General features: G+C 39.5%; 1 protein-coding gene across 5 annotated transcripts; it reads right to left on the reverse strand.

Annotated features, from left to right (window-relative positions):
• Positions 1-7159: 7159 nt before the first annotated feature.
• USPL1 (ubiquitin specific peptidase like 1) lies at positions 7160-45646 on the reverse strand. 5 transcript variants are annotated; one of them, XM_003270233.4, is made up of 9 exons: positions 45367-45646; positions 42196-42362; positions 41545-41673; positions 32024-32663; positions 25683-25796; positions 23834-23963; positions 19566-19691; positions 13362-13519; positions 7160-9240 (listed from the first exon to the last, which is right to left on the reverse strand). In XM_003270233.4, the coding sequence occupies exons 2-9, from the start codon at positions 42292-42294 to the stop codon at positions 7355-7357; spliced, it is 3282 nt and encodes a 1093-aa protein (XP_003270281.2). In that variant the 5' UTR covers positions 42295-42362; positions 45367-45646; the 3' UTR covers positions 7160-7354. The 5 variants fall into 5 exon arrangements, with proteins under 5 accessions (XP_003270281.2, XP_030674425.1, XP_012357437.2 ...); XM_030818565.1 differs by lacking the exon at positions 25683-25796; XM_012501983.2 differs by lacking the exon at positions 42196-42362 and having other exon boundaries at positions 45367-45597.
• Between the last annotated feature and the right edge of the window lie 26443 nt (positions 45647-72089).

The following is a 72089-nucleotide window of genomic DNA, read 5'->3' on the forward strand; positions in this document are numbered from 1 at the left end:
TTGCTAAAACATGAAGCCAGAAGGAAAAGAATGTAAAATAATGTTAAACTTCTGCATGTCGAAACATTAAAAATGATGATCAAGCATAAACCAAAATTGCCAAATGACAGAGAAGATTTAATATCGTTACACCTAGAGCTGATATAAATGAGATCCCAATTCAACAACCGCAGGTCTGAAGGGAGGCCCGCAGAGCTTCTCACACTTCTTGTTCAGACACACTCTTCCCCCAGTGTCTTTCTCCAAAAGATTCCTTGCCTTGTCTTTTAAACTGCCCAGGAGGCCAATCCCAAGAGAGACACAACAATTAGAACTCAGCCTCCCTCGGCTGGGTGTGGTGGCTCACGCCCATAATCCCAGCACTTTAAGAGGCGGGAGAATCCCAAAGACCCTCCCCCGAGGAGACCCCTTCATAAGCTGCACTCTTTTTTGTTGTTGTCGTTTTTGAGACAGGGTCTCACTCTGTCACCCAGGCTGGAGTGCAGCGGCACGATCTCAGCTCAGTGCAACCTCCGCCTCCCAGGTTCAAGTGATTCTCTTGCCTCAGCCTCCCGAGTAGCTGGGACTACAGGTGCACGCCACCACGCCCGGTTGATTTCTGTATTTTTAGTAGAGATGGGGTTTTGCTATGTTGGTCAGACTGGTCTCAAACTCCTGGCTTCAAGCAATCCACCTGCCTCGGCCTCCCAAAGTGCTGGGACTACAGGCATGAGCCACCGCACCCAGCCTAAGCTGCACCCTTGTTGATCGCTGTCACCCTGTGAAGACTGAGCCTCCCAGGACACTGAAGCATAGACCTAATCTCACCCCGACCCTCCCACCGTGCCTTTTGGAATGTGTGGTCTGTCCTTAATCCCACTGCCCTAGTTTTTTTCTGCCAACAGTCCCTTCCCCGCCCTCGTGCTAAGTGGAACCTGAATATTCGCTGAATGTCCCTCTACAGCCCTGGCCAGTGGTGGCTGTCTTATCTCCCACATTCCACAAACTATTGGGCCTGGAGATGAGAGAGGTTGAGATGAGAGATGAGAGAGGTTCTTCCTTGTTGCCATTTCAGCCACTCCCTCCCCTGCCCACTCAACCCTCCAGTGGCTCTGAAGCACTTTGGACTGAGTCCCTGCCCCTGCATCTTTGGCTGTCATCTGCCGTTTTCATGGCATTCTGCCTGTCCTTGAGGATTTTTGCTCCGGCTCACTGTATATTTCTTTCTGCTAGGGCCACTGCTGCCATTTAGATGACTTTGCCTCGCACAGAGACAATCCATGTGCCATCTCGGCCTCTTGGTGCCTCTTTCTCCTCATTTTTCACAAATTCTTGCCAACTCTGGCCCTGCAGTTTCCTCGTCATACTCAGACTTTGTCATTACCTGTAACCTTGCTATCTCCAGAAGCTTAATTTCAAGCACACTACTTTTTAGCCAGCTTACTTCCTCCACGAGTGCCTCTCTGCCATTCTTTGAACCTTGCTCTGATCCACTGAGCTCTGCCGCCACTCAGCTGATAGCCACTTCCTGTGTTCCTTACTTATCCATCCCTACAATCATTACCCTTGCAGGAAGCCTTAATTCCTTTTCTCCTCTATCTCCTTGTCCCATTTGCCTGACAATTCCTCTACGTTGGCTGAAACTAACTTCAAACTTACTCTCTCTGTCCTGCACCTGAGCAGTTAAATATGACTGGAGAAAAATAAACCACCATCTTAGCTGGTCTCCATTAAATTGATGACCATAAACTTCCCATGTGCTCTCCACACAGCTTAGCAAGCCCACTGCATGTCCCTATTCAATTAACTCTCCGTTCTGAGACCAATATTTCACACTTGTCTTCCTCCATGTTCAACTCCTCCTCCCCTCACACCCTCAGCTGATGATCTATTTATTTCCCTAAGAAAATAATCAGAAGAGACCTTTCTCATTCTTTTATCAGCAAGTGTCTTAGCATCTGAGCCAAAGTACTTTGTCTTTCCTATTAATAAAATAATTCTTCTAGCTCTTAGGGTCACACCACCTCCTCTTAGACACTGGATCCCATCCCTGGAGAAGTTTGCTCCTGCAAGTGCCCCTTCTCTCACCTACAACATCCATGTGTCAGCCTCTCCCATCTTCAGAACAAAAACCTTGACCTCACATTGCCCCACGAGGAACCAGAAAATGTTTCAAGAGTGAGTCCATAGCTCCACTTTCTCACCATCCCTTCTCTTGAGCCCACTCACACTTGTTCATGTGAAACTGTCATGTGGAGTTAGCAGAGCTAACTTCCCTATTGCCAGAGCCAGTGGCCAATTACTCTATTACTCTTTTTCAGCAGCATCTGACAGATAATCATCCCTTCCTTTTAAAAAAAAAGCATTCTTCCTTGTATTTTCAGGGCACCACACACCTATTGAATGAAGCTAGGCAGGCAACCATGTGACTAAAGGAAGAACATTCCAGGAAGAGCAAAAGTCAGCAGGAGCAAATGTGCTTGGCCTTTGCCTTGGTCTGCTTGGGCTGCTATCACAAAATGTCTTAGACTGGATAATTTATAAATATTAGAAATTTAGGCTGGGCATGGTGGCTCACACCCATAATCCAAGCACTTTGGGAGGCCAAGGCAGGCAGATCACTTGAGGTCAGGAGTTTGAGACCAGCCTGGCCAACATGGCAAAAGCCCGTCTCTACAAAAAATACAAAAATTAGTCGGGCATGGTGTCATACGCCTATAGTCCCAACCACTTGGGAGGCTTAGGCACCAGAATTGCTTGAACCAGGAAGTGGAGGTTGCAGTGAGCTGAGATGGTGCCACCGCACTCCAGCCTGGATGACAGAGCAAGACTCTGTCTTGAAAAAAGAAAAAGTATTGCTTACAGTTCTATAAACCAGGAAGTCCAAGATCAAGGCACCATTTTTGTTCTCCAGAGCTGTTTTAAGTCCCTAAATGACCCCATCCTATACCATGATCCATACATTCCTAATTCCCAAATGGCTATCTCCAGTGTGTCCCTCTCCACTGAGCTCCAGTGTTGCAGATCTATCTTCCTATTAAATCATCTCCACTTGGAAGTCTAATAGGAATCTCACACTTAACACACTCCGAAAGGGATTATCTTATCCCCTTTAAATTCGTTCCTTCCCAAATCTGACCCATTTTAGGAAATAGCACATTTGCTTAGTCAGTAAAACCTGGAGTTCATTTTGACTCCTCTTCTACCTCACAGCCAATGCACACATCCTGTTGGCTCTGCTTTTGAAATGCAACAATAATCCAACTACTCTTGAACACCTCCAGTTACCACCCTAAACTCCAAGGAGATTGTAATAGACTAGTACTCCTATTCAGACCATCTGTAGACAGTCTCCCCACTTCAGTGATCCTTTTAAAACCCAGACCAGATCATGTTACCCTCTTGCCTGAAACTTTCCTGAGGTTATCTATTATTCTCAGCTTAGACAAAGTCCTCACTATGGCCTATAAAGCCACATGAGATCTGGTGTCTGCCAGCCTCTTTACTCATGTCCTAACTCTCCTTCACTGATCACTCTGCTCAACCACACTGGCCTCTTCCTTGTCCTCAGTCATGCTGCTGTGGTCTCAATGCTTGTGTTCCCCCAGAATTAGTGAAGTCTAAATCCCCAATCCAACAGTACTAAGAGATGGAGCCACTGGAGAGACGGTTGAGGGCTCTGTGCCCCTCTCACACCATGTGAGGACACAGTGAGAGGAACCAGCCATGAAGCAGAGCATCTTTCACCAGAATGTGCTGATACCTTGATCTTGGACTTCCCAACTTCCAGAACTATAAGCAATACACTTCTATTATTTATACATTTTACCCAGTCTAAGGTATTTTGTTACAGCAGCCCAAACAGACCAGACACATGCCTAGCACTCACTCTTCATGACTTTCGTTCTCTTGGAACGCTCTTCCTGCAATCACATGGCAAACTCCCTAACTTTATTGAAGCCTGTTCTCCAACATCACCCACCTCCAAGAAACCTTCCAAGTCTACCTGGTCTAAAACACTTCTCCCTCTCATCCACTCCTCTTCTCCATAATATTTAGTGCCATCTGACATAAGAATCAGTCCTCATTACTCACAGATTCCGTATTTGTGAATTCATCTACTTGCTAAAATTAATTTGTAACCCTAAAAATCAATGCTTTCAGTGCTTCTTGTGGTCATTCATGGACACGCATGCATGGAACAGAGAAAAATTTGAGTCACATGACGTGCACATTTCCAGCTGAGGTCAAACAATACCCCACCTTCCTCTTTCAGTTCACACTGTAAACAAGTGTATTTTTTTGGGGGGGGGCTAGTGTCCTTTTTTGTTATTGTTGCATTTTTTCGTGTGCTTTTTGTTGATTTCACTGTTTAAAACATCCTCAAGTGCAATGCTGAAGTGCCGTCTGGTGTTCCTAAGCACAGGAGGCTATCATGTGCCTTATGGAGAACATCATGTGTTAGACAAGCTTCGTTCAGGCTGAGTTACAGTGCTGTTGGCCACGTTAATGTAAAGAATCAACCATATAGATCAAATAACATGTCTTTAAACAGAAACAAAAAAGGTTAGTGATTGTTTGACAAAAATGTCATGACCACAGGCTAGCAGGAATCTATTTCCCCTAGGAACAGTATTTCAGTTTATGCTAATTCAGTGTTCAAGGCAACTTTATTGACCATAACTACTAAAAATGACATGAATCAACTGTATGCATCTCCTATTACTACCTAACATTATATATTGATCTCCGTGTTTGGAAAGCAAACTCAAAAGGAGCAAGGATTTCTTTCTAGTGTACTGCCTTATCTCAGGCTGATAACAGTGCTTGGTCCTTAGCAGTAATCTAGAAATATTTGTTGAAAAGATAATTAGCATGAGCAAAGGATGAGCAATTCTTAAACCTTCCCCCACCCCACCCCCCAAAAAAAAACTCAAGTGGACAATAGGTATAGAAAATGTTCAGGCTCACTGGAGCTCACTTGGAGCAGCCAGGGTTGGTTCCCCTCTTCCTCCCAATACTACTACCTAGTGTTGGCGAGGGCCCAGGGAAGTCAGTCATACAATCATCAAAAAACCTTAAATGTGCATTTCCTTTGACCAAGCAACTCCACTCCTGGGAAACAAAACTTGGATCCATGCAAAAATTTATCAACAAGGATAACTGCTGCAATTAACAATGGCAAGACAGTATAAATCACCTCAGAATCTTAAAACATTAGTGAAACAATGGTTTTCCATAAAAACAGATACAATAGGATCTCACTTTTATTTAAAATCTATATGCATAAAATAGGAAAATGTAGTCACTAAGTATTAAAATGCACGGTCAAAAATCTTTTTTGTTTTGTATTTTCCTAGTTTTTCCCTGACAATATGCACTACTTCTGTCAGAAAAAAAAATAAAACAACACAGAAGCTTAGGAGTAAATCTGACAAATAAATTATGAAGTACTGAGTCCCTAGCAAATAATTTTACTGCAAGGACACTGGCTGCCAGCCTTAAACCTCAGTAAGTACTGCTGTTAACTCAAACCTCTACGGCAGTGGTGCTGTTTGGGCATCCTATAAATGATGCCTGAGGAGTGGAACATATATTGATAAGCTCAGCACTCAACTGCTATAGTAACCGCTCTACTCAACCTCGGCTCCACAACTGAATAAGTACAGTCTCCTTATCTGTAAGATGTGATAAAAGTATCTCACTCACAGGAATGTTGAGGTCTAAATGAAATAACATCTATCTCATATATAACAAACAACACATAACAAGCCTTACAAGCACTGGTTATTATTCTCTCCCAAAACAGAACTGTTAGATGGTGTCCCACTTTGGTTACAGAAGTAAATGTCTTGGGAAGAAAGACGGTATTTGTGATAACATGTAAACTTTGTACATCATCACAAAATAGGTAACTTTTTTCTGTTATCGATTTATAGATTTGTTGATCACTTAACATTACTAAAGTTCAAGTAATAAGGTTTCTTGCCCTCCTCTGTATGGAGAGATAAAGGAGATAAGTCATATAGGGAAAGTTTACATTCCACAGCATTCTACTGGTGTAACAAACAGGCGTAGGCTCTTACAGAAGGCCACATAATCGTAAGGAAAACTGTCATACATTCATATACCATATACAACTTAAATCTGCATAAACTCTTGAACTAATGATGGTGGCAGGTGCTCCAGTCAGCCTGCTATCTTTCCTGCTGCAGCAGCCAGGCATGGCTGGGGCTGCCTGTTCCTTGGAGCAGGCAGGATCCCCACCCTCCTGGGTGCAGGTACAGACTCAGGCATCCCTGCACTTTTGGGGGCCTGCTTTTGCAGGCTTGGAAGTGCTTGCCCCTGCAGCTTGCCTTCTCCCTGCTGTTGGCACCAGCTCTCGGATCAAAGCAGGGGGGTAAGCCTAGAAGCCATGAACAGGGAAGGCCTGAAGGCTGGGGGCCAGGCTGCCAGTCCCACCTATAAGAGTGGGAACTGGTGCCTTTTCCAGGCCTGCCTGTGGCCACCCATGGGCCAGTCAGTATGCACTTCCTCCCTTCTGAGGCCCATAAAAAGCCCCAGGCTCAGCCAGAGCTGAGCAGAGGGTGGGACAACCAGCAACAGGGAGGAGCTACCCTCTCTGCTAAGAGCTTCAGAGACCTGCGGAGATGGCAGAACCACCTGCCTATAGAGAGAAGCTATCCTCTCCACAGCCCCCTCTCTCCTGAGAGCAGCAGACCTCTGGACAATCTGCCTGCAAACAGAAGCCACCTTCTCCAGGGCTGCTTCTCTGCTGAGAGCTGAGAGGAGTTACCCTCTCCAGGGCCTTTTCTCTGCTGAGAGCTGAACACTTGAGGGACAACCTGCCTGCCTACAGAAGGGAGCTACCCACTGTGTGTCTCCTTCTGAGCTGTTCTAACACTAAATAAAGCTCCTCTTCTTCATCCCTCATTTGTCTGCATATCTGGACACAGGACAAGAATTTGGGCATCGCAGGCAAAGGTGCCACCACCAACAGGTTTCCAGGGGAAGAAAATCACCCCAAAGATCACTCATAACACTAACATAACCAAAAGTTCAAATCTAAAAATTTAATGCATCCAACTGTACAAACTGTCAGAAACTAGATGCCACTTTTCATCTTTAACATTTTGAAATCCTCATATTCTCACAAGAACAAAATGGAACCAAAAAGGAGAACACATTAAATGATTTTAATGTGTAAGACAGATTACATGCTTCATGGGCAGAACCAAAGGTCAAACGTTGCATTTTGTTCATGGTTATTACACAAGTAATTACACAAGTCCAGTGTATAAACACTACCTGAACACATAGTAAGTTCTTCTAATAATAATAAATATTATATGAAAAGAAGTTAACAAGCATTAATTCAATAATTCTCAAACAGATATTCATCGAAATGAGGTAGGTCTAATGTGTCATTTGCTAAAGCATTTAATGCTGAGGAGGAAAAAAACTCATCGAAAATATCAGTCTTCATTGGACTCTCCAAGTTTAATGTTCTAACGCAGGCATTATTTGTCAGAGAGTCTGGCTGAACTTCACATGGATTTTTCTTGGTGGGGCTACAATAATTATGGTCCTGTCTCAGATGTGTGTTCTGGGAAACATCATTTAATTCACTTGGTACTGGTGGTGGGATATGACTATCTCCCATTCCCAAATACTTAAAGTCACCTTCCCCATTTTCTGACAGCTCTGTTGAAACAGGTGTAGGAGACAATAATTCCGCTAAAATTTCTTCATGAGTTTGACTACTGCACAGGGAAACACCAGGAACAGTGGTGCATGCAGACTCATTGGCAATATCAATTGGATATGGTAGCTCATTTAACAAGTCCTCTATTGATTCACAATCATTTGGAGACCCACCCTGGGGCACCTGTTCTAGATTTTCACTTGGAACTGTTCTGCTTTGCTGGGAAGACATAAGAGCAGCTAATTTCTTCTTTTCTGCCTTTAGCTTTTTACGAAGTTTTAGACGAAGTTTATGAATCTGACCTTCCCCCAACTCTTCATGGTTTGCTGAAGAAATACCATTTCCATGAGAACTGTGGTTGTGCTGAGCTCCACATGAAGTGCTTCCAGACTTTTCCAAAACTTCTGAAGCAGCATGAGCATGTGGGTTGGCAGCTGTGCCATTAGACGATGGAGGGCCTGCTGGTGGCTTACTGATGGGAGGAGGCTTACTTGCACTCTTACGAGCTTTCTTGGATATATGGCTGGCCTTCTGGTTTATACCTTTAGTTTTAAAGCCACCAAAATTATTTACCCCTTTAACTGAAGGTTGTAAATCAGTTATAGTGTTTCTATTATGAGCTGAAACACAGAGTGGCATAAAAGAAGCACCCCTGCTTATTAAGCCTTTAACCCAACTTCCCACAAATGGCTTCTTCTGATTTTCTTTCAGAGACTGATTCTGTAATGACTTAGATGTTGTGGTTTGAGAATCTGCTGTAGTTTCTTTTTTCTTCAAATTAGATACCTGAGATGTGACATGTTCTGGTTTTAATCGTTCAGTTTTTAGTGTAAGGAATTGTTTTAACTGAGCATCCTTTTCAATTTCTACTGACTTCACTCCCTGTATAAGGCCAGTAGCATCAATATTATTCACAGATTTAGTATTTACAGTATCTTCTGTAATCAGCTGTACTGACTGCATGTTTGTATTTACAAGTTGGGATGGAAAACTTATGTCCCCAAATTGGTCTTGAATAAGCTTTTCATTACATGGAGCTGATCCTGAAGAAGCCATTAGTGATTCTTGTGATTGCATAGTATTGGTTTTGAGAATTCCTGTATTTTCTGCTACAGGTTTATTTTCTAACAGGAAAGCTTCAGAATTTAACTGTGAAACTGAGGCTGTTTTCTGGATAGTTTCTTTAAGTGTCAGAGGTAAAATATTATTGCCAACCAAACCTTTTGGACCTGAAAGTAAATGATCTCCATGAGTAACAGCTGTGTCCTGTGAAAGAGTACGAGGGGCAACTGATGTATCTTTAGGGTGAGTTACTGAGGCTGTTTCAGCTGAGGCAGCATCACCCACAGAACATGATGTTGAAGATACTGGTTTCTCATTACTGAGAGCGTGTTGGTCATTAGTCTTTTTAAGTGGAAGGCAGGCAGCTTCTTTATCTGTCACTTGGGATGTTTTTCTTTCCCAAATAACAATATGTATCTCTGAAGCAGGAACTTCAAATTTCTTGTGCCTTTCAGAACATGGGCCTTTTAAGTCATCACATTCCAGCCAACTTCCTGGAAGATGGGAAAGAAGTGAAAGTTAGATATTCAAAAACCACCACCCTAGGTTAACTTTCTTCTGGCCTTTTCAACTGTTGTATCATTGAATACCCACCAAAGGAGAAGACTCTAAAACATGTTCTTGACCTTGTCACCACTGTCTACTGTGTTAAAGTCCTTAGACAGAGTATATTTAATTTTTGGAACTTAGAATTTGGTTATCACCTAATTTATCCAATAACATCAGAAAACAGAATGTTTCACACATATACATTTTCATGATAAATGAAGCTTGTTACCTAAAGGATCAATATTCGTTTTAATTCTTGTTTTATTTCTGAGCTTACATTTTCACATTTGTCAAGAGAGAATGAGATGATAGATGACAAGGGAAGAGTTTAAAAACTAGGAGTAGGATGCACTGCCAAATACTGAAATATTAATACAAAACTTGGGAAAAGTCCATTACTTAAAGCAGTGTGGTCGCTGGCAGTTATTTTTGCCTGCACAATTTCAATGGTGCCGTAGGGACAGGGGTCCTTATGTAGTCAACTAAAGCATGAATGAGGACTAAGAAGGTAACCTGTTTAAACCATTCCTTTAAAAAAAAAAAAAGACACCTATTAGGATGGATATTATAAAAAAAAAATAGAAAACAGCAAATGTTGGCAAGGATGTGGAGAAATTGGAATCCTTGTGTAACGCTGGTGGGGATGTAAAATGGTACAACTGCTGTGGAAACAGTCTGGCAGTTCGTCCAAAAATAAAACACAGAATTACCATTAAGACCCAGCAATTCCTCTTGTAGGTATATACCAAAAAGAATGAAAAGCAGGGACTTTCAGTTCCTTGTCCACCAATGTTCAGAACAGCATTATTCACAATAGTCAAATGTCCATAACAGATAAATGGATAATACATACAATGCTATTCAGCCTTAGAAAGGAATGACATTCTGCTACATCCCACAACACAAATGAATCTTGAAAATATGCTGAGTAAAATAAGCCAGACACAAAAGGACAAATAATGTATGATTCCACTTCTATGAGGTATCTAGAATAGACGGATTCACAGAGACAGAAAGTAGAATAGTGGTTACCAGGGCTTTGGGGTGGGAGGATGTGGAGTTATTGTTTAATGAGTAGTTTCTGTTTGGGTTGATGAAAAAGTCCTGATGGTGATGGTGGTTGCACAGCATTGTGGTTGCACACAATGTATTCAATGCCAATGAACTGTACACTTACAAATGTTAAAATGGTATATTTTATGTTTTATATATATTTTACCACTACAACAAAAAAACACAAAAAGCCTGGCTGAGAAGTAAAGGAAGGTGGCTAGGTGCTAACAGGTGGTGCAGGGTTAAGGGAGAGTATATGTTTTTACATTTTACTTACTACCACATGATAATCTGGGAAAAGCTAACCACAGGCTTGGATGAGTAACAACCTTGCTTAATAAATAATCAACAAATATTTGTACTTTCATTAGAAACTTATCAAAACAATCCACACTTCCACTGTACATATCAATATCTACACGTCTATGAAACAGAAGTAGATACAAGAAGTGTAATGTCATGGTAATTGCAGCACAGCAAATATGTAGCTTACTCATTTCTATGAAACCAAATGTGATAATAAATAATGATGTCAAACACCATCATACTTACTACAAAACATTTCCTATTCCTTGGATTACAATAGTGTGCACCCAAAGCACTGTATTTTTTCTAAGGAGTATATTATTTTAGAAAACATTGTTTTAGCAGTAGAGAAGTAATGACCAACACAGTGGTCATCATTTTATGTTGCAAAACATGTTTAGAGACACTTAATCTTAAATATTAAAGTGCGCTCAGTTTCTCTTTTCCTTATACACATGCATCTATCCTTTTTTGAAAAAAGATTTCTCAGAGCACACATAGAAAACTCATTTGACATATTTCTCATAGTCACTTTTTAATGCTGAGAAAGACCTTATCTTAAGATTGTGAGGGAAAAAGGGTACTTGCCACCAGGCTTCAAAAGCTTCCTACAAAGAACTAATCTTAAGGAATGTGAAGATTAGGAAAGGAGAAAGAGACCTTTCCTTAGTTGTCACTTCAGGCCAATTTAGTTGCCAACAGGCTGGTTAATGTTAAGGTATCACTAGTGACTATCTTAGAACAACAAAGGTCTAGGACTCAATACAGACTTAAAACACATTCCCCAAAGAGAAAAATTTACAGACCAAATTAAAATATTTATTAAAATATAAGATATGGCCAGGCGCAGTGGCTCATGCCTGTAATCCCAGCACTTTGGGAGGCCAAGGCGGGTGGCTCACCTGAGGTCGGGAGTTTGAGACCAACCTGACCAACATGGAGAAACCCCGTCTCTACTAAAAATACAAAATTAGCCGGGCATGGTGGTGCATGCCTGTATTCCAGCTACTCAGGAGGCTGAGGCAGGAGAATCACTTGAACCCGGAAGGCAGAGGTGGCGGTGAGTCAAGACTGTGCCAACGCACTCCAGCCTGGGCAACAAGAGCAAAACTCCATCTCAAAAAAAAAACATATATATATGATCTGATATAAAAAAAGTAAACCGAGGGTATTAGTCACATAACAGACATATGAATTCTCTGATAAGTTTCAAAAGGGAAAACAAAATATACTCAGAGATCTGCTAATCCCTCACATACATACAAAACAAAACTGTTCATTAAGTATGTGGTTTATGTGGCTACACTCTTATCTACTACCTGCACCTACCCATTAAATAGAAAACTTCATGTATCTTTTGTTTGCCTGTGTCAGCGGTTCTCTACCACATGACCCACACTGGAATCACCTGGGGAGCCTTGAAAACGATGTTTAAAACAGTATTGCCATAGCATGTGCCTGTAGTCCTAGCTACTCAGTGGACTGAGGCAGGAAGATCACTTGAGCCCAGGAGTTTGAGAACAGCCTGGGCAATATAGCGAGACGTTGTCTCAAAAAAAAAAAAAAAAAAAAAAAGAAAAAAAAGAAAAAAGGAAAGGAGAGAAGGAAAGAAGGAGCAAAGAAGGAGAGAGAGAAAAAAAGAGAGAGAGAGACAGAATGAGAGAGAGAAAGGAAGGCAGGCAGGCAGAAAGGGAGCGAGGGCGGGCGGGCCAAAAACCAATACCAAAAACACCCAGTATTGATATTTGGGCCTAATCCCCAAGGCTGGTCTAGGGTACAGCCTGGACATTTTTAGAAGCTAACTAGATGATTCTCCCATGCTGTTAGGGTTGAAAACCATGCTGCACCTGAAGTGGATTGCTCATTCTTTGAAATGCAATAAAAGTTAAAATAAGTTGATTTGTATTGTGAAGAACTAATTCCACTCAAATCCGGAACAGGGTAAAACCTTAAGGTAATAATTACATTTATAATATAAGTTACAGTTTGTAAAGTGCTTTTATAATACGGTATTGTGTCATCCATTCAAACCAAGCCCAGGAGGAAAACAGCAAGTGTGAAAGAGTGTCCAAATAACAGAAAATGGTTGTATCAAAGTGAGCCCTTATTAATGGCTTGATACAACTGTTTAAGGGGATTGAGTTATCTTGTCTAAGACCAAGTGAACATTATGAGAAAAACAAACTCAATATTTTACCATATCAGACAAATGCAAGGCAAAAATTCCCAAAATCCAAACTGTGCTTACTTAGCTTTCTACTAAGAAGTTTAATTATTTAAATAAAGGCTTTATCTTGACAGTAGCTGTTAGTAAACTATGTTTTTCACAATGACAGAAGGGCTACATAAGTCTAATGTTCAATAGTCTTAGAAATATATGTCTAAAAAATAAAAGCAAAGATATTAAGTAGGAAAAAAAAACTAAGCGAACAGTAGTAATCTCATCCATTGTCTAAAACAGAAACATGCACATGCACATGAGTTTACCTATAATACATGATGTAAGGAAAGGAAAAAATGAGAAAGGATACTAAAACCACCACTTTTAATGGGTGCGAGGAGGGGCAGAAGGCAAAGGCGAGAATGGAGAGAGAAAGAGTCAGGGCAAAGTTTGTCTTTTTTTAAAAAACACAAACCAAAAAGTCCCCACATGCTAGAATTTAGTTTCCATGCCAATTATCTTAAAAGAAAACCTCTAAACACTTACCATCAGCATCTAAAATCCATGTTACAAAATGATTATTTGCTCGATACTGAATTACAGAAATTATTTGATAAAGACAGCCTTCAAAATGAAATGTGTAGTGCTGCAAGTCATTCTGTGGTAAGCCTTCTACAAAGTGCAACATGAATATGGGAGATACTCTGTGGGAGAGAAAAGCGAGAGAAGTTAAACAAATTTAATGCCATGTGTCTGGTTATACAAAAGATGTCTGAAGTGAACTAGTCCCACATAACACTTTCAAGGCTAACTGCACTAATTTTTCTTGAGCACCTCCAGATGTATGCCTTAATTAGAAAGGGAGAACTCTCTCTAAGAAGTATGTAACACTAAACCCTTTTCAGAATGGTATCCCAGACAGTTGGAAGTCATCATGCAGTACGACTCTAACACAGATCATTAAACAAAAATTGCTCTGTAAGCAGCAATGCAGCTTTGGCTTAAAGATCTCATGGTAGCTACTTTGTAAAATCCAAGGAAAAAATCCAGACCTTTTAGAATTTTCTTTGGCATCAAGTGCTCAGATTAATTGCTTTTGTTAAGTGGGGTAGGTAATATGTGAAAGAAAGCAACAAACCTAAGATATTCAAATAAGCATTAATTTGGCCTATTTCAGTTATCTCAGGAAGCAAAGGGGGCCTGTCAAATTAGAAGTTCTACTTAGGAAAAGTTCAATTTGTAACTAAGTAGAGAAAAAAATACAACATATTGGTCAAATGATTATTAACTTCAAGACAACTGTAATTTAAAAATTGTATTTTACCATTACAGCAACATGCTGAACCAGAAAATAGAACCCAATGGGTCTCAAATAACTAAATTTAACAAAGCTCTCAGGATGTAAGAAAAATGTTGAATATCTCCTTTCCCAATATTTAAACAGCTGTCAAAACTTACTTAGTTTATCAAAATTTATTCAGCCTAAATGAACTTGAATCAATGTCCAAACTGCAGATTATTCAGATTGACAAGGTATAATTTATAAATTAATCCTTGTCAATCACTTTGTTAGAGAATAATCAAGTCCTCAAAATTTAAGTACCTACAAAATAAAAAGTCCTGCAAACTATCTATAACACTAAACTTTCCCACTTGAAAAAATCCTATCTATTTCATCAAATCTAAGATTTCACTAATTATAAAATGTACCACTATGAAAACATGCTGCCAATTAAACTATATCATGACATCAATTTCACATATTACCATTTCAGACAGGTTAAAATGTGAACTACATGTCTGAACCAATGAACCACAGTAAAACTTGAGATGTATTCTCACAGTGGGACATGCAGGCTTTAGGCACCTATCTGATCTTTTTTTTTTTGAGACAGACACTAGCTCTGTCACCCAGGTTGGAGTGCAGTGGCGCAATCTCAGCTCACTGCAATCTCCGCCTCCTGGGCTCAAGTGATTCTCCCACCACAGCCTTCTCAGGAGCTGGATTACAGGCATGTGCCACCATACCACACACTACTATTTTTAGTAGAGACAGGGTTTCACCATGTTGGCCAGGCTGGTCTCGAACTGCTGACTTCAAGTGATCTGCCTGCCTTGGCCTCCCAAAGTGCTGGGATTACAAGCATAAGCCACCACGCCTGGCGTGACTCTTTACTAATATTTAGTTCCTTGACCTTATATAATACCTTTCAAGATACTTTCTGAGGCTAGTTACTAAAACAATCTCTTGATCCCTAGAATACGAAATCTCACTAGTTTCCTGCCTTTATATAAGTTTACACATGGAAAATATTTTAAGACGTATTAACGTGATAAATAATGCATGTAAAACCACCTGACACATTTTTATGCTTCTTGTACATTCCAAGTCTTCTATTCTTTTGCAAATTAATACAAGTAAAAACTGCCAAGACCAAAATCCACACTCAGCCCAATTCCCTGGATGTAGAAGATACTCAGATTCTAGCTGAGTACAAGTACATTCCCCTAGGTAGTAAGAAATGACTTGTCAGAAACCTCCAAAGTCTGCTATGAGATTCAGATAGGATAGAAATTTGATTTTCTTAACCAGCAAAAAAAGAGACAACAACTAGAGCAATTATATGTTACGTTTTAAAATATCCTCTTAATGACACTAGCCTTACTGCCACAAGATCGCCCAGTACACCAAAGCTATCCAGGGCCTGATGTGGAGTGAAATGATGCACAACAGAGGTGATGCAGAACAGAGCCATCATGTAGAGTTTTACTACCATGTCGAAAATCTCAGCATGGCCTCCATACTACTTTCCGTAACTATGAAACTTTGTTTTTTTTTTTTGTTTGTTTGTTTTTGAGATGGCATCTCACTCTGTTGCCCAAGTTGGAGTGCAGAGGCACAATCTCAGCTCACTGCAACCTCCGTCCCCCGGGTTCAAGTGATTCTCCTGCCTTAGCCTCCTGAGTAGCTGGGACTACAAGAGCATGCCACCACACCCGGCTAATTTTGTATTTTTAGTAGAGATGGGGTTTCACCATGTTGGCCAGGTTGGTCTCCAACTCCTGACCTCAGGTAATCCACCCACCTTGGCCTCCCAAAGTGGTTACAGGTGTGAGCCACTGTGCCTGGCCGAAACTTTATAGTTCCAAATGCCGAATGAATTCCAAATTTTTTCCCGCATGTTAACATCTCTGAAGTCGGGATACACCTTATCATTCACAGAACACAGTTAAATAAGCAGCATTTCTTTTTTTTTTTTTTTTTTTTTGAGACAGTCTCACTCTGTTGCCCAGGCTGGAGTGCAGTGGCGCAATCTCTGCTCACTGCAACCTCTGCCTCCCAGTTCAAGCAATACTAATGTCTCAGCCTCCTGAGTAGCTGCAACCATAGGCATGTACCACCATATCCAGCTGATTTTTGTATTTTTAGTAGAGATGCGGTTTCACCACATTGGCCAGGATGGTCTCAAATTCCTAGTCTCAGGTGATCTGCCCGCCTCGGCCTCCCAAAGCGCTGGGACTACAGGCGTGAGCCACCATGCCTGGCCAGCATTTCTTTCTTAATGGCATATTTTTAAAATGGTGCAACTTACAAACAGTAGCATCTTGGAGTCAATCAAATAATATCCTTCCCCTTCCTTTTTCTGTTCATTTTCCTCTTTGATTCCCCTAGACTCTATAGTGTCCTACTTACAATTCCAGCTTGACTTATTTCCAGCCTCACTTTGGGAGGCCAAGGCAGGTGGATTACCTGAGGTCAGGAGTTTAAGACCAACCTGGCCAACATGGTTAAACCCCATCACTACTAAACTTTATCCCTAGGTTTTGTTCTCAGACTTCTTCCTACCCACAATGCCTGAAGTGTCGATGAAGGATGATGCTCAGAGTCGAGGAGAGCAAGTTAGGTTCTCCCTCAACCACTGGAAAATTGGATGAAAGGAATTAACCAAACTGGAACCAAGAGTGAGCAAGAGATATCAGGCTAAGATCCATTTGCATTCACCTAACATGGGGTTAAACTCCTATTTAAAGATCTACCCTCAGGAAAAGAAAAGAAAATAGAAAAGAGAGAAACAAAGCACAAGGGAGCTGTGTTAACCTCTGCTACCCAAAGACAGCAGAGAAACATCGCGTCCCTGTCCCACAAAGTGGAGCCATAGCCCTGCACTCACAGAGATTGTGGCAGTGACCTTTCAAGAGTTTGTCAAGTAAAATGAAATCTGATTCTAAGTTCTTGGTGCTCCATGTCACCATGGTCTGAATGTAACTCCTTAACAACTTACTTAAAGAAAAGTAGCAGATTTGGGCCCACTAGGCATAATTCACCTGATTTATCAATGGACTTTTTCCCAATGGGGAGACATTAGAGATGTGGGTTATCTGAGATAAGGTGTCCAAGGAACTTAGTTTTTAGAATCCTGTATGCTTTAATTACATATGATACCATGATGAACCCAATTATTTTAGGTTATCCCTATATATTAAGTTTGTTTCTAAATTCATTAGACACAAACAAATCAAGTTATACAAATTTCAAAATAAAAAAAAAACACAAAGGACTTATATACAGACCTTGGCATTTAAAATTTAAGTGAAACTTCATACACTAGTTCAATTTACTTTTGAAGAAAACAGGAAATGTCCCCATTATAATTCTGCTCATAAATTGGCCCACTGGAACTCAAAACACATTTTCCATTAAAAGACTGTTTTACCTAATGAATCCATTTCCAGATCAGAGCATGAATCTTTAAGGGAAGCAACTTATTTGTATAGTTAAAAAATATATATGCTGCAATGCAACCAATTAACAGATTATACAAAACAATGGTACGAGTCTATGTTCAGTGCTGGGGCATGGGAAAAAGCAGGTATGAACAGCTAGATGAAATCATATACACCAAGCAGCCTAAAGCAGGCCCATGGTCCAGGGCAGGATGGCAGACCCCATGCTCTGCTACTCTTCTCCTCACCTCATCATCAATATTTACATCTCAAAACTGACACCTGGCAGCCAAGACAAATTACAGACTTCTGTAATCTTCAGACAGATACAGACACCTCCTCTTCCTTCCCACTTCGCCCTCCTACACAAATGCTATCAAATAATAGTGAGGGGCAAAAAAGATATGAGTCCAAAAGGACAAAGAAAGGAAAATAAGCAAATAAGAAGTCAAATATTTAGAGGACAGAAAGCAAACAGAGAAGTGGCACCTTACCCAGCAGAACAGGCAAAGTGAAGACATGAGTACTGCGGAGTGCGTATGTTGATGACAAAGAAGAGCTTATTCTTCCCAGAGAACCCCTAAAGGAATGTGGGGATGAGGCCTTGGGCTAAAAACAGGATAGTGATTGGAAGTGTGTACATAATAAAGAGCACCCTATGCCCCAGGCCCAGAGAGGAACCAGCGCAGACTGCAGCAAAGAGCGAAAGGTGGCAGGAAAGAGTTCCAGGAAAAAAAGGGGAGGGGAACAGAGTAAAAAACTGTGAAGCACCTGAGTATTGGAAATTTATTAATAAGTCTTTAAAGTATTTGGCAAAAACTCACAGTACATAATAAAACAAATGAAAACAAGGCAAATAACAATTCCCGGAAAAATAAAGAATTATAAAAGTGAAACCTAACTATGTATACTACTTGGTTGAAGAGGGAATAACATACGTATACTAATAACAATGCAAACACCGGGTACTGAGTTAGCCAAATACGCAATTGCATTGGAGGGACAGGGAAAGGCTAAACAGAGATGGGGCCCAGGTGTTGGTGGGAGAACCCTAGTCTCAATTACTACAAAAGGAGAACAGACTGCATTACGGTAAAATAGGCATATCAATTTGAAAAGTCAAAGTAAATACTACCTTAATTTGAAGGTTTAAAGTAGATACCTAGAGGAGGGGACAGGGGGATTACTGCCCTTTTTCCCTTTTGAGCCTGTGAGCACTGATAAACTGAGAATTTATTACTTCAATGAGAATAAACCTTTAGGAAAGATTCTGAGGGGTTTCTGGCACATTCAAGGGCATAAAGGTTAATGTTCCCAGTTCTTTATTACATCAAATTAGACCTCAAAACATTTCCTTAATGTACAATTAGACTGAAAATGAAGAGTAAAGAGGATGTGTACATGTGTGAGTGCATTAATGAGACAGATGGAAACTGCCTGAGATGGAACTGACCTGTGAGTTTAAAGAGATGGTTCTCTGGTAACACTGGAAAAGGCAATGCTGACCAACCTCCCCAACTGAGGACAAACAGAAAAGCTGGCAAAATATAATGAAAATTTATCTGCTCAAGGCCACTAGATAGCTTACAAGATGATGAGGAATTAGCATGCTGAGATCTAGGAGAAGATGGAAATTCAGAGAGATGAGCCTGTGGCTCATCTTTGAATCATCTCAGTTCTTGAAATCTGATTAAGGAAATCCCAGAATTCTAGAAACTCCATACACTTGGCAGAGGAGAGAAAAACTGAAGCTTGATATCCTTAAAGAGAGAAAAAAGGCAAAAAAGAAGGAAAGACACTAGGAGAGTGGGGCCAGAGAGTCAGCCTAAGTTGGCTTTTCAGTGGCTTCACCTGTGACAGTGGGCTCACTGGCCAGATACAGCAAGGCAGTTGGCAACCCAGAAATATATGTTAACTCAAATTTCAGAAAGGTAGGTTGTTGTCACCATTTTCAATCCTACACATTAAGAAAATGTAAATCCACTTTCATTTTGTACTAAAAATTATAAGACAATTTTAACTCACTTTTCCAATACCATTTTTCGTATTTGTGATTTACTGTTGCAATTGTTACATGGACCAAAATGGGCAGCATTAAGTGGGTGCCACTCAGGGATGACATTTGTAAAGGTGACCAGACTCTTCATATGCCTATAAAAAAATGACATAATAAATTCATTAACGTTAAATGCATTTACATTAATTTAAACCAATGTCTAAAAGTATTCCTCCCCTTTTTTGTGATTCATACTTTATTTCCCCAAATCATGTTAATATGGCAATGTTCCTCCCTACCCCTAGTAAAGAAGCTCTGTGAAGATGCTCCATGTTAATTTCCCATAGCTTTCAACTATGAGATGAAGCAAGAAAAAAAGACAGGGTTCCTCAACAGTATCACTGACATTTTTCAACGAAGAATCTTTGCTGTGAAGCACTGTCCTGCGCACTGTAGGATGTTAAGCATCATCCCTGGCCTCTCTTCACCAGATGCCAGTAACGGCATCCAGTTGTCTCTAGATGTTGCCAAACGTCCTGAGGAGGACAAAATAGCCCTTAGTGAAGAACCACTGTCTAAGGTTGTCAAATTTATTAAGAGCTCACCCCTTACTCGAATAACTCAAACTGGCTAGCCATTACAGACAACCAAAAATGAAAAGGGGATGTTTCCAAACATAAAATCAGGAATACATACAACTTAACTTTTTTTAATCCTTAAAAAAAAAAAACAAAAAACACAACATTAATTGTGAACAAAGTTTGTTTTCACAGGTTATACAAGTTCTAAATTTGCACTTTAGTCTGAATACTTGAGAGCAACGCCATCTAAAAAGATGATCTTTACACTAAACCTCAACTGCATCCACTTTAATAAAAATATTTGTAATTTAAAGAGCAGTTACTTAAGAGATACAAGCTTCCTTTCTAAACAATAGCAAATACTTACAAATCTTTTGAGAAAGCACTGTCTGTTAAAAACATCAGTACTCAGGGAAGTTAACATTTTAAAAGCAAAGGAACATAAAGATATCAACAAATGCACTGATTTCTGCTAAATTCTTAAGTTTTCAAAGATAATTGTTATGTAAAGGCTCCTATTGTTTAGTTTATAAAAAAGAGACTGTCTCGGCAAGTAAGTGTTAATTCTCCATATGACATCTGACATTTCTGAACACTTACTATGTACAAAGGGCATGGCACTGGACACTCATCTTCCAAACAACTCTCAGAGGCAGGTGCTATTCCTATCCCCATTTTACAGATGGGGAAAGTGACACATAGAGTACAGTGATAAATAACAGACCTGAGATCTGCCTCTGAAGACTATGTTTTCAACTGACTCTGGGTTACAGTTTCCAAGTTGAGTAAAAAGCCCTTATGCTGGCACTAAAAACAGCTTCACAAAAACAAAGGAATTTGCTGGATAGTTCTCCTTCAGATTAAGTGGAAATAAGTTTTAAGTTATGACATATTAAAACATATTTAAGAAAATGTCACTTCATTTTAGCTTTCCCTCTATAACTACTTTTATTTTTAGAACAAAGTAAGATTATTTTTAAAAAACAAAAAAGCAAACAAAAGCGGCTAGTGGCTTCCCTCCCTTGAGCTCTCACAGTTTGTGCTATATATCTCTAAAACGCATTTAACATCTTGCCTTCAAAGCTAACAGTAAGCAGCCTAAAGATCAGATTAATTACGAAGTCACTGGACCTCTCTATTATGTGTTCATGTATTATCTCTCTACCTAATTAGTAAATTTGGCAAAGATACACTATTTCCAGTGCCTGAGTTCCTAACACACAGAACATACTCAACCGAAAACTGTCAAACAACTAAAATATGGATTCCAGAGAAGCTACAATTAAGCTGATTTTAATCAGCAAGGTTATTTATATTATTTTAAACCCAGGTAGTGATTAAGGAGTATACCACAGTGAGCAAGCAAGTCTTAGAGGCCAGAAAAGCCTAAGTGTGTCTCCTGACTCTGCCACTTACAGTGTGTCATCTCGGGAATCAATCTAACCCCTTTCAAGCTGTCATATCCATAAGTGCCAAATGAGGACACTAGGATCTTCCTCACTGAGTTACTGTGAGGAGAAAACCAAATAATTTATACAAATCAATGATAGAAGACTGGAAACAGATGTGTTCTCATACTCACTTGCTTACACTAAATCATTTAAGTCCTAGGTATGAATAAAACGTTAATTCTCACGTTTTGGGGACCATTACAAAAGTTTACCCAACAAAAAGCTTAATATGAAAATGTATCTGACCCAATTTTTACATCAGAGTAAAACAGGCCGTTTGGAGAGGGGACATGGATTTTTCTGCGGAGTAGCCATTATGTATCTTTGTTCCGTGGCTTTTAACACGATGAAACTATTTCCCTGTATCACCACGATGCCAATATCGCTCTGTTGCCCACCAGCTGCCATTCCACACATTCATCTATCTCAGGATGCATAAAGGGACCAAATCCTTGCGATATTCCTTAGATGTGCCTGCCAACAGTTAATTTCAATGATAACTTCTTGTCCATAATTTTTTTCAACTCAGGAGGGTTAGCTTTGCTCATGGTGTCTACTCTGTGGCCTCCCTTACCCTATTCTAGTAGATCTGAGTTAACCAGTTAAAAAAAAAAAAAACTTTGTTGCCTGCATTCCCTGGAGCATCCTCCCAGACTGAACTCTCCTTGACTACTCCTTAAATACCTAAAAAGGATTTCATATTTAGATAGTAAATATCTAAGTAATTTTTTTTTTTTTTTTTGAGACGGAGTGTCGCTCGTTGCCCAGGCTGGAGTGCAGTGGTGCAATCTCAGCTCACTGCAACCTCCACCTTCGGTTTTCAAGTTATTCTCCTGCCTCAGCCTCCCGAGTAGCTGGGACTACAGGTGTCCGCCACCATGCCCAGCTAATTTTTGTATTTTTAGTAGAGACAGGGTTTCACCATGTTGGCCAGGCTGCTCTCCAACTTCTGACCTCGTTTGTGATCCACCCGCCTCGGCCTACCAAAGTGCTGGGATTACAGACATGAACCACCACGCCCACCCTTCAAAAGTAATATTTTTATCTCACATTTTACTTTAGTAACTTAGAGAGACTTCAAGTTTTCTAACTTAAGCAGTTAAGTTAAAGAAAAGTGTGGCTGGGCATGGTGGCTCACACCTGTAATCCCAGCACTGTGGGAGGCTCAGGTGGCTGGATCACCTGAGGTCAGGAGTTCAAGACCAGCGTGGCCAACATGGCGAAACCCTGTCTGTACTAAAAATACAAAAATTAGCTGGGCGTGGTGGTGCACACCTGTAATCCCAGCTACTCAGGAAGCTGAGGAAGGAGAATCGCTTTAACCCGGGAGGTGGAGCCTGCAGTGAGCCAATATTGCGCTACTGCACTCTAGCCTGTGCGACGGGAGCGAGACTCCACCTCAAAAAAAAAAAAAAAAAAAAAGAGTGGAAAAGACTTATTTCTATTGTAATAATTTGAATACATGAACAATCGAGCCAGTCTGGTCATCTTCCTAACTGCCAGCCAGCAACTTTCTCAGGTATGGACCAAGTAAGAGTATCCCTCTGGTAATACCTTGCCTCCCTGACTCCTCTTCTAAAACCTATTCCTCTCCTTACGTGGTGGGTACAGATTGAATATCTCTTATCTGAAATGTATGGGACCAGAAGTGTCTCCAAGATAAAGAGGTAACCTGGAGATGGGACCTGAGCCTAAACACAAAATTCATTATGTTTCACATACACTTTATGCAAAGCCTGAAGGTAACAGGTACATTGATCATGGCCTTTCTAATAGGCCGCTGAGTGGCATTAGGAAAAGCAGAAAGTATGGCTGAGAAGGCTCATGTGTAGGCTTCTGGAGGTGGCTGGTCTTTCACAGGACTACGGGAAGAAATGGGGAAGCTTGCATTACCTCTGAGAATTGCTGCTAGCCTCCAAGAGCCTAAAACCAGTGTCTATAATGCTAGAAACCTAAAGTAAACAAGCAAAACTCCATTTCTAATAGAGGAATAAACAAAAACACCTATAGTTTCATGGCATTCTGAGAGGTATTCTACTCAGCAAGGACTCTGGAGAAGGGAGGTGTATTATTCCTCTCATCGTCCCTATTTCCCACTGAAGAGCTCTTAGGAAATCTCCTACTAGCAGTCTACAAATGATGAGGTTTTGACTCTTCCAGTTTAAAGAAGCAAGCAAACTGCAGTGTCTGGTGCTCAAATTGTTCTCTTAACTTTAGTGGTGGAGAAACTAGAAGAACCCATTTTAAAAAACAAAAGAAACTAACCTGTTTTGATATTGGTGTCCACACTGAGAACATTCAAAGTCCCAAGAAAAAGAATATAGGAAGAGCTTTTCAATGTGGGGTTCTAGTTTTAAGAGCAGGGGAAATGCAAACACAGGGCTTTCCATATCACCTTCAAGAAAAAAAGGAAAAATTACTGCTCATAATCTATAATGGCAAAAATTAAACCAAAATTGTGAACTATTGTCTTTTCTTACTATATTTACAGCATGAATATGTGTTAATACAGTATGACAGAATTGTTAATACACTCAGAGTTGGGAGAGGGGAAGTTTATAAAGCATTTTTCTAAAAATGTCCATCCTAAAGATTTAATTACTACTTTGATCTCTTTCCTTTTCCTTGGCAGACATTTATGAAAATGTCTTAAGACAAAAAAACCACAAAAGACCCATACTGTCTTCCATCTTTCTAGATTTCTCAGGAAAAAAAAAGATCTTGGAACTATGATAGCCTTAGAGTATATTAAAACAAAAATTGATAAGGTGTGGTGGCTCACACCTTGTAATCCCAGCACACTGGGAGGCCAAGGCAGGAGGGCTGCTTGCGTTACACCTCTGAGAATTGCTGCCAGCCTCTAGGAACCTAAAACCAGTTTCTATGACGTTTGAGACCAGCCTGGCCAATATACCGAGGCACTGTCTCTACAAAAAATAAAATGAAATAAATTAGCTGAGAGTGGTGCTACACACCTGTAGTCCAAGCTACTTGGGAGGCTAAGGCAGGAGACTCATTTGAGCCCAGGAATTTGAGGCTGCAGTGAGCTATGATCATGCCGCTGCACACCAGCCTGGGTGACAGAGTGAGACCCCCTCTCTAAAAAAAAAAAAATATACATGGAAATGGTTTGCCACAGATGTTAAAAAATGTAACCAGTGAAACACTGTAGAAACACATCAGAATTGGCCATTTCTATTCTGATCATCTTGTTCCACCTTTGGAGAGGGCGTGGCCACACAATGGTTAAATGACCAGCCTCAACTCTTTGGAGTCTTCATCTACCGTTCTTCTTAACTTTTCAGTCTAATCCTTTCCTTTAACAACTTTACGACTGAAGATTTGAATCTTGTGGTCATTGAAAATAACTGAACGGTGAGTGCTGGCTTCCAGCTTTGAGACTGGAAAGTAAGGTAAGTAAGAAAATCTACATGTTTCTCTTACATTCTTTTTCCAATTGGTTTCTCTCCTTCCTATTCTCAGAGGAGCTTAGATGCTGCCTTACTGATTTGGCCCAAGAGACTGAGTCCTTCCATCCCTTCCCCTACCCTGGACAGAGCCTCACTTCCAGGGTCCAGTTCTCCCCCTAGCCTGGAACTACATTGCCTGGAACATGGCCAGGAACAGTCACCTTGGCAGGACCACAAGGTAGACAGTAGGTGTTATTACCTAAGCAGTAACAATCATGTGGGGTTTCTAAAAATTACTGATTTCCTGAGCCCCATCCCTGAGATTCTAATTCAAATGTCCCTATGATTGGTATTTACTTTTAAATTCCCTCGGTGCTTTTTAATGCACAATTGAGGTTAAAAATGCTAGATCTGTCTACTGGGAAAAGTACTAGAGAAGCAACTAACAATATGTCCCCTAAATATTCTCCTGGTTCTGAGAACTGCACCTACTCTCAAGAGGTGGAACACCAGCCTACATATTTATATGGAACAGCTCTGCCCTACAATAACTTACCCAGTGGTAGATTCCTAAATCAAACTACTCAGATTCTGTCTCCCAAGAATATGATCATCCAAGGTAATCAGTGTTATATTTCCTCATGATGTACATATTTCTATATGGCAGATGAGTATAATACAAGTAAGTTTTACCAATTACTTACCTAATGTGCATCTAAGCTGGGGCTGAAGGCTAATAAAAATTTCATCTCTAACTTCATTCAGACAGGTCTCTATCTCTGCAAATATTTCTGAGGTAAGTTTTTTACAATCTCCAGCTAAGAAAATACAGAGAACATTATCAATTCCTCATCAATGTATATCTTCCCACAGAAAACTGAGACATTCCCAAGAATGAAAGCTGAGTCAGTAAGTTTTGCAAACAGAGACAAAAAGCAAAACACAAAATTTCCTTAATTCTTTCTCTGTGGTATACCATATATTCCCTTAATATATATTATCAGCACAATATCATTACTTACTGAATGGGTAAAATCTCAGTGAAAGCCTTTCTCACCCAAATAATCACAGGTCTACTAAAATAACTAATCTTTCAGATACTATGTCTATCTCTAAAACAGCTAAAGAAGTCCTTATGTGCAATTACTTATACTACAAATGATGTCTAATCATTTATTCCACTCTGTGTAACTTTTATTGAACTTAGCCAGGTCACAGGAACAGATAAATTTATAAGGAATCTTAATAAATTTACAATTATTTCCCGAACTAATATCTCGTATATTTCCCTTCTATGTCATTTTTGAGGGGTCTGAAGGGGTCTTCAGTGGCAACATAGTGTTTATTCGGTTCCACATCCTGCTTTGTCTACACAAATTTGCTTCATTCAAAACTGACCAGCCTGGGCAACATAGTGAAACCCCTATCTCTTAGAAAAAAAGCTGGGTATGGTGGTACACACCCGTAGTCCCAGCTACTCAGGAGGCTGAGGTGGGAGGATCGTTTGAGCCCAGGAGGGTTAGGGTCCTACAAGCTGCCGTGAGCTGTGATCGTACTACTGCGCTCCAGCCTGGCCACGTGAGATGCTCTCTCAAAAAAACAAAAACAAAAACAAAACAACAACAATAAAACTGGCTAGTTGTTATTATACAGTGACTGAAACACGTGTGTGTGTGTGTGTGTGTGTGTTTGGAGACAGGGTCTTGCTATGTTGCCTGGGCTGGTCATGAACTCCTGGGCTCAAGCCATCTTGCCGCCTCAACCTCCTGAGTAGCTGGGCTTACAGCCCCATGCCACTATATTCAGCTGAAACATCGCTTTATTAATCATTCTCCTATTGCCAGATGTTTTAGTTGTTTCTTTTTTCACTATTATAAATACTATTGTGATAAAGACCTTTGGGCACATATCTATGTTTTTGATCACTTCTTTATGGTAATATTTATTATCTTCAAAATGGAATTACTGTGACAAGAAACTATCCAAGATTAATAAGAAAATTATTTTGAAGACTCCACATGCATCTGACTCTACTTACTCTTAAGCTACAAATAGATCTTTTCACTCACATCTCTTATAAATAATTCATACAGCCTGATCACACTCTGCTTATATGTTTCCCTAATGAAAATATCTGGATTCTCCTGTAATATGAAATAAGCATTAACCAGAATTTTTGTCATTTGACCATGCCAAAAAAAAAAAAAAAAAACTTACATTGCAAAGTAATGCAGCTCAAACATATAATTAACCAGATTATAAAAACTAAAATTATTCTGTAAAAAATTAGTAACAGATAAAAACATAAAATTAAAGTTAATTCCGATATTGAACTGCTGCTCTTCTACAACAAACAACTGAACTGTCACCTACTTAACACTGGGGTTTCTGTAATTAGAGAAAGCAGAAATAGAAGAAAAGTCAAAGGCAAAATGCTTGTGAGAAACTGAACTTTAAAAATTGCAAAAAACTGTAAATGACTGACACACACAAAAAGTTCAGTCTCAAAGAAAACCTACATTGAAGCAAAATATTTCTTACCTAACAAAACCATAACGTCTTGAATGTTCTAACCAAAGGTGGTTAGAAAACACTGAGGTATTTTTTTCTACATAATGAAAATGGAATTATATATTGGTACAACCATTCTGGAAAACTGTATTCAGCGAGATCTTTAATATTCATATTTTAATATCTCTCCTAGGAAACTAGTCAGTAATGAATTCAAAAGATATATGGATATTTGTCCTGGTGTTAATTCACGACAGCAAAAACTAGTAACAGCCTGAATGGTTAACAACAGGGAAACAATGTATAAGATCCATATAAAAGACTGTATGACCAAACTCAAAATTTTTAGCACATTAATGAATAAGAAAATATCTACAATGTCAAGCAAAGAAAGCTTGGTATGATGTCACATCTGTCCCCAAATACGGCCAAGTAAGATCAGAAAAAATATGTATCAAGACACTTCAAAAGAAGTTGAATAAAAGTGAGGATTCTTGCCCTACAAGGTAGCCGTAATAATTTAAAAGTATGAGTGCTGGGTTAGACAAAGCAACCAAGAGAATAAAATTGAGAGTTAAGGAACAGCTGCACACATACATGAAATGTTGATACATGCTAGAGGTGGTATGGCAGATCAAGTGAGAAAATAAAGTGGAGCTACGAAAACTAGCTATGCAAATGGAAAAAAAAATGGATCCTTACCTCATACCACACATCAGTATGAATTCCAACTGAATGAAGAATTTCAATGTCAAAAGCAAAACTTCATAACTTTTCAGTGAAAATATAGGTGAATGATTTTCTGACCTTGGGAATAGTAATAATTTAAAAAAGCCACAAACATTACTAGCTCCAAATGAAAAGATAAAGACTTCCCTATAAATCAAGATAGCTTTTTAAAAGTAAAAACACAAGCTGCAAATTGGGAGCAGATTCAGCAACACATCTGATGTAACTCTAGCAACAATGATACAAGGAACAAACTCATACAAATCAATTAAAACGTGACAATCAACAGAACAAATAGGGATAAGATACAAAAGGCATTTCACAGAAGCGGGAACAAATATGGGCAATATATACACATAGAGCCGACAATCTCTTCAAAATGTGGAAATGGCAAATCAAGATCACAGACCATTTTATACCACTCAAATAGCAAAAATCTCAAAAGTGTGAACATAAACCAAGGAGAATATATGGATCAGGAGAGCTCTTATATACACTGTTAATGGGAGAATTGATTGGTACAACCACTTTGGAAAACAATTGTTATTATCTTGTAAATTTGGACACGAGTCTATAATTTTCCATTACTTTGGTATACAGCAGGGAAACTCTTATACTGTGCCCCAGGAGACCTGCCCCCCAAATGGTCACAGCAGCAGCATTTATAATGGAAAAAAAAAAACCCACTGTCCACTGACAAGTAGATGAATATCCCATTATATTTACAAAATCGAAGTATTATACAGCAATGAAAAATCAATGAGCCACAACTACAAGCAGCCCCATAAATTTCTACAACAAGAAAAAAAGGTCCCAGAAGATCAAAATAAACTAAATTAGGCAATACAAAGTGGTCCCTCTTCATCCGTGGTTTTGTTTCCTATGGTTTCAGTTACCTGAACTCAACCATGCTCTGAAAATATTAAATGGAAAATCCCAGAAACAATTTATAAGCTTTAAATTTCATGCCATTCTGAGTAGCATCACGAACTCTCTTGCTGTCCTGCTGTGTTCCACTGGCAACGTGAATCTTCCCTTCGTCCAGTGTATCCATGCTGTCTACACTCCCTGCCTCTGGTTCACTTAGTAGCCATCTTGGTGATGCGATCTATTGCCATGGTATTGCAGTGCTTGTGTTCAAGAAACCTTTATTTGACTTAGCCTTAATAATGGCCCCAAAGCACAAGCACAGCGATGCTGGCAATTCAGATATGCCAAAGAGAAGCTGTAAAATGCTTCTTTAAGTGAAAAGGTCGAAGTTCTCAACTTAAGGAAAAAAATTATATGCTAAGGTTGCTGAGATTTAAGAACAAATCTCTCATCCATGAAACCGTGAAGAAGGAAAAAGAAATTTGTGCTAATTTTGCTGTTGCATCTCAACTGCTCAAGTTATGGCCACAGTGCCTGTTAAGTGTTAAGATGGAAAAAGTATTCAATTTGTGGGTGGAAGACACGATCAGAAACAAATGTTCCAATTGACAGCAACATGTTGAGCCACATTTACTTTTTTTTTTTTTTTTTTGAGACAGTCTCATTCTATCATCCAGGCAGGCTGGAGTGCAGTGGCGTGATACCAGGCTCAAGTGATTGTTCAACTTCCGCCTCCTGGGTTCAAGCAATTCTCCTGCCTCAAACCCCCAGAGTAGCTACAGGCGTGTGCCACCATACCCAGCCAACTTTTGTATTTTTTAGTAGAGATGGGGTTTCACCATGTTGGCCAGGCTGGTCTGGAACTCTTGACCTCAGGAGATCTGCCTGCTTCAGCTTCCTAAAGTGCTGGGATTACAGGTGTGAGCCACTGTACCTGGCCCACATTTAATTTACTCTTAGTTAAACTTGATCATAATTATGTATGTATACAGAAAAACATTGTATATACAGGGTTCAGTACCATCCATCCCCCATTATCTGAAAGGGATACCTTCCAAGACTCCAGTGGATGCCTAAAACCTCAGATAGTAACTAAACATTTTACATGTTATGCTTTTTCCTATAACTACATACCTATGATCAAGTTTTATAATTAGGCATAGTAAGATTAACAACTAATAATAAAATAGAACAATTATAACAATATGCTATAATGAAAGTTATGTGAATGTGGTCTCTTTCTCACTCTCTCAAAATATATTCCTGTACTATACTCATCTACTTTCAGACCTCGGGTTAAATGAAACTAAGAAAAGTACAACTGTGATAAGGGGAGACTGCTGTATACTGTTTAGATATACACATGTAAGAAAAACTAAAAAAGATGGAATGATAAAACACATTTCAGATAATGATTACTTATGGGGGGAGGTGGAGAATGGGATAGGAGGAAACACATAGGTAAATGTAAGTTATTGGGAATGTTTTAACTCTTCCTATGTTGGGAGGTGGGTTCATAAGTATCCTATTTTACAGAGAATAAAATGATAAACATATCCCTTATTGTGACAAGAGATCTTAGGAGGTTGTGTGATTACAGGTGATTTTTACTCACTTCTTCATTCTGCTTTTCAGTAGTTTAAACACTTAAAACTAACCACTATTATCATGACAGGCTAAGTAAGACACAGGCACAGTCTTACAGTTTTCAAAGACTGCCTAGGCCAGGTGTGGTGGCTCACTCCTGTAATTTCAGCACTTTGGGAGGCCAAGGCAGGCAGATCATGAGGTCAGGAGTTCAAGACCAGCCTGACCAACATGGTGAAACCCTGTCTCTACTAAAAATACAAAAATTAGCCGGGCCTGGTGGTGGGCGCCTATAGTCCCAGCTACTTGGGAGGCTGAGGCAGAATTGCTTGAACCTGGGAGGCGGAGGTTGCAGTGAGCTGAGATCACGCCATTGCACTCCAGCCTGGGCAAAAGAGTGAGACTCCGTCTCAAAAAAAAAAAAAAAAAAAAATCACAATAGCAAAGACTTGGAACCAACCCAAATGCCTATTAATGATAGACTGGATAAAGAAAATGTGGCACATATACACCATAGAATACTATGCAGCCATAAAAAAGGATGAGTTCATGTCCTTTGCAGGGACATGGATGAAGCTGGAAACCATCATTCTCAGCAAACTATCACAAGAACAAAAAACCAAACACCACATATTCTCACTCAAAAGTGAAAGCTGAACAATGAGAACACATGGACACAGAGAGGGGAACATCACACACTGGGGCCTGCTGGGGAATGGAGGGGTTGGGGAGGGATAGCATTAGGAGAAATACCTAATATAGGTGACGGGTTGATGGGTGCAACAAACCACCATGGCACATGTATACCTATGTAACAAAACTGCACGTTCTGCACATGTACCCTAGAACTTAAAGTATAAAAAAAAAAAAAAAAGACTGCCTTTTGGGCAGTCAGGATAATGTAAATGGTATCTCAAGCTTCGTGATACTGTTCCTGGGCTCCTTGCTCCCAGGCCTCCAGAAAACAGAAGCAATGGATGACATCTTTCCCACAAAACTCAACATTAATATTTTTAAGAATTAAAGACAAGTAGGCTGGAATGGTGGCTCATGCCTGTAATCCCGGCACTTTGGGAGGCTGAGGCGGGAAGGGTGCTTGTGCTCAGAAAATCGAGTCCAGCCTGGGCAAGACAGTGAGGCCCCCATCTCACTATCTTAGCTGGGTATGGTGGTGCATAACTGTAGTTCCAGCTACCTGGGAGACTGCGGTGGGAGGCTCACTTGAGCCGGGGAAGTCAAGGCTGCAAGGAGACGTGATCACACCACTGCACTCCAGCCTGGGTGACAGAGTGAGACCTTGTCTCCAAATAAATAAATAAGTAAATAAAAATAAAATATTAGTACCAACCTTTAACACCACTCAATTGATTGGTATATAGAAGTGTATTTGCTTGATTATATTTTGTAAGCAACCGCCAGAATATAGATTCCTCCTTCGAGCACAGTCCAGTCACGGTGTTCTTTAACTCTTCGGAGTGCACCAAAGCGGACAGGATACAGTCTAACCAACAGAGAGCATAAGCATTTTTCCACTGGACACATAAAGTCTGGGGAAATGATGTACATTTGGTCTCCAGTGGCATCTCCAGTTGAGATGTACATCCTTCATTTTGAGGGGAAGGTCTGCCAGTTCCAGAGACATCAACTGTAGCAGGACCTTTTGTAGTAGCCATGTCAACAGTATTAGCTTCCAAAATCTCTTTCCGCTCCAAGGAATCAGCTGTCCTAATTGGATTCTGCTGACCACTACTATCAGGTAAGTTTGATGAGGTTTCATCATACACTTCTCCATTATGTTTGCTGCTCAAAACTTTTTCACCATCAATAGCAATATAATTTCTAGTCTTTTTGGAATTTGCTAAAAGAAGTGAATCCTTATAGCTGCTTTCCAAGCTCTTCCTTTTCTGAGGCTTACGTGGAGTGTGACATTCTTCCAAATCAGGAGAAATTAGGTTATTAAGTGATTTAGAGCCCAAAGGATAGATGCACTGGAAAGTAAAAATAAAATGATAAAAACTACACAAATTCAAGTAACTTCATGTTTTATAGTTTTAATATCATGAAAAACATGTATAGAATGTTAGCACTGATTTGATGACAGGTTATATTTATACACATAAATTTGAAAAAATTAGAGACAAACAACTACTTAATCAAAAATTTGGCCTCCAAAAGAATAATTTTCTTCAGGTTAATATGAACAATCAAGGGTTTAATCTGAGTTACAAAATGGTAAGCTAATAAGGAAAACATTTTTGCTTTAATAAAAATCTAATGTTAAGTGAATTTAAAATTTTCAACAATGTAAAGAAACACTCTATAATGAATGTTATTCTTTTGGGACAGACACTACATTATACTACACATTTTAAAAGTATTTTCAAATTAAAAGTGCATGGAGTAATTTCTGTGTTTCCTGTATTTTGAAACTGAATATGCATCTCATAGCACTGCTGTCTTACATCTTTATTGGGTTTAGAGTCTAACTGGCTGAATTTTAATGACTTCATCAAATCTTACTGTGCATTAACACAATTTACACCAAATAACAATGTAAACATATCACTAAAAGAATCGGTGGATCTTTCCTAAGTTTAAAAACTACCAGAATATTTTAAATAACAAATTCAAGAACCCTTTACACTAAAGGTCTGCTTTTAAAATACGCCTTCTTTTTCAGGTGGGCATGGCAGTACCCTCCTGTATTCTCAGCTACTTGGGAGGCTGAGGTGGGAGGACTGCTTAAGCCCAGGAGTTGGAGGCTGCAATGAGCTATGATTGCCCCACTCTATTGCTCCAGCCTGGGCAATAGAGCAAGACCCTGTCTCTAAAATAATAATAATAATAATAATAATAATAGTTAATTAATGCCTTCTTTTACACAAGTATGGTAGACTACTATCTTGATGGCCCTCCTATGAACTAGAGAACTACACCTCCTGGTAATTCATGCCCTCCTGCAGCCAGTCCCTGCACTGTACAGAGTTGGCTTGGCCCTGTGACTAGCTTTGATGGAACATTAGCACACATGATATACATAGAGGCCTGATAAGCACTGGCTCAAGAGGACAAGCCCTTCTTCTGGAACACTCCTTCTTAGTCCCAGCTATCATGCTGTGAAGAGCCCAGCTGGCCTCATGGAGAGAACCTCATGGAAAATAACTGAGACCCCTGCCTGACTATTTGAACTCAACTGCCAGCTAGCAGCTAGTACCAACTGTCAGCCATGTGGACATTTCAGTTGTCCCAGCTGAGATGGTGTGATGTGTAAGAATTCCCTAGTCAACTCACGTAATCATGTGAAATAATAAATGAAGCCATTAAAACTTTTTTTTGAGACAGGGTCTGGCTCTGTTATCCAGGCTGGAGTATAGTGGCACGATCCCAGCTCACTGCAACCTCCTCTGCCTCCTGGGATCAAGAGATCCTACAACCTTAGCCTCCCAAGTAGCTGGTACTAAAGGCGCCTGCCATGGTCTTCTGTAGAGACAAGGTTTCACCACATTGCCCAGGCTGCTCTCAAAGTCCTGGGTTCAAGCAATCTGCCTGCCTCGGCCTCCCAAAGTGCTGGAGTTCCAGATGTGGGCCACCATTAAAATTTTTGAGCGACTAAGTTTCAAGGTGATTCGTTTCACACCAACAGGTAACTGAAGTGCACTAAATCCCCTCAGATAGCCTCTTCTACCAATTGAACATTACACTCATAATACTGCACTTACTATGAAATTCTTTAGTATAAATGGACAAGTTCTAGATTCTTCTGACTTTCCAACTAGCTGCAGTCACCATCAACTAACAACAACCTGTCAACATTATGCTTTGAGATTACTTCCTAAGTCCTACCATATGTCAGAAAACTGAGAATCCTTTAAAAATAGCATATACGTATTCAAAGCGTCTTAAAAAGGTATGTATCCAAAAAAAACTCAAAAGCAGAACCTTGAAGAGATACCTGCACACCCACATTCACTGCAGCATTATTCACAATTCCCAAAAAGTGAAAGCAACTCAAACATCTGCAGATAGGTGAATGGATAAAGAAAATGTGGCATACACATACGGTGGAATATTACTCAACCTTAAAAGTAAGAAACTCCTCATGTCCTTTGCAGGGACATGGATGAAGCTGGAAACCATCATTCTCAGCAAACTAACACAGGAACAGAAAACCAAACACCACCATGTTCTCACTCATAAGTGGAAGCTGAACAATGAGAACACATGGACACAGAGAGGGGAACATCACACACCGGGGCCTGTCAGCAGGTAGGGTGCTAGGGGAGGGATAGCATTAGGAGAAATACCTAATGCAGATGACAGGCTGATAAGTGCAGCAAACCACCATGGCACGTGTATACCTATGTAACAAGCCTGCACGTTCTGCACATGTATCCTAGAACTTAAAGTATAATAAAATAAATAAACAGAAATAAACTGGAGATTAAGACTGAAAAAAAAATAGAAGTAAGGAACTCCTATCACATGCTACAACATGGATGAATCTTGAGGACATTATGCCAAGTGAAATAAGTCAGTCACAAAAAACGCAAATACTGTATGATTCCGTTTATATGAGGTACTGAGTCAGATTCATAGAAACATAAGCTAGAGGCCGGGTACAGTGGCTCAAGCCTGTAATCCCAGCACTTTGGGAGGCTGAGGCAGGCAGAACACCTGAGGTCAGGAGTTCGAGACCAGCCTGGCCAACATGGTGAAACCCTGTCTCTACTAAAAATACAAAAAAAAAAAAAAATTAGCCAGGCATGGTGGTGCGCCCCTGTAGTCCCAGCTACTCGGGAGGCTGAGGGAGGAGAACTGCTTGAACCCGCTTCAGAAGTTGCAGTGAGCCAAGATCACGCCACTGCACTCCAGCCTGGGTGACAGAGCGAGACTCCATCTCAAAAGAAAAAAAAGAAAACAAAGAAACAGAAACTAGAGTGGTTGCCAGAAGCTGGGGGAGAGGAAAATGGGAAGTGGTTGTTTAATGGGTACAGAGTTTCAGTTTTACAAGATGAAAAAAGTTCTAGAGATCTGCTGCACAAGTGAATATACCTAATACTCCTGAACTCTATACTTAAAAATGGTTAAGATGATGAATTTTTTTACTATTTAAAAATTAAAACAAATTTTTTTAAGAGGAAAAAAAAATCCTGAGACGAAAACCCTTTGTGAATCTCAAGTAGTCAAGATCATGGTATATGCATCCTACTTACACCTCTACTTTATTCAAAACGTAATAAACCTTTGGTTCCAAAGGAATGCATATTAAAAAAAAAAAGAACAAAACAGTAATAAACCATAAGAGGCCCCAGGACTGCAAAACTTAGTGATTTCCATCCACACTCTTTTCAAGTGTCTTCACTGACTTTTCTTTATATAATCTGTGCTCCCACCATAGGCCAATCTGTAATATAATTTGTCCTTGCCCTGATTTTTCCCTTATAAATGACTTCAGATTTTTATCTTTTTTGTTGTTATAAAATTTTGTTGCCTCTTTCCATATGTTCTAAATATTTGTATCTCTTTATACCTGACTTGTTTCTATTTACAGTGAACATCTATCATTTTTATAACTAAAATAAAGCTTTTAAGCTTTCAAAAAAGTCATAAAAATATACACAAAGCATTAGTATTTTAGCCCAGCACAATCATCTAGTATCATTTAAAATCCAGTGCTGAAAAAAACCTAATCCTGTCTCTTTCACTGAGTTTTGGAGCAGCTTAAGTAAATTCCTGTACTTATTCTCGTGAAATAGGAAAAAGGAAAACATACCATGTCTTCTTATACTTGTATAAGTAATTATCAACAAGGTATGGCCAAAGACAAATTATAATAATAATGTATTCATTTTACAAATGGAGAAAACAAAAAAGTTTTCTTTGATTACTTAACATTAATGATTTAAAATTTTTACTATAAATTCCATGGGTTTTTAAAAAAGACTAATTAAATGTTCCAAAGTAAACGCTGAATGATAGACTACTCCACGAAAAAAAAAAAAAAGTTAAAACTTCCTACTGTTTAAAAACACTTGAGAGTTTCAATTTGGTATAATTTTGGACCAGTCTTGGATATTAGTGTTTTTTACAAATCAAGGAACATTTTAATGTAAATACCTGACTAAAAGGGGTTTTCCAAATGGTTCTTTGCAATTTACAGCAGAGTAAACTCCAAATTTTATAACAGAACTCTTTGGAAATAATTTGATTCAGAGGACTTATACAGGGATCAGCAAAGTTTACTGATAAAGGGCTAGATAATAAATATTTAGATTTTATGAGCTACATAGTCTGTCACAACTACCCAACTCTGTTGCTGTATGCAAAAGAAGCCATGAACAATACATAAATGATTGAGCATGTCTATGTTCCGGTAAAACTTTATTTATGAACACTGAAATTTGAATTTCATTTAATTTTCATGTATTATGAAAGGGTATTCTTCTTTTGATTGATTGATTGATTTTTTGAGACGGAGTCTCCTCTGTCCCCCAGGCTAGAGTGCAGTGGCTCAAATCTTGACTCACTGCAACCTCTGCCCCTGGCTTCAAGTGACTCTCCTGCCTCAGCCTCCCAAGTAGCTGGGATTACAGGCACATGCCACCATACCTGGCTACTTTGTATTTTTAGTAGAGACAGGGTTTCACCATGTTGGCCAGGCTGGTCTTGAACTCCTGACCTCAAGAGAATCCACCCACCTTGGCCTCCCAAAGTGCTGTGATTACAGGTGTGAGCCACTGTACCTGGCCCTTCTTTTGATTTTTTCTGGCATTTTTTCTTTTGATATTTTCCTAACCATTTAAAAAACATAAAAATCATTCCTTACTTGTGCATCATACAAAATGTCTGCTCACTCCTGCTGTAAACCAATCTACTTCATATAGTACACTGGGCTCTCATTGCTGACTAGAAATTAAAAAAAATAATAAATTACTCATGTTCCTTTTTAACATTTCCAAAGAATATACTTAAAATTCTTGATTATATATCTTTTGCCTTATCACTTAAAAAAGAATGCTTCAAAAACCAAAAATCCGGGCCGGGTGTGGTGGCTCACACCTGTAACCCCAGCATTTTGGGAGGCTGAGGCGGGTGGATCACCTGAGGTCAGGAGATCAAGCCCATCCTGGCCATAGTGAAACCCCGTCTCTACTAAAAATACAAAAATTAGCTGGGCATGGTGGCGCATGCCTGTAATCTCACCAACTGAGGAGGCTGACGCAGGAGAATCCCTTGAACCAGGGAGTCGGAGGTTGTGGTGAGCCGAGATCGCGCCACTGCACTCCAGCCTGGTGACAGAGCGAGACTGCATCTCAAGAAAAAACAAAAAACAAAACTAAAAATCCATGTAGTACATCTAACTTTAATAGCCCCAAAAACCTATCTCCTGAGGACAAGGACTTCTCTATTCTTATGGTCCTGATCTTCTCCCCAAAACCTTGCTCTTCCAAGTCTTCCCAGCTCAGTAATTCGCGATTCCATTCTTCTAATTTTTCAAGCCAAAAATCTTGGAACTATCCTTGATTCCTCTTTCCAACCCTATATCCCAATCTTTCAGCAAATCCTGTTGGCTTTACCTTCGAAGTATAAATAAACTCCAACCATGCCTCAACACCTCTGCCACCATCCTCTCCCCCAGAATACTGCAACTGCCTTCAACTAGTCCAAAGGCAAAAAAGCTTTTTTTCCTTTCTACTTATCAATCTAAATAAAAAGAAAGAGAAGCTTTTAAATTAGAAAGTGGCACTTATTCAGGAATAAAGTTTTCCAATGGGAATACACATGCCATAGTAAACTGTGTGTGTTCAGGGAGGTAAGGGAAGACAATAGGTTTTTAAAGGAAAATAAGGAGGATCACATACTGGTTTTGAGATAATTACCCTTGGCTACAAGGATCAGTAACAAGGATGACACCCGTCTACGGATGGACCAGGCAGTTGCTGGGCAGATGTCCTTGCAGAAGTATTTTCTGTGTATTTCATGATGCATTTTCTGTGTATTTCAGAAGTATTTCATGATGGCCTTTGTGCAAGGTTGTGGTTTTTGCAGAGTCTTTTGAGATATTTTGGTATTTAGGCATAAAAGCTCTCTCTTCATAGCCTTTCCTGGCTCTATTTGTCTTTTTTTTTTTTTTTTTTTTAATAGAGACAGGGTCTCACACTCTGTCATCCTGGCTGGAATGCAATGGCACAATCACAGCTCACTGCAGCCTGGACCTCCTGGGCATGGTACTGTGCACCTGTAGTCCCCCTCCCAGGTAGCTGGGACTACAGACGCACACCACCATACCCAGCTAATTTAAAAAATTTTTTTGTAGAGACAAGGCCACACTATGTTGCATGGGCTGGTCTCCAATTCCTGGGATCAAGCAATCCTCCTGCCTCGGCCTCCCAAAGTGTTGGGATTACAGTTGTCAGCCACTGTGCCTGGCCAGTCAGGATTTTTTTTTTTTTTTTTTTAACATAAGTGACTCCATTTTGATTCCGACAATTTTCACATATTCTATCCTCCCAGCATACTTTTGTGACCAGATGTGTGGGGGCTTTTTCCCCACACCAAGCAATTCTCTAGAGGACACCAAATGGGTATCCTATAATCCAATTCCATTTGGATGTTATCTACCGAGAGACCATGTCAGATCCTACAGGTTGAGGGCTCAGTCCCATGACTCCCTCCACTTCAGATGCCAATCTCACATCCAGGCCACCAGTACATCTGACTGACTGGCTACAATGGTTCCCACTCCCCCTTCTTGGGCATAACTAGTTTGCAAGGATAGCTCGCAGAACTCAAACACTTACTTATGTTTATTGGTTTATCCTGAAGGATATTATAAAGGATACAGATGAAGAAATGAGTAGGGCAAGGTATGGGACAGAAGAGGTATGAAGCTTCCACTTCCTCTAGGCATACCACATCTCACAGGGCACCAGCCCCTCCAGCAACCCAGACACTCATTAAATCCAAATCTTGATATTTTTATACAGCTTGATCTCCAGCCCCTCCACTCCTTTCCTGGAGGCCTGTAGGTGGGGCTAAAAGTTCTAACCCGTTAATTCTCCAATCATGTGGTCTTTCCAGCTACTTGCCCCATCTGAGGCTATCTATGGCTCCATCCTAAGTCACCACATTAGTATGAACCCCGGTGTTAGCAAACAGGCTCATTCTGAATAACAGGACACTCTTATCACTCAGGAAATTCCAAGAGTGTTAGCTCTGTGACGGAAACCAGAGACAAGGACCAAATATAATTCATATCATAACTAATCTCCCTGCTTCAGGTCTTACCCAATATATATATTTTCAACAGTGCAGCCACAGTAATGCTTTTAACACTGAAGTCAACTTACGTCACTCCTCTGCCAACATCTCTGCTATGGTTCCTGGTTTCACCCATAGTAAAAGCCAGAAAGCTTACAATGGCCTATAAGACCTTACTTGGTCCAGCTCCCCCATTATTTTTCTGATCCACCTTCTATCACTCTGCTGGTTTCACTGCAGTAGCACAAACATGACAGGCAGCCTCCATTCTCTCAGGGCCTTCCTGGAACTTGCTTCCCCTGCCTAGAAAGCTCACTGCTCTTCACCTGTTTCAGGCTTTTGCTCTAATTTCACTTTCTCATTGAAGCATTCCCCTCACCATCCTATTTAAAATTGCAAACTCCCCCTACTTTGGCATTCCAGTTCCTACTGCCTTATTTTTCTCCACAGCACTTTTTATCACCTGACACAAAAACACATACTTGTTCATTGTCTTTCCCACTCTACGACATAACTTCCTTAAGGGCAAGAAATTTTTGTTTTATTATTGTATCCTAACATTGTATCTGGAACAGTGCCAAACAATGACACTCATAAAAAAAATATTGAATATATGCATAAAGAAATTTATATTTGTAGACACGCCTGGGATTACTTTACTTGAAATTATACCCAGCCTAAGTATCTATTAACAACCATGTGATTTAGTCTAGTATTTTCCAAACCTGGCTGATGATCAGACTCATCCTCAAATGTTACAAAACCACAGAATTCTGGGCCAACTCTACTGAATCAGCATCTGGGGGTGATACTCAGAAATTTATTAAAAGCACTCCAGGTAATTCTGATGAACTGCTAATTTTTTGCTGGAATAAACAGATCTGAAATTAGAAGTCTGTATTCCAACCACAGCTCTGCCACTGTATCAGGATCTTATGTTCCTAAACCCTGTGAAATCCATTTATTTTCTTATTCATGAAATAGGAATACAAATCTTGCAAAGTTCTGAGAATTAAACGTGTATGAGACAGTCTCATAAACTGTCAAATACAATAAAATGTGGAGTATTACAGAACTTAATGAGCTGCTATATAAAAGCTGTACCAGTGGGTACAAATTACTATAATTCTAAAAGCTATTTGGAGCTTCTAAAAGGATCTTTTAGAACTTACAAGATTCTATGCTCTATTTAGTTTACAGTATATATACTGGTTTTGGACTAACCAATTTCCAAAATACTCTTCCAGGTACATTAGAGATTCATAACTTTTCCCATCAGTTGCAAAGATAAACCAAAGAGATGAGAGAGTAACTACTATATGCTAATAGCTAACAAGGACCTCCAAAAGGTTAAAAAAAAGAAAAAAAATCTTGAAATGTATTTTCTCCTCTTGCAAGTCAAATGGCAATAAAAACAAACATCTTTACGCAACCGAGGAAAGGTAGGTGGAAAAAGAACATTGTATACCAGACAGACTTAGAAACTGAGATTACATATTAAAAATCTAGTCTAAAAAACAAAAAATGAGTAAACTTTTAAAACAATTAAGAAAAAAGCAAAAGAATAAAGAAAAATCTTATATATACTATATAAGATTAATACTTTACCTGCAGATCCTCACACAAAAAGATAGATTCTTGAAAACTAATTCGGTAAGTCTTTAAGGCTTTTAACTTTCCCTTCGCTCTACAAGCAGGGCAATACCCATCTGTTGGAACTTTAGCTGAATCATAATTCTAAAAGAGAAATAAAGCAAATTAAAATATAGACATTCCTAGAATATATCAAAATATTAAAAGTTAAATGGAAAGGTAACTAGAAAAAATTATAATTTTCAATTACAAGTATCCTGGCAAGATATTTTAAACATGGCAAACAAAAGAAATGCATATAAACCTTTAAATACAGCTATTATTCCAAAAAGAATTATGTTATAGTTTTAAATATTAAATTTTAAGTGTTAAGAATAGCATCAATTTTATTTGCAAGAAAAAAAGTAACATCAACTACCAGGGAGAATTTATGTACCACATTTTCAAAGAACAGTAAATCATAAGGTCTATGTTTTATTTCCACTTTCATGTATCAATAAAACACAGAGAGGTAAACACATTAAAACAATCTTTCGCCATTACTGTAAGATTTCCGTGGAAGACAATTTTTTAGAAGTTAACTGGTAACATCAAAATTGAATTTAAGTCTCAAAAATAGAGAAAAAAAAAAAACTTTGCACTCAGGCAAAAAATAAGTTCACTAACTTTTCCCAAATACCCCACCATGTGGAGTGAAGATATCCCTATATCAGTCCCTGGTCCAATCACTGGCAAACCATTTCCAATCTTCGAAGAATCCATCATTCCGAGTCATTGGCTAATTTATGTCACTTGAGACATGTCAATATCACTAAGGATTTTTTCAATGAACCCTGGAAAAAAAAAGTCAATAGACAATTAAATAAAAATTCTATTTACTATAAAAAAGAACCATGCTATTTTATAAGACGTATATATTAAGTAGATTTTGAGGGCTATATGTCCTAGAATAAACATATTCTAAAATTAAAATCTTGAAGTGAAAATGATACCTATATTTATAAACCCAGTAAATTTGTGAACAGAGGGCAGTGACTGGCAACGACCAGTTTTCACAGCAGACTCATTTGCGAACAAATTAAATAAAACTTGTAGTAGAGGTAGCTACTATTTAAAGCAAACTATATTGACCAGAATTTGAAAACCTAACTTTTTAAAGTCTATGTACAATTTGAAACAAATATGCCAGCATTATACTGAGAAAAACCCCAGATCCATTGTGCCACTATTTGACAGGAACAAAAGAACAAATGAACCATATATTCCATACATTCCTATTGTTTTCAACTACCAAGAACATTAATACTTCACCAATTGGGAAAAATACTACTTATTAAAAGCTGCTAACAAATTATTATTTGTAAATGATCTAATTTATACCACATTTAACTTATTTTGTTATCTGAACAAAAATATAAACACTGTCCTAGTACAAATTACATATGTGGCAAGCTTGTTTTGAGTGTAGTCCCATGGTGTAGAACTACATTTAATAGAGTAAAAATTATGAGATACGGGAGCTCAGTGTAAGCAAAAAATAATTAAGAGCATTTTAATTGTGGGTTTACAATCATAGGAAAATCAAATACAGGAGACCTTTAGGGCAGAGGAGAATTACCACTTAGCAGAAATGTTGTAAAATAATTCTAGGCATAAGTCTTTCCCAAATCCAAGAATCCATGATTCTATGACACCCATCTCCTGGGAATCGATGGCTCACAATTCACTTTAAAATCTAATTACGCTATTCTGGTTCAGCTAAACTTCACAAACCTTTCAAGCCAAGGAATAATTTCAAAAATAAAACTGCTTTTTAAAGAAAGTATCAGCGAATCTTAATTTCCTTTTCCTGAAGAAATAACCATAAGACAGAAATTTCTCAACTGCAGCACTACAAATATCTTTGACCAAATAATTGTTTGTGAAGGCTGTTCTATGCACTGACGACGTTTAGCAGCGTCACTGACCTTTACCCTCTAGATCCAACAGCCAAAAGTTTCCTGACTTGCCAAATGTCCCCTGGTAGGCAAAATCACCCCTTATGGTGAGAACTACTGATGCTAACTTTTTTCTTTCTTTTTAGGCACAGACAACTTATTATCTTTGGCTGGTTCTATTTATAATCTACTTACAAAAGGGAACTATGTAGGAGTCAAACTTATGCTTTTCAGGCTTTGTACCTGCGGATCTTGGTCCAGAAACTTACTTGTAAAATTAGTTTCTTCTAAGAATTAAATGAGATAAAGCATGTAAAAAGTTTAGCACCTGACAAATTAAAGTTACTATTTGGTGCTAATTTTATACTTCATTCTGCCTAGAGAAGCAGTATACGTTGTATCATTCTGCAGTACTCTCAAATGGGAAACTAGTAGGCTATGTACCTTGAATAAACTGTTTTTGATGAAAATTTCCATCTACCTGAGGGAAACTAGAAAACTTTTTCAAATCAAACGGTTTTCTCTTTGTCTCTCTCAATTATAAAATATAAAGAGCCTCCAAATCTGCTCTCCTGATTCCATCACCCAACATTTCAGCGGGAAAAACTAGATAGGTTGGTGGTTGAAATCCTGAATATATAGAATCCCCCAAAAGAAAATTCATTTAATACCAGAGGTTTATTTGTCCATATGAGGGGCATTAAAAAAATACCAAAGGTGGGCTCCCCAGGTCTTCTTCCAAATACAATTCACTTTGACTTACATACAAAACCCTGGGGTGGATTTTACAACTTAATTTGACCCTAAGTAACTGCTCTTCCTCCCTTCAAAAACAATCTGCTCCTCCTTCCCATATCTCACTTAAATGTGGGCGTCTCCATCCTTCCAAACACACAGACTAGAAAGTCTGAGTTGTTCCCTATTATTTCCCTCTTTGCACAGTAAGTCACCAAATTCTGTGGACAGTTCTTTGGAAAGGTCTCAAATCTCTACCTCTTTCCCTTCCATATCGCTGTCAAAATGATGTCCCTATAAGTCTGAGCCTGTCAATGCTTAGTTTAAAATTCTCTATTTACTCCAGCCTGATTACAGCAAACTCCGTCCAAACAGCCCAATATAACCTAAAGGTAGTATTATGACCTAAAGCTCATTGTACTGTGAAACCTACCTAGCTTTCCAGTTCCATCTTCTTCAACTCTACTTCACCCCCAGCATCTTTCTTCTAACATCCCCTTTTCATACTTCTGTGGGCCACTTATACTCCAGAAGCCTTACTGTGAATTATTAGCCCAGCATGAACCCAGTTAGATAGCACAATGAACGTGTCAAGCTGGCCCTGGGAATCGCAAAAAGTATGCAATTAAACTTAATTCACCCTCCTGTGTGCAAAATGGAGAAACCCAGGGAAACAGCTGTTCGAAGAGGGGCCCTTAAACCCACCCATTTGAGCTTGCCCTCCAAGAGCGAGTAGGCTCGGAACGTTAACTGTCAAAAGCGAGGCCACAACCGACCTGGAAGCCGAGGAACAGGGTCGGCTTTCTGCACCCAGCCCTGTCTGGTACCAAACCCAACTGTCTTGAATCAGAGACAAACAGGACCAAAGGAGGTGAGTTTCAACAACCAAACTAAGAAGCCCAAGGAGGCGCAGGGTCCGTTAACCCTGCCCATCTCCACGCTCCTTGGAAAACGAAAACAAACTCTGGTTTTTCTTCAGCGTTCACCTCTCAGCGCCCAAACGGATCTGTAAGTCCAACTCTATACCTTAATCATCAACCTTTCCCACTTGAACCCCGTCCCAGCCCAGCCCATCCTTTGAGCGCGCCGACTACCCCATAGGTCATCCCAGCTCTCTTTTCCCAATTTCGAGAACGGAAAGAAACCCCTCCCTCTTCTCCCTTACCTGCCGCGGGCACTCCCCTTCTTGGTACCGGGTGGATCGGAACTCCTGTTCCAGCTTGATCTCCACCCTAGTTGCAACGTTCAACCCACGTTCCCCTCGGACTGCTCCTCCCCCACTCGCGTCTCCACTAGGAAGGCGGCTTCCGGCTTGAGTCCGCGGCAAAAGAGTCCTCCTTCCTGCTGCACCCAGGGCCTGAAAGGATGGAGGAGTGGCGGGGAAGGTGAAGACGTGAGCACTTCCGGTCGCGCTCCGCAGAGGCGTGGCTGTTCGCCCTGTGGCCGCAGACGCAGTTGCGACTGCGGCGGCGAGGAGGGGCGGGGCCGGTGGCTGCTGAGCCCGCCATGTGTGAGTGGCTGGGTTTGGGGAGGCGACGTTTCTGGAAGCTGCTGGAAAGCGCCCGAGTGGCGGAGGTGGCGCCAGCGGCCAGGGGGTGGGGCGTGATTAAAACTAGTGCGCGGCTTGCTGCGGAGGGATTACGCTGAGGAAAGAGACCTGCTTGCGCGTCGCTGCTCCGTGGTCCGCGCGAGCGTGGTCGGGAGCCGCTGGTTCCTGGGGTGACCCGCGGAGGTGGGAGAGGGTAGGGCTTCCGAAGCCGGCGGGGGTGCCATGGACCCTCTCCGCCGGCGCGGCCTTCACAGCTGGGCCGCGCCGGGCATCCGTAGTCCGCTCTCCCAAAGCCTCGGTGGAGCCGAAGCTGCCACAGAGTGCATGTTCACAAAGGGTCATCACACACGGAGCTGCCCCTCCCTGTCTCCCTAGAGCCCATCTTCGAGGCCAGGGGCTTTTCCTCCAGGATTCTGGGGTGTTTCTCCTCCTTTCCTCCCTCCCAGATCTTCTCACGGTAAGGGGAGCAGCGAAAGCACAGGGAGTTTGCATTCCACGACCCGTTCTGACTAGTCAGCAGCCGATCTGTCCCTGCTGCACTAATTCCAGCTGCCCTGCCTTGTTTTAACTTTAGAGAAAGGGGGAGTTCTCATTTGATAAGTTTAAGCCTCTGCTTTCGTAGGAAGGTCATGTGGCTTAAGGGACATCGTGACCGCGTATGCTATTTCTGCCTGTGCATTCTAAATCTTGGGGGCAGCATATTCCAGAAGTCCTTTTGGTCGATTGGTTCTGTGTCCTAGGATAACAATTTATAGTTTCTGACCATTTCTTTACAGAATAACCACAATTGGTAATTTGGACTGGGGGGCTTTTTAGTGGTCTCAAACTAAATGATTATATTCTGGAGTAATGCTGACAATTTGGATAGGGTGGTATGGAGGAAACAAGTCTCGTGTAGAAGAAATTACTTAGTAAAAAGGATTTTAGTTTTTGGTACTTCTGAATGCAAATGGCCAAGGAATCCAGCAGTTTGTTGGGGTTTCTCCAGACAAAAATAGCTGGTTAGTTTACCTTTTTCTGTTGCTTTACTAGATTATTAATGTATTTGTATATTTAAGATCTAGCTAGTTAGGTTTTTTTTTTATGAATTGTGATTAAAAGTGGAGAAAGTAGTACTTCCTCCTGAAATAGCCAAAACTCAGAGGGTTGTTTTCTTGGTCACCACTACTTCCATTTTTAGAATGGAATACACTATTTGTAAAAAACAAACTTGCTGAGTATTAACTCATAAATTGAACAAAACAGTTAAAATGTAGCTAAAATTGTAAGACTGCAAAACAGCATCAACAAACTGAATTATATTCTTTAAAACGTCGTCTGCAAAGTTGAATTTTAGTCTTTCAGTGTAAATTTGATATTTTTTCAGAAAAAAATTAGTAACAGAAACAAAATGGGGGCGGGGCTTGAGTTGTAAAAAGAAAGGGAGGGGTTTTAGTGTGTTCTTGTGTTTTCGCTCTAGAGCTTTTTCCCCTTGTAAAAGGTAGTACAAGACTTATAAAGGGAAGAACTTTGATACAGGAGATCAGCAGAGATTGACTAGAAAACAAACCCCTTTCGTTTATATTATAGAGTAACGGTCCCAAGTTGAGAATACTCTATACATTTCTGTATATTCCTATATATTTGAAATGCTTTTTTCTACATATCCTGGTCCCAGAGAGAGTGCAGTACCTTCCAGTGCGATTAAAACTCATTGCCTCCATCCGCTTGTCAGCAGTGTGGGACCGAAATTTTATTGACCTATTTCCAGTTATAAACTCACATGATTTAAAGGGAGGACGCTTTTATTAAATTAATAACTAACAAACAGCTGCAGTAGTTCAGTGCTGCTGTATGATTAGGATTTTCTTTTTTTTTTTCCCCTCATTTTAGCCACTTATGATGTCAGCTCGTGTACCTTCTGCTGAGTTAGATTCCTTAACCGCAGTACAAGTCTTTGGCCCAAACCTGGGATATAAAAGCTACTTGCTGTGATTTTTCTAGTCTCATAAAGAAAATGAGAGTTGAAGTGACTGACAGCTTTCTAGAAGCACTCTATGAGTACAGTCTGTAATCCCGCATCTCAGTCTAACATTCAGAAAGCGCTGAAAAGCAAAAACTTCTTAAGCTTGGCAACAAAATTCATTTGGTAGCAAAATATGACCTGAACTATTGAGAAGCTGTTTATAGTCTTTATCCCATGTGTTTTGCTGAAACTATATTAATATGTTTGATTATGGGGTGCTGCCCTTGGCCCCTGGTATGTGGGATGTTATATAATGGTATATATACCTTGTACCACTTAAAAATTGTATGAAATTCTTATTTCTAAAACACATCCAACCGTTGGGTTTTAGTTAAGGAATTGTAAACCTGTATTCATATTTTTGGCAACACACTTGTGATATGCATGTGTGTATTTAAAAAATTAAAGTAACTTAAGACATTTTAGTTATTTCAGTAAATTCAGATGTGTTAGGATAGAAAAAAATACGTGTATCATATTGTGTGTCTGTCATATCGTGCATCTCTCATATTGTATACATGCAGTGATAGAGGTATGCACAGCATATTTGTAAGTGTAGCCGTATAGTGATCCAAACAAGAAATTAGTAGTTTCAGGGCTTAAGATTAGTTTATACATTAGGCTCTAAAATTTAGATAAAACATGACAACTTGGCCGGGCATGGTGGCTCACACCTGTAATCCCAGCACTTTGGGAGGCTGAGGCGGGTGGATCACGAGGTCAGGAGTTCAAGACCAGCCTGGCCAAGATAGTGAAACCCCATCTCTACTAAAAAAAAAGTAAATACAAAAATTAACCGGGCGCGGTGGGAGGCGCCTGTAATCCCAGCTACTCCAGAGGCTAAGGCAGGGAGAATTGCTTGAACCCTGGGGGTCAGAGATTGCAATGAGCTGAGATCACACCACTGCACTCCAGCCTGGGTGACAGAGCAAGACTCCATCTCAAAAAAAAAAAAAAAAAAATGACAACTTGTAATGTAGCCCAAACTTACTTGGTTCTGTTTTGCCCACAGAAAATGAGAAAATGGTATGGTAATAGTCTAAAGTTGATATTGGAATATCTTACATCTAATCCCATCTCTTCTGTTGTGTGACCTTACACAAGTCACTGAATTTTTAATAGTCTAAACTTGATATTGGAATATCTGGCATCTAATCCCATCTCTTCTGCTGTGTGACCTTATGCAAGTCACTGAATTTTTAAGGTCTCAGTTTAAAAATCTATAAAATGAGAAGTTTGGAATAGATGGATCGCTTAAGGAGAGTTCCTTACAGTTTCAGCATTCCATGTGCGGTATTTACTCTTTGAAGTACTGCCTACTTTAGAAAGCTTTTCCTACTAAGGGTGTGATCCCATTTCATCTCAAACTGCTGTCTTGCTGATCTAAACTTGTCATTTTGTTCATAGGTAACACATTCATTCACATGGTTCAAAATTCAAAAGGTACAAAAGGATACTCAGTCATTTTCTGCCTAGGAAGCAACCAGTGCTACCAGTTTCTGGTATATTTTTCAGAAAAATTTTACACATTAAGAGCAAATAAATAACTATATAGATTTTATTTTTCTTCCCTTTTTCTATGTAAATGGTACATACCATGCATAGTGATTATGTACCTTATTTGTTCACTTGCCTTAAAAGTTGTTCTGTTATTATTCAAGGTATTTCCTTATTTTTATGGCTGCATAATCTTCCATTTTATAATGTACCATTATTTCATCTACCCTATCCTTTTGAACATTTAGGTGTGTTTTTTTTTTTTTAGATCTTTATTAAAGAGCATTGTGCAATGAAGACCTTTCTACGTACATCATTCTCCACATATGTGAATATATTTGTGCCCTAGCCAATGGTATGGCTGGGTCCTGTCTATTTTGACTTATGTGTTCTCTGTGCCAGTGTTGTATAGTGGAGTCAACACCCTATTGACTCTAAAGTAAGCATATGAGATAAATCACATCACCCGAATGGCTGTTTTTTCATGTGAGCCCTGAGAGCATGTATGTACATACATAATATGCATAAGTATATATATATATATATGAAGCAAGTAGATTACGTGTAGGGACTTTGTTCTAAACAAACAAACAAACAAATGTTTAAACACTAAAATCATGCCACTGAGCAAGATTTACAATGAGCAGCATATGAAAACAGCAATGAGTGATGTAACAACAGGTTTGTTCTTTCCAGCTCATGCTCATTCCAAGGCATGTACTCAATTAGCACTCTTAAGCTGATGTTTTTCTTTAAAATTTTTTGCCAAGAATATATGGTTGAGTATGTGTAGCATGCAATTTGTAGATATTCCCACTTTACCAGTAAGAAAACAAGGTGTAAGGCTAGGCACGGTGGATCACACCTGTAATCCCAGCGCTTTGGGAGGCTGAGGCAAGCGGATCACTTGAGGTCAGGAGTTCAAGGATGTGGTGGCACATGCCTGTAATCCCAGCTACTCAGGAGGCTGAGGCATGTAAATGGCTTGATCCTGGGAGGTAGAGACTGCAGGGACCTGATATTGTGCCTCTGCCCTCCAGCCTGGACCACAGAGACAAGACTGTCAAAAAAACAAAACAACAAAAACAAGGCCTAAAAGAAGTAACAATTTACTCAAATTTACATTAACAAGGTGGCTGACCTGGTACTAAAACCTACATCCTCTCATTTCTAATCCAGGGCTTTTTCCAGTATATTCTCGTAATTGGACATGTAGCTCTAGCAGATTTGAGAATGTCCAGTAATTAGGAACTGCTTTAGGTTCATTCACTCTTCCTAGACTCTAGAGCAACCTAAAGTTCAGAAAGCAGCAGATCGTTTTTCCGGTGACAAAGTAACGTTCTATAAGTACTTGTTGAAGTAATCACACAACATGCTGATTAGCAATCAGGAAGCCTCCAAATCAAAAAATTAAGTGCAGATAAAGAAACACTCTTTCCTAATTGGGACATAGTTGTCACTTCAAAATGAATTGATCAGTCATAAGGACTAGAAGGAATTTAGGATTATTTGGAAATAGGTAGTCTTACTTTCCCCAGAGTTCATGTCATCATTTAATTTAGCCAGGAAATTTAAAATAATTATCACCAGAAAAGGAGAAGTGGTGGTAGAAACAATAGCAAAAGAAAAATAGAAAGTTTGAGGGTATGCTTTAGTAACTACATTCACACAGAAGGTTAATATGCTTTAGTAACTGTATTCGCTTGAAGCTGGCATTGCAGCACATGACCATCCCCTTTAGGGCCTTAGCTACCTGCTGACAATGCTAGTCCCCTTCTCTTTATGTAACTGACTCTTCTCATATTTGGAGTCTTAGCTCGAGTGACTTGTGTCAAGCTGTCTACCCTATTTGAGGAGCCCTCTGTCCTCTACCCCTACTCTAATTCTTTCTTACCGCCTGTTTGTTTTCCTCATAGCATATGTATGTGTGTGTATATATGTGTATGTGTGCATGTGTATATATGTATGTGTGTATGTGTATATGTATATATACGTGTCTGTGTGTGTATATATGTATAACACACACACATACACGTATATTTTTGGCCCCGTAGTAGGTTGTGAGATCTGTAAGAGCAAGGACTACATCTGTTTGGTTCACCATCATCTGTATAGTGCCTAGTACATAGTGCATATTTGTTGATGAATTATCTTGGTGGCTCCCAATTTTCAATTACATGGCTGACCAAACCTACTTTTAAAACAGAATGTATTAAACAGCCTATTTCCTTCATGTTTGTTAGTTCAGATGTATGTATAATTGATACTCTTTTCTTATTGAGAAAGCTATTAACTTTTTCATCAATGGCTTTTTTTTTTTTTTTTACATTTACTGGTTTTTTATAAAGGATGTTTTAAAGGGTACAGATGAACAGCCAGATGAAGAGATGCACAGGGCCGAAAAGCTTGTACTGAATGTGCAAAGGACTGCCATAAACGCAGGGAGAATACAACAGTGAATAATGCATAGTCCTTATTCCTAAAGAGAAGTAGAAACGTTTGTAAACAAATAGCTTTCATACAAGGTGGGATGAAATAAGTGCTAAATAGAGTTGTACAAGCAATGTTTTGTAGAAGCTGTGGAGGAAAAAATGATTAATTTTAATTATAGGAAGGCCCTCACAAAGGTGAATTTTTACTTTGGTCTTCAAAGAAAAATAGATCACAAGTCCCTATAGATGAAGAATAGGGATGAATAAATGTTTAGCTTCACTTTTTAAAAAGTCCTTAAAATAGCTGTAATCCCAGCACTTTGGAAGGCTGAAGTGGGCAGATCACGAGGTCAGGAGTTTGAGATCAGCCTGGCCAGGATGGTGAAACCCCATCTCTACTAAAAATATAAAAAATTAGCTGGGCATGGTGGCACGTGCCTGTTAGTCTCAGCTACTCAGGAGGCTGAGGCAGGAGCCTCAGATCCAAGATCGCACCACTGCACTCCAGCCTGGGCAACGGAGCGAGACTCTGTCTCAAAAAAAAAAGCAGTATTTACCACAAAGGACTCTCACAACGCATTGTTATAAAGCAATCTTTTAAAAAAAAAGCTAGTTAAAAATAAAATGACTCCAGCCATAAACATTATACTTCTGCAACTGAGGATGACCGTAAAATCACTGAACTGTTTTGACTAGATTGACAGCTAAGTTAAGGTTCAATTCAATTTAATGATTGAATTGTAACTGAGTGCTAATTGGAGCTGGTAATTGTTTATTAAATGTATCAATTAAGACAAAAACTAATGATAATGAAAACAGATTCATTTTTTTAAAAAGAGATTTTTAAGCCACTGGTGGTCTTTAATAATATGGTTCTCTGACCACATAAGTTAAAATGGGGACCGTTTTTTGGTGGTCTAATCTGATTTTTTAAGTTTATTTTTGCTTCCCTACCTCTGTTTTGCTAAGCAATGTAGACCTTTTCTTCCCCCTCTTATTTATTTATTTTTTTTTAGTGTAGGCATTAGATTTACAGATCTGATTTAAACTTGGCCATATATTAATCTCAGTTTTGTTACTTCATACAAAATATTTAACCTTCCTGAGGCTCAGTTTCACTGATAAAATGAAAACATCTACTAATCCCACTTCTGTTATTTAACAAATTTTGTCGCCTTAGGCAAGTTATTTAACCTCTCTGAGCTTCAGTTTTTCCATGTATGAAATGAAATTCTCTTAAATGAGGTAAGACATAGAACAATGTCTGGCAGTTAATATGCCCTCACAGCAGATGTTGGTTTTCCCTCACCCTTCCACCCCATCTAAACCCTGCATGTCCTTTACAGATTGCTTTAAATTCTGTTTTCTCTTTCCTTTGCCAACTCCTAGCACTCTCTTCTTTTCTAGAGTTGTTGCACTTACCATATATACCATGGATTCTTTTTTTTTTTTTTTTTTTTTTTTTTTTTTTGAGACGGAGTCTCGCTCTGTCACCCAGGCTGGAGTGCAGTGGCGCAATCTCGGCTCACTGCAAGCTCCCGGGTTCACGCCATTCTCCTGCCTCAGCCTCTCCGAGTAGCTGGGACTACAGGCGCCCGCCACCACACCTGGCTAATTTTTTGTATTTTTAGTAGAGACGGGGTTTCACCGTGGTCTTGATCTCCTGACCTCGTGATCCGCCCGCCTCGGCCTCCCAAAGTGCTGGGATTACAAGCGTGAGCCACCACGCCCGGCCATACCATGGATTCTTAAATGGGTATTATTACAATTGACACTTGAGCAACACAGGGGTTAGGGACCACCCCCTCCTTCCCCATGCTGTTGAAAATCTGCATGTAACTTTTGACTGCCCAAAAAACGTAGCTGCTAATAGCCCACTGATGACTGGAAGCTTACTGATAGCATATATTGTTGACTAACATGTATTTTGTATGTCATATGTGTTATATACTGTATTCTTAAAGTAAGTTAGAGAAAAAAAGTTACTAAGAAAATCATAAGGAAAAGTAAATATATTTACTAATCATTAAGTGGAAATGGATCATCATAAAGATCTTCATCCTTGTCACCTTCACATTGAGTAGACTGAAGAGGAGCCGAGTGGATTAAAAAAATGTTTATGTACATCATGGAATACTATTCAGCCATACAAAGGAACAAAATAATATCTTTTGCAGCAACTTGGATGGAGCTGGAGGCCAGTATTCTAAGTGAAGTAACTCAGGAATGGGAAACCAAAAATGCTATGTTCTCACTTAAAAGTGGGAGCTAAGCTATGAAAACACAGAGGCATAAGAATCATACAATAGACTTTGGGGATTCGGGATGGGGAAGAAGATTGGAAGGGGGTTAAAAAACTACATATTGGATACAGTGTACACTGCTCAGGTGACAGTTGCACTAAAATCTCAGAAATCACCACTTATCTGGCCGGGCACGGTGGCTCACGCTTGTAATCCCAGCACTTTGGGAGGCCGAGGCGGGCGGATCACGAGGTCAGGAGATCGAGACCACGGTGAAACCCCGTCTCTACTAAAAATGCAAAACAAATTAGCCGGGCGCCTGTAGTCCCAGCTACTCGGAGAGGCTGAGGCAGGAGAATGGCGTGAACCCGGGAGGCGGAGCTTGCAGTGAGCCGAGATTGCGCCACTGCACTCCAGCCTGGGTGACAAAGCGAGACTCCGTCTCAAAAAAAAAAAAAAAAAAAAAAAAAAAAAAAAAAAGAAATCACCACTTATCCATGTAAACAAAAACCACCTGCACCCCCCAAAACTATTGAAATAAACAGGATGGGTCGTTCTTGCTGTCTTAAGCCTCATGGCAGAGGCTTAAGAGCAGGAGCATGTGGGGAGGGAGGGAGGAGAGGTAGGCACACTCAGTGTAACTTTTACTGAAAAAAAGCAAATCCGTTTATAAGTGGACCCAGGCAGTTCAAACCTGCATTGTTCAAGGGTCAACTATATATTGGGAACTTGTTAAAACTGCAGCTGCTTTGTTCTCATGCATGATTCCATGAGTTTGGCATGGGGCCTGGGCATCTATATTTTTTTCTCCCTCAGCTTTTCTTATGCTTAGCAATGATCACGGTTTTTCACCTATTTGTTAATCATGTGTTTTTTATAGTTTATATTTAAAACCATTCAGGTGTTTTAGTTTAAACCTCAAATATACTATAAACTCCATGAGGGCACAGAATTAAACTTAGTTTAGAGGTTGATAAGTAATGCCCCACCTTTTTTATCTGCCTATGTTTGGATCCAGTTAAATCAGATGAAGATTGAAATGTAAGTTTACTGAAAAAAGTTGTTTCAAAAGGTAGCTGAGATTTGAGCAACAACGAGCTGCAAAGAACTAGGCAGATTTAAAATTCGAGTTTTTCTATCAACAAGAACAGAGCTTGTCCTACTACATTTACTGTTTAACAGAGCAGGCCAAAACAAATGACCCTCTTCAGTCAGCCAAATCCCAAATGGAAAGGAGAGAGGAAGTTGGCTGAGCCTCAGAATTTTTTCTCCCAAACTTGCTGTCAGATCAGTTAGCCCCTCCTATCCTAGAATGGAGTTAAGAGTAGTAGTCAGCCATGAATATTACGGTAGGAAAGTTTTATGTGGAGTATGAAAGAGCTTTCCTCATGCCCTCAACAGTATTCAATAGGTATTATCAGATTTTTTTTTTAATACTTTGCATCGGGTTGCTGTGATTTTTAGTACCTAAATAAGTTATGAAGTTACAGCTTCAGTTAAATCAGTATATATTATTAGTTATGTTTTGTTATGTAACAAATTATTCCCCAAACAGCTTAAAACAACAGACATTTGTCATTTCATACATGGTGTATGAAATGATACATGGTCAGGAATCTGGGAGTGATTTAGCTGAGTGGCTCCAGTTCGGAGCCTCTTATGTGGTTGCAGTCATCTAAAGGCTGCTTGAGTGTCTTCACAAAATGGCACCTGGCTTTTCCCCCAGAGCACATGATCTGAGAGAGAGGCAAAAACCACAGTGTCTTTTACAACCTAACCTCAGAAGTGACCTACTGTCACTGCTCTATTCTATGGGTTACACAGACCTACCTACACAAGGGTATGAATACCAAGAGGTGTAGGATTCATTGGAGGGCATCTTGGGGGCCAGCTACCATAATTTTATAACATGTTAGTTTCACTTTATACCTCGCAGAACAAGTAATTCAGTAATGTCTAATATCCCAATAAAATTGTTTAATGGTAATTTTGTGAATTAATTATATATTTTTATATATTATAAAATTTCCTAGCTAGAGATTAGGCTGTGAGAATATGTCCAGAGGATGATTCTCTACTACCAGCCCCTTCCTGTCTAGTTCTATTTCTGAATCAGTAATTTACATAGCATGATCAAGAACTACTCTGGTTGCATGTTCTTCTAGATAGTCTGTGAAAGTTCAGGTGATTTATAGACAGACTTACCATAAGGTAATTGTATTAGTCTATTTTCACACTGCTGTAAGGAACTACCTGAGACTGGGTAATTTACAAAGAAAAGAGGTTTAATTGACTCAGTTCCGCATGGCTGGGGAGGCCTCAGGAAACTTACAATCATGGCAGAAGGCGAAGGGGAAGCAAGGCACATCTTACATGGTGGCAGAAGAGAGAGCAAGAAGAAAGAAGTCCCACGCATTTAAACCGTCGGAGAACTCGTATCATAAGAACAGCAAGGGGGAAGGCCGCCCCCATGATCCAGTCCCTTCGCACCAGGCTTCTCCTTTGACACATGAGGATTACAATTCAAGATGAGATTTGGGTGGGGACACAGAGCCAAACCATATCAGTGATAATAGCTACAATTTTGATTTTAGTATGAGTTAATAATTTACTTCTGGTCTCCTGGGAGGTGCCTCATGAAGTGTGATTCCCATCTACTGATTTATTCAAGTGAGGGTTTCTTTTGCAGTGGCAATAATTAGAATAAGGTGAACTAGATGGCTAGTGAAGGTCATTGAAATAGTCCATAGGCCCAAAGGACCTGAAAACCGTCACTGTAAGCAAGTGGCAGTGCTTTGATTAAAATTTTAATGCCAAAGCTTAAAAGAAGTTCCATAAGTGGAATAAAATTATTAAGAATATAATTTATTTCTTAAAATATGCTACGTAATCTTAGGTTTTGTAAGATAGCAAAAAATATTACAGTGTAAGTGAGGAAACTTGAAATGTTCATTGAATTCAGGAGTGCACAATTCATTTGTCCTCTATAGCTATTCAACACAATAGAAAAGATAGTAACTTGAAGATTGTGGCGGAAGATGTTTTAACATAGCCTGACAATGCCTAAACATTCTTTGGAATTCTAACCATAAGCATTGTTAGGTCAGTTTGCATTTTAAGTTGCTTTAGGTACTTACAGATGAATGTTCAGTTGTAGAAGCCCAAATATTTGTATAATCAATTTTCTCATCCAGATGTAAGCTGTTTATTACATAGACATAAGCGTGTAGAGCATATTATTGCCAGACCCAGTGAACTCATTTGGATGTCATAATATCCAGTCATGTAGGCATATTTGACAGCAACTTTCACCTCAAGTGTTAGGAGGCACTATTTTGCTAATCAGGGAAGAAATTTTAGGAAATTCATTTTGCTTTCCAAATGTAATTTGTCATGATCAATAAAATGTTTGGTTTGGTTATTGATGAGCTTTAAAACATGCTCTCCTATGAATTCTTAGGGTAAATGAGAGATAGTAGTAGTTTTTTTCTGAATATGGAGTATATAAACCCTGAAAGTTGCTCAGTTGAGTCTTGAGAGCTAATAAGTGATGATAAATGAAAAACAAATCTTGGAATAATTGATTTTCCGAAAATGAAAGGGCAGAGAGATATAAGGAAATTGGGAAATGTTAGACTGTTGTGCCAAGAGTAATAAATATATTCACTACCCTAAAAAACTATCCTTCTAGAATAGAAAAACAAGTTCAATGACATGACATAATCAGTCAAATTTATTCTATAGGACAGGTCTTTTCAAACAGTCATTATTATTAATAGAGACCAAAGACACATGACAACCAAATGCTGTGCAGGGACTTTGACTTGATCCTGGTTTGCAAATCACATATTGGGGAAATTGTAATATACCCAGCCATAGAATATATTTGGGAATATATTTTTAATTTTCCTAGAAGTGTTCATGGTTACTATGGCTATGTAGGAGAATGGACTTATTTTAGGAGGTATATCTGAGGTATATTTAGAAGGGAAGTTATCTTCAAACAATACACAGTACCTACAGGGAAAACAAATACGGCATTAAATGTTGAATCCGTGGTAAAAATAAGGGTGGTTGTCAAACAATTCTTTCAGCTTTTTTATATGTTTGCATATGTAAAATGAGAGAAAAAAAAAATCCCTCTCTGGAACCCTGTTTCTTCACTCAGCTTTGCAAGAAAAGGCCTCAAGAGAATATATCATTGTTTATGGCTACCACCTCTACCCTTCCTCTGCTGTTCTCTCTCTTGAATTCAGACCTGTGAGACTTTTATTCCTGTCTTCTCACCAAAACACTCATTTCCACGTCAGCATTGGCCTCCATGTTGCCAGACCTGGTGGTCCTTGCTTAGTCCTCATTTTGCTTGACCTCTAAACGGCGTTTGTTACAGTCGATCAAATGAGTATAATGATTCTCTCAGACTCTGAGTTCTACTTCTTGGCTTCTCCTTAGTATCTTTTGGTGGTTCCTCCTCTTTTTTAAACATTGGAGTGCCTCCGGGCTCGGATCTCATCTCAATTTGTGTTTAGTTCCTAAATCATCTTATCCTGTTCTATAGCTTTAAATACTATTTAGATGTGGAGACTCCCAAGTTCATATTGCCACCCCAGCATCTCCCCTGAACTTCAGACTCATTTATCCATCTGCCTACCTGATACATTCACTTGGTGCCAAATAGGCATTCCAAGTTTAATATATCCAGAACTGAGCACGTTGGTCCCATCAGTGTCTTCTGCACAGCCCCAAAGCAAGCAAGCACATGCTATTTACTTGCTACTCCACATTCTTCCTCATCTCCGTATGAGGAACATCATTCTTCCAATTGCTCAGACAGTAAACCCTGGTGTCTGATTCCTATTTTCCCCTCATACCTTAACATTTAATCCCTCAGCGAATATGGTCACCCGTACTTTAAAAACATTCAGGCCAGGCGCGGTGGCTCACGCCTGTAATCCCAGCACTTTGGGAGGCTGAGGTGGGCGGATCACGGGGTCAGGAGATCGAGACCATCCTGGCTAACACGGTGAAACCCCGTCTCTACTAAAAATACAAAAAAATTAGCTGGGCGTGGTGGCACGCGCCTGTAGTTCCAGCTACTCGGGAGGCTGAGGTGGGAGAATGGCGTGAACCCAGGAGGCGGAGCTTGCAGTGAACCGATATCGCGCCACTGCACTCCAGCCTGGGCAACAGATTGAGGCTCCATCTCAAAAAACAAACAAAACATTCGGAAGCTAAGCACTTCTCCAGCTCTTACCACTACCATCTCAATCCAAGCTACATTCTAGGACAGATTATAACAGAGTTTCTCAGCCTTGGTACTATCAACATTTTGGGCCAGCAATGTTGGGGGGAAGGGCTGTCTTGTGCATTGTAGTATGTTTAGCAGCATCCCTAGCTTCTACCTGCTAGATGCAAGTGGCAATCCGCCCCAACAGTTGTGACAGCCAGAAGTGTCACCAGACATTGCCAAACTGTTCCTTGGGGGGACATTGAATTATGGACCACTGGATTATAGCAATATTCTCCTATTGTCTCTGCTTCCTCTCTTGCCTCCGTACAGCTTATTCTCCATCTAGCAACCAGTGTATCAGATCAAAACATGAATCAGATCATGTCATTTCTTTTCTTCAAAACCTTCCTGTGGCTTCCCATCTCATTAGCATCAAATCTGTAAGTGCCTGCAGATCCCTTCCTGACCAATATACGTACCTGACCCACCCACCCCCTAACTTGGAGAGCAGCTTTTTCTCTTTGTGCAGATTGAAAAGGGCATCGTTTCCACTAGATGGTTGCAGCCTCTTCCCCTGCTTTATTTTTCATCACGGCATTACCACCACTTTACATGTTCTGTTGAATGCATGGTAAGATGAGAAGTATAATTGTCAAAATGTATACAGTCGTCCCTTGGTATTCATGGGTTCCACATCTGTGGATTCAACCAACTGTGGATCCATAATATTAGAGGAGAAAAAAAGCATCTATTCTGAACACGTGGACTTTTTTCTTGTCATTATTCCCTAAACAATACAGTGTAACAACTATTTACGTAGTATTTTCATCGTATTAGGTATTATAAACTAGAGATGATTTAAAGTATACAGGAAGACGTGTAGGTTATATGCGAATACTATACCATTTTATATAAAGGACTTTGTGGCTTAAACATGATTTATTATTTGTCACGATCCTGTAGGTGACTGTAAAGTGCTTCTGCTGGTCTCACCTGGGCTGCTCATGCAGATTTTGGTATCCTTAGGGAGTCTTAGAACCAATTCCCCACAGATACTGAGGGATGACTGTTTTTAGTAAAAAGATAAGTTGCTAAAAGTTCACCTAACCCAATCTGAGAATCTCAAGAAAACCTTAGCACCTAACATAACCTCAGAGATTCTACAAAGGTCTCCCAGAAGAAACGATGCCTAAATAAGTCTTAATGTGGTCATGTAGAAGGAGAGAAAGGGTATTATTAATAGTAAAGAGAAGGAGAAGGAGTGGAGCCAATGCTTAGTTCAGTTTTGAACTGCCTCCTTGATACTTCCAAGAGGAGAGATACTTCCAAGAGGAGATTCTGCTGTCAGGTAGTTAGAGAAACAAGTCTTGATCTTAGGAGAGACAGCTAGACTGTAAACACAGATTTGGGAATAATCACTAGATAAGCAGAAATGAGGGACCGTTCACATGTCAAAATTGGAAGGAAAGCCTTGAGATTTAGTCTGATAAACTAAAGAAACTCCCTAAACAATTCCAGAGAGAAAAATACAGAGGAAAGTTTAAAACAAAATAGAAGGCTGCACAGTGGCTCATACCTGTAATCCTAGCACTTGGAGAGGCCAAGGCAGGCAGATTGCTTCAGCCCAGGAATTCAAGATCAGCTTGGGGCAATAAGGCAAAACCCGATCTCTACCAAAAAAATACAAAAATTAGCTGGACGTGGTGGCATGTGCCTGTGGTCCCAGCTCCTTGGGAGGCTGAGGTGGGAGGATCACCTGAACCTGGGGAAGTCGTGGCTGCAGAGCTGTGATCACACCACTGCCCTCTGGCCTGGGCGACAGAAAAAGGAAAAACAAGATGGGAGACTGCTAATGTGTTTCTGTCAGACAAAGAAAACAAAACGAGGTAAGATCATTTGTTCTTGAGGAAGAATAATTATTTAGCTTAAACCAGACTAAAGCAAGGGAAAGAGTTCTAAATCTGAAGAGTTCTAAAACATCAGTGACTATTGAAGTGTTGAGTACAACAGATAATAAAGCCAGCTGGCTCTGCTACTCATATAAATTCTAAGGTTATTTTAATTTTTATGCATTATAAAAATCAGTTTTTCAAAGTTGGAAGTTTTTGGAGGAAAAAATAACTTTGGAAGTATGAAGTTTTTCTCCCATTCTTACACTTCTAATTTAGTATTGTAAATAAATATGTTTTTAGTCGAACTGTAATAGTTGTCTAATTTTGTGTGACAAATGCTGTTCCAAATCTTTGTGGTTTAAAACACATCATTTATTGTTTGTCATGATCTAGTAGGTGACTGGAGTTTCCTCTGGTCTCACCTGGTTCTGTTCATGTGGCTGTAGTCAGTTAGCAGCTGGGCCGGGGCCAAACGGTCTAAGTGGGCCTCAGGGACATGTCTGAGACCGTGGGGCTGGTGTCCCCGACGGCATGTCTGAGGCTGTGGTGCTGGTGCTGGTGTCCCCGGTGACAAGTCTGAGGCTGTGGTGCTGGTGTCCCCGGTGACATGTCTGAGGCTGTGGTGCTGGTGTCCCCGGTGACATGTCTGAGGCTGTGGTGCTGGTGTCACCTGGCTTGTACGCTCGTATATGTGCATGTCCTGTTAACCCCCCTTCCCTGAGTATGCTCTCTTCCTTCATAGTCTCCCCAGAGTTTTTCTTAACATGGCAACAGGAGTGTTCCAAGAGGGCAAAAGCAAAAACTTCAGGTCTCTTAAGGACTAGTCTTAGAAGTCAGACATCATCAGTTCTGCTGCATTCTACCACACTATAATATATGTGGATTAATTCATTTCAACCTCACTACAATGCTATAAAAAGTAGGTAGGTACCTTACAACCCTCATTTTTAAAGTGAGGACACTAAAACTCAGTACTAGTAGTTTGACCACAGGCCCCCAACAGGTAAGCCACAGAACCAGGTGGGGTTTCAATCTCCTTTGCTATCAACAAGCTCTGAGATGTTTATTTATCTGAGCCTGTTTCTTCTTCTGTAAAATGGGATTAATACAACTTGAGTGTCCCTTGCCTGAAATGTTTGGGACCGGAAGTGTTTTGGATTTGGGTTTTTTCAGATTTTGAAATATTTGCATTATATTTAGCCAGTTGAGTATCCCTAATCACTTGAACCCAGGAGGCGGAGGTTGCAGTGAGTCAAGATTGCGCCATTGCACTCCAGCCTGGGCAACAAGAGTGAAACTCCATCTCAGAAAAAAAAAAGCTTCAGATTTTTGGATTAGGGATACTCAATCTATACTATTATACAGGATAATTTTTAGGATTGAATTGAGATGATTTCTAAAATATCTAGCAGAATACTTGATTCCTAGCAGGTACTCAAAAATGTTAATTTCATCATGTTCTTCTTACTGTTCTCGAGTTGCTTTATTAGATGACGGAATGTTTTTATACCTGCTATTTGTCTCATTATCTTAAACAAAATTTGAATGACCTACACCAGAATTATTATTAAAGGAGACAGTGATTTAACATTCCAGTAGCAGAGAAGTAATAAAGAAAATTTCATACTGATGGAATTTATTTAAGACTGTGATCTGAGCTGTTCTACTCTAAGGTGTTAGTGGCTGGTGATCACTTAATTGCTCTCCCAGAGATTATTTACATTTTCAGGGAAAATAAAATGCCAATGAAAGAATAGAGTAGAAGAATTTTAGGTTTTGTGGCAAGCCAGTGAGGAAACCGTGATTAGGAAAGGGATCTTTCAGTGGTACTCTTTGTGGTCTATCTACCACCATAGATGAGTCCTGGCAAGGTATTGAGTAACTCACCACAGTTTGTAGATAATTTATAGATTTGGGTTTCTATAGAAAAAAATGCCTTTTAATACAGATCATCATGCTATATTATTTCATTTGGGTATGACATTTAGATGAGCACAGATGCAGTTACTATACTATAAATCCAACTGTAGTGTTGACAAATTAAGGTCTAGGCCTGTTATGGGCTGAATTGTGCCCCACCCCCAATTCTTATGTTGAAGCCCTAATCCCCTGGACCTCGGAATGTGACTGTATTTGGACACAGGGCCGTGAAAAGGTGATTAAGTTTAAATGAGGTCTTTATGGGGGATCCTAATCCAATATGACTAGTATCTTTATAAGAAGAGGAAATTTGGATACATGGGGAGACACCAGAAACAGACAGAGGGACAGCTCTGTGAGGACATTTCAAGAAAGCAGCCATCTGCAAGTTAAGGAGAGAGGCCTCAGAAACCAAACCAGCCAACAACTTTATCTTAGATTTCCAGCCTTCAGAACTGTGAGAAAATAAATTTCTGTTGGTCCAGCTACCCAGTCTGTAGTGTTATCGGGGGTTTTTTTTGTTTTTGAGACAGAGTTTTGCTCTTGTTGCCCAGGCTGGAGTACAATGGCCTGATCTCAGCTCACCACAACCTCCACCTCCCAGGTTCAAGCAATTCTCCTGCCTCAGTCTCCCAAGTAGCTGCGATTACAGGCATAAGCCATCACACATGGCTTATTTTGTATTTTTAGTAGAGACAGCGTTTCTCCATGTTGGCCAGACTGGTCTCAAACTCCTAACCTCAGGTGATCCGCCCACCTCAGCCTCATAAAGTGCTGGGATTACAGGCGTGAGCCATTGTGCCCGGCCTGTAGTGTTGTGTTATGACAGCCCATGCAAACTAACACAGGGCCGCATACCGACCCTTACACATGGGTGTTTAATATTTGTTATTTTTTCGAAACTAAAACTGTTGGTTGCTACTTGAGAGGCTGAGGTGGAGGATTTCTTGAGCCCAGGAGTTCAAGTCCAGCCTGGGCAACATAGTGAGACCCCATTGCTTTAAAAAAATTATATATACACACACATACACATACAATATATTTGTATATGTATATGCACATATAATATATTGTATATGTATGTACATATAATATATACATATACGTGTGTACATGTATATATATAAAAGATCTACACACACACATATAAAATAAATAATAAATTTTTGTTGTAGAAAAATCAGGGATGGATTATAGATGCTGTTTCTCATGAAGTAATCAAATTAAGTTTCACAAACCAGCATTTGAAACAGACCATTTTAAAAGAGTCGTCTTATCCTTTATTTTGCCACCAAGGCTATAGCCCCTTTCCTTCCATTTCTCTGTCCTCTTCATCCCACCCTACGCTATCCTGTCCTATTCCAACATACATGCATATAGGCCAGCTATAGCTGGCCCTTTTATCCCTTTTATCTCACTTCCTATATTTTCAGGTGTATTTTGTCTAGCAAGCTTTAGTTATTTTTCCTAAGCAACAGGATGATCTTCCATGTTGTTTTTCTATTTCACTTTGTGAAAAATGAGGAGGCCAGTTGAAGAGGGAGAGAAGGCCTTAACATTTATTGAGCACCTATTTTATGCCAGGTACTGTTATTCACTTTACATAAAACATTTCCTTTAGTGAGAAAACAGCAGTGGCCACGTTTAGATAAATGAAAAGCAACAGTGATGATCTTGTAACATTGCTTTAAAATGAGTATCTGGCCATTGCCCTACTTTCTGTATATGTGCTTAGCTCTGCCATTATCAGATCTACTGTACCTGGTAGTTATGAAAAGTACCTTAATTATTTAAATCTCTAGATGTAAGTCATTTTGTGAGATGACAAACAGCATAACCTTGGGGTATGTGTCTATTAGAATGGGTTTAGAAACAACACAGGGGTACTGGTGCTTCTGAGAGTATGTCATTGATAGTCACAAGTAATTTGCCGGTGCATGCCTTCTTCTTAATGGAAAGGAATTGAAGGAAAAATGGAAAAAATTGCTAACTTCTAGACAATTAGACAGTAATTCTGAGGAAGGGACAGCTACTCTAAGGCTATCGGAAGCATGCCTGGGCTGGTGTAAGATGTCCCACCTAGGAGAGAAAAGGATTTGAAAAAGATAGTTTCCTTTGGCTTGGAACGCTGAAAAAAGGAGCCCAGGGAAAGGAGGCTTGTTAACCCTACACACCAGGGGTCAGGCTGTGGGTCAAATGTGGCCTGAGGTCTGTTCCTGTAGTCCCTTAGGATGAGAATGATTTTTACATTTTTAAAGAGTTGTAAAAAAAAATGTAACAGAGACCTTGTTTGGCCCACAAAGCCTAAAATGTTTACTGTCTAACCTTTTGCAGAAAAAGTGTGCTGTTCCTTGCATATAAGTATAGAGGATTATAGAGGGTCTGTTTGTATCTTCAACTGACAGGCTTGTGGTATACTGTAAACAGCTGAGTATGAGAAATCTTCCCAAACATTTGTAGCATTTCATAGAATTGTCCTACTTTAGACCAGTGTTAAGAGCTCATTTGTATTAGTTTGCTAGGACTACTGTAACAAAGTACCACAAGTTGGGTAGCTTGAACAACAAAAATTTATTGTCTCACAATTCTGAAGACTAGAAGTCCAAAATGATGTGTTGACATGGTGGGTTTCTTCTGAGAACTGTGAGAATCTGTCCCATGTCTCTTCCTAACTTCTGGTGATTTGCTGAAAATCTTTGGTGTCCCTTGGCTTGCAGATGTATCACCCTGGTCTCTGCCTTCATGTTCATTTGATACTCTCCTTGTTGGTGTGTATCTGTATCGAAATTTCCTTTTTTTTTTATAAGGACACTGGTCATATTGGATTAGGTCACTCCATGACCTCATCTTTATCACTTGCAAAGACCCTATTTCCAAATAAAGTCACATTCACAGGTATTGTAGTTTAGGACTTCAGCATCTTTTGAAAGGGGCATAATCTAACCCATAGTATCTTCTAAGCCTTTGTTTTACAACGAAGAACAGAGAAACTATGAAAGTATAAAGAAGTCATTCAAATTGTACAGCTATCTAGGAGCAGAACCAGTATTAAAATGTAGGTCCACTGACTGACCCAGTATTTGTTCACCTACATACTATGTAATACGCAATTGCAGTGTAATGAGGTTCAGTCAAGTGTGGTACTTGTTTGTACTACTTACACTATTCCAGTCATCTTTCCTATGTCTTCCGTTAATCATGGAGAAATAATAAATTATAGATGGATCAGAATTAATTCATTTCCATTACAGATATGAACACATCATGGACTATTGTTAGTGTATTCCGTTCTGTATCCTTTGTGTATTCAGTTCTGAAAGAATTTACTCAAGGCCTGCTGTTTGCTAAGGAGTATCTAAGCATACTTGCATAGTAAAGTTGTAGAGAATGTGCCTTAGTCTGGGTTTCTACATTGCCTATTTCAACAGGTTCTAGTCACAACTCTGCTACAAGTTCTAAACTCAAGTCTTGCTGGTTTTGTCCTTTGATAAATCACTTTCTTAAGCCTTAATTCTCATGAGTTGTTCCCATGAGATTTTCAGAAACCCCAGGTAACTTTAGGATTCTATGATTCTGTGACTGTGGTGAGACATTTTTGCATTTGGAGCATCTGATGGCTAAGGAAAGTACATGTAACTTCATGCTAAGGCGCGTATGGTAAACCACTATAAAGACAGACTTATCTGGCCAACATGGAGTGATGTTTGTGAATGCTACTTGTAGGGCCCTAGTATCTGATTATAAAAATAATACCAAACAATTACTTGTGACTTTGTAAGTCTTTCTTTATATATATTCTGGTGTATAATTGATTATAAGAGGGAGAGAATATTGTCAGAGTGTCTTATTTTGTATTATAATTACTGGCCAGATTATTCAATGAAGAACTAAATTAAAAAGGTTACACCCCAGAGATCACCTAATATTTCTTACCATTGGCATACCAAGGAATTGAGTTTAATTGCACCTTCTTTGCACTCCCCTGGTGTTTTCTCTTCTGTGTAGCCAGCTTCCAAGATGGCCCCCAAGGATTCTTGCCTCTTGTTATTCATGCCCTTATGAAGTCCCCTCCCAGACTAAATAGGATTAACTTGTACAACCAGTAGAATATTGTGTAAATGACAGTATGTCACTTCTGAGGCTAGATCATGAAAGACATTGTGGCTTTCACTTTCCTGTCTTGGAATACTCACCATGGGGAAGGTCATGAGGACATTCCAGCAGCCCTGTGGAGAGGTCCATGTGATAAGAAACTGAGGTCTCCTCCCAGCACCCAGCAGTAACTTGCCTAGCATGTGAGTGAGCCACCTTGCAAGTGGATCCTGCAGCCCTCAAAGCCCTCAGAGCCTTCAAAGGATGGCCGTCCCAGCTGACATCTTGTCTGCAGCTGAGCCAGATCCACCCAGTTAAGCTGCTCCTGGATTTCTGACCACAGAAACTTTATGAAATAATAAATGTTTATTGTTTTAAGCTACTAAAGTTAGGGAAATATGCTACTCAGCAATAGATAAAAATACAACCTTTGTTGATTCTGCCTTTTTCTCAGATCATTGTATATATCATCTGCCACTAGATTTTTACCGAGCAGAGCTTGTGTCTGAACTCATTTTTGTAGGCCTTACAGAAGTCGTTATAGCCTTCAAATACTTCTTAAATTGAATATGGTTGACTTGGGTCATGGCTAGGACATCTGGGTTGCTCCTGTTGCTTCTGTTTGGAAAGGTGCAAATTACCTCTACCATTTTATTTAGAAACAAATGCAGTATTTTTAATGAATTTCTTTTAAAAAGAATTTAGAGTGTTTGAAATATGTAAAGGAGGCCGGGCGCAGTGGCTCACGCTTGTAATCCCAGCACTTTGGGAGGCCGAGGCGGGCGGATCACGAGGTCAGGAGATCGAGACCACGGTGAAACCCTGTCTCTACTAAAAACATAAAAAAAAATTAGCCGAGCGTGGTGGCGGGCGCCTGTAGTCCCAGCTACTCGGAGAGGCTGAGACAGGAGAATGGCATGAACCCAGGAGGCGGAGCTTGCAGTGAGCCGAGATTGTGCCACTGCACTCCAGCCTGGGCGACAGAGCGAGACTCCGTCTCAAAAAAAAAAAAAAAAAAAAAAAAGAAATATGTAAAGGAAATAAAAATACACTTTTTTGTCTGAGACTGCATTTCAATAAAGATCTAAAGAAATGGGAGAAGACTCACACTAGAACCAGGAAAAACTGTTGAAGGGGGTGGTAATCTTTGAAGAGTTTACTAGATGAAGAATGACCTTTTTTTGCTTGCTTTTATTTTTCATTTGAAAATAACTTCAAACTTAAGTTAAAAAAACAACACAAAGAACGTCTGTATGCCTTTTACCTAGATTCACCTGTCATTAAGATTTTATCTCATTTGGATGCAAATCAAAACCACAATGAGACACCATCTCTCACCAGTTCAAAATGGCTACTATTAAAAAGTCAGAAAAGAACATATATTGGCGAGGCTGTGGAGAAAAGGGAACACTTATACGCCGTTGGTGGGAATGCAAATTAGTTCCACCCCTGTGGAGAGCAATTAAAAATAGAAATACTTATTTGAGCTAGCAATCCCATTACTGGGTATATACCCACAGGAAAATAAATCATTCTGCCAGAAAGACATCTGCACTCAGATGTTCATTGCAGCACCGTTCACAATAGCAAACACATGAAATCAGTGTAAGTGCCCATTAATTGATGAGTGGATAAAGAAAATGTGTTACATATATAACATGGAATACTACGCAGCCATTAAAAAGAATGAAATCAAATCCTTTGCAGTAACATGAATGTAACTGGAGGCAATTATCCTAACTGAACTAACGCAGAACAAGAAAACTAAATACTGCATGTTCTCATTTGTAAGTGGGAGATAAGCCTTGGGTACACATGGACATAAAGATGGGAACAGTAGACACTCCAAGGAGGGCGGGAGGGAGGGGGCAAGGGCTGAAAAACTACGTGCTGGGTACTGTGTTCACTGTTCGGGCAACAGGAACATTAGAGGTCCAAACCTCAGCTTCACGCAATATACCCAAGTAATAACCTGAACATGTATTCCCCTGAATCTAAAATTTTAAACAGCCGAAACTTAAAAAATTAAATTTAAAAATAAAGATTTCATCTCATTTGCTTTATCGCTTATGCATATGTGTGCCTTGCTCTCTTCCGCTAATATACGTGTGTGTAGATACGTATATAAATGAATATACACACGTTTTTTTCTAAACCATTTAAGGGTAACTTACATACATCATATCTGTGTGCCTAAATTCTTAGGTGAATAATTCCTAAGAAATACAGTTAGCAACTTCAGCAAGTTTAACATTGATACTTTACTATCGAAATCCAATTTTGTCAGTCAATTCAATACTGTCCTATATGCCTTTTTTTCCTTTCTTGCATTTAACTTTAGTCTCCTTCAATCTGTAACATTTCCATAGCCGTTCTTTGTCTTTTATGGCATTGATATTTTTGGAAGAATAAAGACCTCTCCCCACTCCTTTTTTAGTAGAATGTTCCACATTTTGGATCTGTCTGATTTTTTTTATGATTAGACTCAGATTGTAGATATCTTTTTAAATGTTTTAAAATGTGGAAACAGTATTCCATTCAAAGGATCAATGTAAAACAAAATCTAGGTCACAGAAACTTTGAAATAATTATTAGAAGCCAAATTGGAAAACCAAAATGTGTTGTAGAATCAACTTCCTAGAAAATGTTTAGAGTAAGATCGTTTTCAGCCTTTCAAGTTTCTATAGACGGGTGGTTCAACAACTGGATTTTCAAAAATCAAGAAATGTCTTGGCATTGAGGTGAGCTTAGGTGGCTTTCTTTGGTTTCATCATGAACTCTGGCTCCCCAAAAAGCCAGTGGTATCCTTCTGTAGAAACAGGATTTTTCTTTCAACTTCTGCTAAATTTATTCAACAAACGTTACTAAATTCTTATTGTCCTGACATTGAGGTGGTACCTGGGAATACAAAGAAGGGCATAAAAGAGACTTAATATGCCACATTGTTTATTAAAAGATAATCAGAGGCTGACATGCCACAGAGGCCAGGAGCAGCTTCGACAGGGGGGATGGTCTGTAACTGCGCTGGAGGGGGAATACCTAAATGCTGCTTTCCGCCCAAAGTGGGAAATCCCTGTTGCTCCTGTAAGAGTCACATCTGTCTGCAAAAAAAACTCTGGCTGGTGCTTGGCATTTTTACCTATTCTGGTGCATTAAAAATGACTAAGCCATACTGAATAGTTTCTCACTTGTAAGTGGGGGATAAGCCTTGGGTACACATGGACATAAAGATGGGAACAGTAGTAAAGGCAATCCCTTTCAGAGACTGGGGGATAAGAGATTATTTCTTTCAATGCTTGAATTCTTGAATCGTTGTTTTGCACTATATGAAGTGTCCCAGGGATTCGCTTTTTTTTTTAAAAAAAAAAAAAGCACTAAATTTTAAATTATCTATTTTTTCGTCATTTCCAACAGTATCACAGGTAAATAGTAAAATTATTTTAAAATGGAAAATGTTTTTTAAGTTTGAAGACAAAGCAACTTTGTGTCTTCTGATGCTATGATCCTAATTGTGGCTTTGTTGCTGACTTTCTTTAGATTTAAGAAAGATGCTTTAAGACCTTTAGCAAAGTCTTAAACACTTCGTTTTATCTGAAGACTAACATATTCTCAGCCACAACTTCATTTGTCAGGTTTCTGCAGGGAATAGTTTATTAAACTTGGGTTGCCCAAAATACTGTAACTTAAACCTGGAAATAAAATACCAATGTGCTGAACCTGGGATAATTTCTAAGAGTACTACTAAAGATACTTCTATGTTTTTCCAAACATAACATAGGGGAATGGGTATTGGTTGTACTATGTAGATGTTCTTTAACTTAAATTGTATTACCTGGAAAGACTGGTAATTTTCATGTCATTCTCAATATAAGAATAAAGAGAATATAATAGTTACCCATTCTAAATTCTGCATTGTACATTTTCTTAATACAGTAAATATGCCAAAGAAAAGGAGCTGTGATTTCATATAATCAGAAATATGAATTTTAAAAGCACCTAGATAACAGAAATTCAAGAAGACCCATGAATATAATATAGGGGAAAATTTTTTTTTAATTTTGTGGCTAGATATTGTTTACTTCTATATTGACAAGTATTGACCAAAGAGAAATATTTTATTGATTAAAAATATATTTTAATCAAAATAATTCTTTGATAGGACATTCTAAGTAAGCTAATTTTGACAATTTTCCTTCTGTTAAAATGGAGAGGAAAGAACACAGTTGCTTTCTCCCATGCAGTTGAAATGCAGTTAACTATAGTATGTAATATAACTGGTCTTTCAGATTACGTTAGTTATTGCGCTACCCACAGTAGGACAATATTGTAAAGCATAAGGGAACCTCTGAATCTGATTATAAATGAAATAGAGATTATTCAGAGGTTATTTCTTGTCTCTATTGTTAATATAGAATAAGAATTGACTAGGTCGTCTTACATTTAAAAATCCCTGTTGCGGCTGGGCATGTGTGGTAGGTCAAGGTGGGAGGATCGCTTGAGCTCAGGAATTCAAGACCAGCCTGGGCAACATGGCAAAACCCCACCTCTATAAAAAATTAGCCGGATGTAGTGGCATGCACCTGTGGTCCCAACCACTCGGAAGGCTGAGGTGGGAGAATCGCTGAGCCCGAGAGGCAGAGGTTGCAGTGAGCCAAGATTGTGCCACTGCACTCCAGGCTGGCTGACAGAGCAAGATCCTGTTCAAAAAGAAAAAAAAAAAAAAGAAATCCCTGATGCTCTTTACAGAGCTTAGAGAGCAGAATGTAGAGTGCTTAAAATTCTTTAGCACAATATATTATATAAAATTGCCAGGTGTTTCTTTTTTATATCAAAACTTATTGGATAGCATCATTTTATATGATTCAATCTTAAACAGACTTCTCTGTAAAAAGACTCTGCCTCAGTCAGGCGTGGTGGTTCACACCTGTAATCCCAGCACTTTGGGAGGCCGAGGATCATTTAAAATCAAGAGTTCAAGACTAGCCTGGCCAACATGATGAAACCCCATCTCTACTAAAAATACAAAAA

Source organism: Nomascus leucogenys, chromosome 9 (genome assembly GCF_006542625.1).
Source record: "Nomascus leucogenys isolate Asia chromosome 9, Asia_NLE_v1, whole genome shotgun sequence".
Lineage (NCBI taxonomy): Eukaryota > Metazoa > Chordata > Mammalia > Primates > Hylobatidae > Nomascus > Nomascus leucogenys.

Bases quoted from the DNA above. Each gene is read 5' to 3' on its own strand.
- USPL1 (XM_003270233.4), bottom strand. From the start codon at position 42,294: ATGATGGATTCTTCGAAGATTGGAAATGGTTTGCCAGTGATTGGACCA. The intron at 23,964-25,682 runs GTAAGTAATTGG...TTTTTCTTGAAG, and splicing joins CCAGCTTAGATGCACATTAG to GTGATATGGAAAGCCCTGTG. The intron at 13,520-19,565 runs GTGAGTTAAAAT...TCTCTCCCACAG, and splicing joins CGAAAAATGGTATTGGAAAA to AGTATCTCCCATATTCATGT.